Source organism: Castanea sativa, chromosome 1 (assembly GCF_040712315.1).
Source record: "Castanea sativa cultivar Marrone di Chiusa Pesio chromosome 1, ASM4071231v1".
NCBI classification, from domain to species: domain Eukaryota; kingdom Viridiplantae; phylum Streptophyta; class Magnoliopsida; order Fagales; family Fagaceae; genus Castanea; species Castanea sativa.
The window spans coordinates 14,639,611-14,709,812 of record NC_134013.1 but is presented as its reverse complement, the minus strand read 5'-3'; the positions used below and the strand labels follow the sequence as shown (position 1 = coordinate 14,709,812).

The window sequence follows — 70,202 nt, the reverse complement described above, 5'->3', positions numbered from 1 at the left end:
TAAAAAAAAAAGCCTTCCTTCTTCCGAAGGTCTTTCCCCTTATTTATACTTCTTCTTCTTCTCTTTATCATCTTCCACCTCATGGCTGTAACGCTGGCTTTGGATACTTGTCCCATCATTTTTTCCCCGAAGTCCGCTGGAGTCAGGGACCAAGTTCCAAACCTCATGCTCAGGTCCCATCTTTCCATTAATGCAGTCAGTATATCAATTACAGAGCTTTTAATGGGTGGACGGTGGTAGCAGCTTTACCTTAGATATTCCACCGCTCTTTCTATTGTCCTCCACGTGTGCCGTGTCTTCCCGTAGTCATAGAATTTCTTATAACATAGCCCGGGGACATTAAACATCTCTTCCTACGACCTCGGCTTAACTATCCGAGGACAAATCTATTCCTCGGTCATAATTGGTCACTCGTTTATCACCTCTTTACCTGAGATTTTCTTTATGAGGTACATTCACGTACTCCTAAATCATTTGATGTCCTCGGATTTGGATTTTTAGCCCAAAAAACTTTATTGGACCATCATTTATAAATTACTGGGCCCAATGTCCCTACAGAATGCAAATTGAATTTCTTCGTTTTGTGTCAAAGAAGAGGATGATAAAATAAAAAAAAAAACTCTCTTATACAGTATACACATACTTAAGTTTTTATAACTGAAAACATATATAACTTAAAATCACATTTTCAATCTATAAAAACACATAATGTTCCCCCTAAAAAATTACTCCAATAAATTTATTTCCTTGTATAGTTGGAGTAATTTTGTTTGTGGAGTTATTCTTTTATGTTTCAGCCCTTTTTTCTAGTTATCAATGCGAATATGCGATTAATATCCGTTGAAAGCAAATGAGCTTTTACAAGTGTTGGGTCAATAAATAAAATAATGGCCCACATAATAGCCAGAATTATAATATTATATATATATATTAATAAGTAATTAAGTTGTTGGGTAGTTACCAATAAGATGAAACCGTAGTTATTAAATTTGGATTAGACGTTAATCCAGTTTATTAGCTAGGTTACTAGGTCATTGGTTTAACTAGTGGGTCATTGGTCGAACCGTAAGTTTAAATAAAAAAATATAAAATTAAGTTTAAAAAATCTTGAATATATAAATTAAAAAAAAAAAAGGCAGTTGCCTAAATTAATTGTAAAGACACAACTTGACCTACAACCCAAAAATGGCTCAGACAGTGGCCCAATAAGCCCACCGCAATAGATTTGTTAGAGAATTGATTGGATATTGATTACTCAATAAGTTAAAGTTAATCATAATGAGGTGAAACACATATGGGTAAAAGAAGCTCTTCGGTCTGGCCCAAGGAGTGTCTCTTTTATATATGTATGTTTCTTTCTCACTTATACAAATATTTCAGCTTTTGGGTATAAAGTCCTTTCTTCCACCATTTTCTCGATCCCCCTCTTGTAGATCATAATTTTTCTTTTATATTTCAACACAAATCATCCTAATCCTATACTTGGAGGGCTGAGATTGCATTCCTAGGACTTCTGTCTCATTCGGAACATGCTAGTAAGCATTTACCTTGCAATCTTAGCTGTGTCACCACTGTTCATGGTCATTTTCTCATTAATGCGGCCAAGGAAGTGGTTGTCTTGTATTTAATGCGGAGGGATGACTTCTACACCATTCTTTCTTCATCCATCTCGTATTTTGTGCCGAGTCTGCTTTCTTCCCTTTGTGATATTTTAACCTCATGCGCCTCAAACAGCTAATGTTCGTCCCTGAGGTCCGATGTGTATCCTCAGGAATAATATTGGTCGCCCACTTAAATTAGATTAGGGATCCTCATCTTCACAATTATAATTCAAAATCAATGTTTTTATAAGCAATATCATTAGATATTCTATAAAATTTACAAGGAATATAAACAAATGTCATAAGACTGTAACAAAGTCTTTGCTAAATAAAATATTTTTACATGTCTCAAAATTATGTATATTAAATAAATAAATAAAAAGGAAAATCTCAAACTCTTGTTTAGATTACTATATTATCACACATTTAAATAATAAAAGAATCAATAAAGTGAGCCTATTAATGTAATTTTATACAATTCACAAATGCAGTTGGGTTAATAAAACCAGTTGGGTCACACGGGTTGCTAAAAATCCATCGGATTATACTAGTTTTAACTGTGATTTTAAAAACCGGTACGGTGAAAGAACTAGCCAAGGAGCTAATTACTGGGTTTCTGGTTGGATCGAGGTCCAACCGATGGTCGAACCGGTGACATCATAAATAATTTAATTATTATTTATTTAAATTATATAAATAATTAATAATTTTTTAATTATATAAAATAAATAGAAATAAATAAATAAATAAATATATATATATATATATATATATATATATTTATATTAACAAGTGTGTGTGTCCGGCCTCTAAGGGAGAGAGAAAAATACAGTCTTTTTTGATCCCTTGAAAAGTCGAAACATTTACAAAACAAAACAACAAATACCTAGTTCAAAACAATAACAACAACAACCAAATTGGCCAATACCCTTTTGCTCTCTCTCTCTCTCTAAAATTCCAAGGCTTTGATTTTGAATCAAATTCACTCTGAGGGTTGGTGGGTTTGTTTTATTTTGTTTTTTTGTTTTTTTATTTGAGAGAAATAGAGTAGGAAAAAAAAAGCAGTCTTTTAAAAAAATATATATATATATATATATATTTTCGTCTATGATGAGTTCCAATACGGCGTCGTCTAGCGTAGGAGTAGCTGGATCGGCTGATTCTGCAACTCCCAAAAGAAATTCCAAGAAACCCAAATGTAATTTCTTCTCAAAAGACTTGATTTTTATGGGGTTTTTTGTGTGTGTGTGTGGAGTTTTGGTTCCATCCATGAGTACCCACTTGCGAATTTGTTGAGTTTTCACATGGGTTTTGCTTGTTTTCTTTCTTCTTTGAGACACCATGAGGCAGGCAGAGAGAGTGAGGGATATTTAGAGAAAGGCGTGAGCTTTGAGAGGTGAGACCACTAGAGGTGTGCACGAGAAGGAAAAAAGAAATAAAAATCCAGCACTTTAGAGTTCAGATCAGACCTGTGAGGATGAGAAGGAAAAAAAAAATGTTTGAGAGGCGTGAGCGTGGCGTGCGTGATATTCAGAGAGGCAGAGAAAGTGAGATTGACTGCTTGATTTGAGTGAGAGTGAGGTGGAGAGGGCAAGGTAGAGAGGCGAGATAGGCAGAGAGGTGCGTGCAGAAAACAAAGTGAGGGTCGTGAGGCAGAGAGAGCTTGAGTTGAGTTGAGAGTCTTGAGAGTTGAGACTTGAGAGCTTGAGGTGAGTGAAAAAGTGAGGCAGAGTGAGGCATGATTGTAATCGTGAGACTGAGATGAGAGAGTGAGGACTTTAGGCTTAGGGTTAGTTTTTAGGACTTTATTGAGGACCAAAACAACGTAACTATAGTGGAAAAGTAAAAAAACCCCCAATTGGTCATTAACCGATTCGACCATGCCAGTTTTCGGTTCTCAGTTGAACTGGCCAATTTTTAATATTTACTGGTTTTAAGCCCATTTTCGGTTTTTTACCATAACCGAACTGGATTGAAGGTCAGTTCCCAGTCGAACCGTCCGGTCCGGTCCGATTTTTAAAACTATAGTTTTAACAGAGTCATGTATTGTTCCAATCCAATTGATCACCGACCCGATTTATGCGCCAAGTCACCAGTCCAACCAACCGGGCTAGGCTGGGTTTAATAACACCAGAAGAAACCCTTAAGAGAATACAAGTGGTGCCATGTTATTGGTTATTTTATCCATTATCAGTTATTTAAGAAGCCTATGAGATTGCAGAGCCATTTAATGGAACACGTGAGGCCACATGGGTGTGTGAGAAGATATATCATATATTCAAATGACTGGGAGCAGATGAAAAGCACGTGGGCATGCAAGTAGTTTTTATTGAAGAATGCACATATTGTAATAACTGTTATTATGTGATAATTGTCAATAGTTAGGTGTAAATAGAAGTCGGTTTTTCTAATAAAGACACACACATTATCTGAAAACTATACTCATTCCTGATCAATTAGATAGTTATCTTCATGCTTATAAGTCATTGCCTTTCATGGACCATTTTGGAGTAGGCATCTAATCTAGGCTTGTTTACTTAGGTTTTGGTTTGTAATTCTGTAAACTTGTCACTTGTTACTTGTAATCCTTTATATTGTCAAAAAGAATATCTATTTTATTCCTCGAATCTTGGTTGTTGTGTGCATTTAAGTCCAATTAAATTAAGGCAATGGCTAGGCCCAATCTTTTTGGTGCGAAGTACTGTCTTGCATAGGGTTTTCTTAGTGTGAATAGCCAAGTATTTTGGTTTGTATTCCAAACCAAAAGAAATTTGGATGGTTCAAGATAGCAGGCAACGAACAAAAAATGAACTAGTATAAAGCTGAATAGAGGTATAAAGCTGAGTTGGTTTAATAAAATTTTCAAGTGGATTCTCAAAAAATAGAAGAAGAAATTTCATCACTAGCAGAACTTAAAAAATTGAATGAAGTTGTAGTAGCAGATACAGTTTTATATATATTAAATATTATTAATCCTCTGAAAATTATCCTTTTCTTTTTTAGAATCCTCTCAAAATGATCCTATATCACTAGTGTTGAACACAATCCAAAATTTCCAGTAACAAAATCAGGGTCTCACTAAATGCATTGCGTTATAATTGGTTGCTTAAAAGTATTTCTAGCAACCATTGTTAGCGAAAGGTTTAGCTTCTCTTGTACCTTCTTATGTTTTTACAATTTAATAGTAGGAGATGAGAGGATTTGAAAACTAGATGTCTCAATCAAAAACACTAAGAGATACCAACTATTTGAGGAATACAAATCCTCTGCACTATTTTCTGTGTTCTATCAATCACGATATGTTATGTATTTGTTTGATTTTCCTTATAAAATAACTGAAGTTTAAAATGAAAAAAAAAAAAAAATCAAATACATGGTTTATCATGGTGGTGGAATATAAAGTAGAACATAAAAAATAGTATAAGAGATCTGTAATCTTAGTTAAGTTACAAGACTTTTGGCCTCTTATCCTATTTGATTGAATATGGTTTTAATGAGATTATGATTCTATATATACTTTATTCTTTTATTTGAAAAAAAAATTCTTACATGACATATCAAGATATTGAAGTGTAAATAAGGAGAAAATATACTCTGTTACGGGTATATTTTTTCATAAATAAGAGCATTTAAACCTCCAATTGTAAGTCAAGAGTTAGAAAATCTAACTATAAAAAAACCACCGCGCACCCTTGGTGTGATGGTCACTCCACAAATATAAATGCTTGTGGGGTGTGGAGGGCAAGGGTCGGGATTTAAGTCTCCAAGAGAGAGTTTCACACATATATACACTTAAATTAGAGTAGAGTAGAAATTCTATCTTGTATTTAAAAAAAAAAAACAGTAAAAAACTTAAAACTATTCAATAGTAGCCAATACATTAGTTAGATGACTATGAACGAGATTACAATAATGACTAATTATTTATGGGGTTTTTAGAGAACTAGCATTGGGCTGTAAAAACCCCTCATTTGCTATTTTAGCAATTAGACACTTAAAATTATGCTTCATCTGCATATGTAAACCCAAAATTTTTTCCTTTTAATTTACAGAAAGGTTGCGCGTATGTATATGCAACCTTACTATTCATGGGATTGTAAAGAAAAAAAAAATACTACTTTAATTTCTCACATTCTCTCTTCCTCTCACTTTCATGTTTTTTAATTTTTTATTAAGTAGTTTCTATTATTTTATTAAATTGTATGTAAAAATAAAAACTAAGTTATATGTTGGGCATATTGTTAGATGAGTTAATAAAATAGATATAGTATTTAAAGATGTAAAATATATATATTTTTTACATTCCTATTGCTAGTGCTCTTAACCCCGAATAGCAAACCTAATCTTGAATCGTACGAGGGAATCGAATTCATTCAATACAAATGGTAGCTAGTACCTAGTATTCCAAAATTTGATTTGGGAGGCTGTGGGGTCGTTTTGATTTTTTTTATTAATTTTTTTCATTCTTCCGTTAAAATTGAAATAACAAAAGTTGTCTACTTGGAAAAAAAAAATACAAAAATTTGTGTACTAAGTTGATTAAAAAGAAAAGACAAGGGTTCTTAGTACAACAACATAAAAATTCACTGGTCTTGGTGCATTTTACCCAAGAAAGAAATGTAAGCCATTCCAACTACGAAGTGTTCAAAGTTCTGATCATCGAGGACGCGTATAGGTACTAATCACCAAGAAAAGAATGTAATAATGTCAAAACAATGGGACAATACCATATTTAAAAGGTCTTGCATATAATTATAAACTAGGGTAAAATACAAAAAACCAAAATTTTAAAAAAACATATATGATTTGCTCACAATGACTGTATTATGATAATTATAAGCGCAATGGAGTATCTGAGTAACTAATGACAGATAAATAATAATCAGAGATAAAGAATTAAGCAAGATAAGCGAGTGGACTATCAAACAGTATTAATTGATGTTTGTGCTCAAGAAACAAAACGGATATTTTTAAAAAAGTTTGAAAGTGCCTGATGTTAGCCCAAATCTTAAGAATAGTTTTGTATATTGCCCCGTAAAATATAAAACCACTTTTTAAAGCCAAGTTTAGAACACTGTTATACTTCAGGAGCGGAGTTTCAAGAGGGAACTTCAATTACTAAACTACTTTAAGTCTCTACACTTCAGGAGCGTAGATTCAATGAGGCAATATTAGCAATTTTGTTTGGCCATAAATTGTAGTTACTAGAATTTGTTCTTAGTCAACCTCGCTACAATGGCTAACAATTAGAAAAGCCGGGTATTAATTTTTATGCCTCTCTAAAATATAAGATCGAAAAATAGTCATTGCCTTGTTTTTGAATCCCCTAAACAAAACTTGTTCTAATTCGAGCACATAAATAAACTTTACCAAATGAGCCAACTCACACACATATGTTTATGGCTTTAAATCTATAACAAAACAACTTGAACTAGCACAATATTTGGAAACCATATGGAAAAATTACACCATCTTTTATCAATGGTAAACGTATTTTTAGTTTACTACTAAGTTCAATTCACACATATGGCATGATATAAATTGTAAAATTAGTTCAAATTATTTCCGTTCAAAACCTATGCGATGCTTTATACATTTGATTTTTGAACCTATAGAGGCACTTTCTAGTTTTTGCTTTCAATTGGAACTGGTTTATGTGGTCACCCTAAATTATTTTTTAATCTTCTGGCTGTGGTGTAGTTTTTTTTTGAGAAGTAAGAAAATTTTAATTAAATAAGGCTCCTTCATGCAAGGAGCATGAAGTTTCAAAAATATAAATAAAATAAAACAAAACAAAAGGAAAAAAAAAAAAAAAACCAAGCATAGATAAGAAGAGAAGCTAAAAAATAAGAAATAGAACCACTAGACGTGAATCCCAAGCTCAAGACCAATCTAACGTCCCTGTAAATAATGTTATGAGCTGATCCATTGAATGCTCCCGATTCTTAAAACTGTGACTACTACACTCCCTCCAAATAATTCACATAACACACAAGGTACCAACTAAGACGAACTTGAACAGAAGTGGGGAGAGTATTATCCATGTTTGCAGATCAGTCGTTATTATAGATATTAAGGTAACCCACAACTACTTGGACATGGTATCAGAAAATTCTAGTAACAGGGTGTTAGAAGACATTACAATCTTTGCCCTCCATTATCTATTTGAGACGAAGCATTTATTTTCGCTATAAAATTTTTGACATCTAGGAGTAGGAATTTTGATATTGATAAGACTACCTGATACAACTATCAGTAGAAGCAAAAGATGACAAGTTACAAACTTACAATTGATAAATAAGTTCCTAATAAATATCAGGTTTGCACGGTTGGTAGAGCTACCAAAAAGGTAAATTCATTCCAAGCCAAACATAAAAAAAGAAAATGAAAAATGAAAAATGAAGAAACTGAGGCAGATTAATTTACCTACCTGGTCATAAGCAGAATCACTAAAACTTAACTCGTTTATCTAATTGATTTTCACTTTTTCGACAGAACTTGTCAAGATGCTGGCAAGGGATTCTTTGTCGGTGAAGACTTCCCAAATATGTTTAGTGCCTTCATCCTTTCGATCTCTTTCACTGCAATGGAGGAACACAATGAATTGGCTTAATTATCATCCGAAAATCATTGATTACTAAACTCGGTTAAACTTTAATTGAACAAAAAAAAGGTATATGAGGTTTATGATCTTAGAGAACTTGCATATAAACTTTTGGGTAAATTGCAAATTGCACCTCTAAAGTTTGGACGTGATTGGATTTTACACACTGAAGTTTCAGAATTTGAATTTTACACCCTGAAATTTGGGATGTTTGGATTTTACACCCTGATATTTCAGAATTTGAATTTTACCTCCTAAAGTTTGTGAGTGTTTGGATTTTATATCTCAAAATTATGAAACTTAGGGTGTAAAGTCCAAACACCTCTAAATTTTAGGAGGTAAAATCCACACACCCCTAAAATATAAGAGCTAAAATCCAAATTTTGAAACGTCAAGGTATAAAATCCAAACACCCTCAATCATTAGGAGGTAAAATCCAAATTTTAAAATTTTAAGGTATAAAATCCAATCACCCCCAAACTTTAGGGGTGTAATTTGCAATTTACCCTAAACTTTTTTTCATCATTAAATGTTTTGTTTTTTTGTTTTTGTTTTTGTGTGTTATTCAATGTTTGGTACAATTGAAAATTTAACAAAAAACATTTTCCATGGTCAACAGAAAATTGTTTACACTTCCAAAAATGTAAACAATTTTCCAGAAAAATCATTTGCCTTTTTATCCCCACCACTCTTGCCCCTTTTTACTCCTCTATGCTGCCACTACCAACTTCCTCCATCACCAACCATCCAACCACCATAAAAAATTACCCAGCCTACAAGCCATTGCTGCCACCAATCACTGGCCACCTGCGGCCACTCAACCCGCCTCCTATCCGGCTATCGCAGCCACCTACTGCCAGCTGCCATTGGTTTCATATCATTACTATTGGCACCAACCATCTGTCATATTATGATATTTCTCCACTCCATAGTCTAATCCTTCTACATTACTAAGAATGCATTTATAGCTGGCACACAATCTAGTGCAGTAATTATGACAATACATTTCTCTCTGTTTAAAAGGACCATCACTAAGCAAAACTCACGCTCAATCTATATAGTGTGACGCATTGGCAGTATTATACTCTATTGTGTCATTATCCACTCAACTGTGTCCAGATTGGAGATTCAAACCCACAGCATGGTAAGCATTGTTGCATGACATGTGGCATAAGTTTACTTGTGCAGGAATCACTATTTTTGGAACACATATAGGATTCATCCATAGAAAAAGGATAGAAATATATTTAAAACGCAATTATTTGTAGAAGAACTAAAGCCAATATTCAGGACATCCAATTTCAATTTCATAATTTGTTCAGTAGGGAAAGCTGCAACACAGGGTTAAATACTAAACAGAGTATTAACCACATAAAGCAGATCTCATAGACTTACGCTGTTGATGCTCATAATGTAGACAAAAGTTTCCTCACTGAATATTTCTAGTTTACATCATTTAAGCAACTCTACTAGAAGTAGAAGCACTAGATAAAATTTAGCTACTTAGAGGTAGCAATTCTGTGAATACATTTAGCAACCCTCGACAATGAACAATCTATTAGGTATCATTTTAATCATTCGACACACGAGTAAAATATGTAGTTTTCTGGGTTGTCATAATTATAGCCACAAGCATTTCAATTCAAAAGCCCCTTTCATAGTTAAGTTTCAGTTTACAGTGAACTTACTGCTACTTAAGGTTTCATGCTAGCTTCATACACAAACAAATGCACAAGAAGAGGAGGATAAAAAAAGGAAATGTGAAAATACCCCTCAGCTTTGGGTTGATTTTAAACTGACGCCTTGAACTTCCAATTTGAAAATTTTGACCCAAGGTTAGGGAAATCGCCAAATTTGTCCTTCCATCTCACTTCTGTCCGTTTTGTTTGACGGAAAGTGATTTCGCTCATCCACATGATTTATTTTCAATAAAAGTAATTTTAAAGTAAAATTTAATTTTTTTTTTAAAATCCATTTTTTGGGTCTTCTTCTTGATCTCATCTTTCTCTCACTTTATCTCTTCCTCATCATCTCACTAACATGAATTAACTATGTAAGTAATAGGGCCATATGGAATTGGTTCTCATATCAATATTTCTTGAGCTTTGTGCTACCCAACAATCACTCCATGGCAGTGTTTGGTTGAAAATATTGGCAATCTAAGAGGGGTTGGGCTTCAGTTGGCAGCAGCTGGTTTTGGGGGGAACGGTCTAGGCTAACAATTTTGGCATTGTTGTTGGGTGATTGGGGGCTTACCAGAGGTGGTGGCAGCCGGGTGGACCTCAGTCATGGTGATTAATGGCTGAAAATGGAGAGTCAGGTCATGTTATTGGGTTTGCTAGTGGTGATTGTGGTTGGATGGGTCTTGGCCATGGTAATTTAAGGCCAAAAATTGAGTTTGATCATGGTGGCATGCCACTGCTTTCAATGCTCCTTGACCAATGGTCAGCTCTAGAATCGAGTGGCAAAAGTTTGGTGGTTTGGGGCTTTAAGTGAGTGGGCGATGAGTATATTTTGTAGGTTCAGTCATGGCCAGCCAACTTTGCCCTAAGTGGTGGCTACTTGGGGTTCAGCCAAGGGGATTTTGGCAGGTTGGAATGATCTAATTGGCAGCTTAGTGATTTCAGCTGTGGTCTGAGTGTTGTGTGTTTGTGAAGTTTGAGGCATGGGTTTGAAATTGAGGCATGAGACAGCAATGCAGCTGGGCTTTGCTGTGGGTTAAGGTCGGTGAGTTGTTGTGTACGGCAGTCTCAGTGAGAAGAAGATAATTGAATAAATAACATGGATTTAAAATGAAATTTTTATTTAATTTTACTTCAAAACAATTTTTTTATTAACAATGAATCATGAGTACAGGTGACCACTTTCCTTCCAGCCCATCTAACAACCGATTTGGCAAATTCCCTAACCCCAAAAATTTAAAAATTGTAAATTATAAAACAGAGGTCAGTTTCAAATTGAGCCAAAGTTGGAAGGGTCTTTTTGCATTTTGTGAAACCAAACAGAAAAGAAAAGATTCATGCTGACATTTCATGTATAAGATCTTAATATAACACCTAACTCCATACCTTATGTATTATGATACGTTTATTGAAAAAGTAACTGAGAATTCATTTCCTTAGAAGAATATAGTACCCAAACTCTGCTAGAAAATTCATGAAACTACCTTCTTCAACTGATAGCTGGATTGATCTTTTCTCCAACTCAACAGCATGTCTGCTTAGCTCAAGAGGAGACAAATAACAAAGCCCTGAAAGTCACAAACAAAAGAAAACATTTTTGGAACTGTCGGGAAAAAAAGATTAATTTAGAACAGATAATGTTCTACAGCAGTACCACTGGACTACAGTGTCTTACTTTGGATGTAATCTCTCTGATCATACTTATCACAGTGCTTCAGAAGCTTCTGCACATGAAGGAGCTGTTCTTTCTTTTTCTGATCAGTGCTCCCCTTAGAATCAGCTAAATGAGGAATTTCGTACTCAGAAGTAAACCTAAGGTGATTGGATTCAGCAGCTGGCAAACCATTATCAGTCTTTTCGAGAAAAATAGGAACTGATGGTCTACCAGGGGAAAAGGCTATCAAAGAAGCCATAGGAATTGGTGCAAATGCAGATAGACGAGATGTATTTTTCTCCTGCTTGTCAGATGGTTGTTGAGGTAGTTGTGGCTGATTGTGGAAATATTTTCTTGAATTTGGAAACCCGCTTTTATTCTCAAATGTCTCTTGAACTCTTGTCCTGCCTAGTTCTGAATCAAAATTCTTAACATCATGTGTGAGATGTTTATTTGCTCTATTACTTCTCCAGGACTGGTGATAAGGGGGGTTTGAAGAGAATTCAGGGGTAAGTCTCTTAGCCCCAGAGACCTTAACAGCATTGGCATCATGTCTTCCTAGAACACAACTCTCTGGATCATTGCGTATTAAGCTCCTGCTATCATTCTGCACATCTCTCAAAGCTGTCTTCTTCTTGCCTATTGGTGATTGCCTATGGTACAAAGGCAAATCAGTCCCACAATAGCCCAGCCCATTGTTTTTAAGGGTAGAGTTGATCATTTGTGGAACCAGCAGTACTCAGTATCCTGCCTTAGCTGTAGAGGCCCAAATTCAAGTTGAAATATGAAATCATTAAGGATGTCCTTTCAATGAACAAACCTTATACATCAGACTTACAGAGACTACACAGGTAAGTGACCAAGAAGGTAGTTTACACTTCTAGCAAATATCAACAGAGTCCCTAATAGGCTAATACATTTCAGTGCTGCCAAGACAGCCATATCATTTTCGCATTGAAAATTAAAATTAACACTCTTCTGCAGCACAACTTGAATATTAATTACAACATTCACTTATTGTCATAAAAGGAAGGTATGTACAAAATAATAATAACAATATAATCTTATTTTTTTTATATAAAAAATAGCATAACTTCCTCCGCATGTTCTAGTGTAGTAAAAGGATAACAATGAAGAAACTGAACAAAATCAGAGTACGTATTTTTGTCTAATGCAACTCAACAACTTCATATTGTGATCTTCTTCTGTAAGTTTAGCAACTAGTTACACCTAACTATTATAATAATCTTTCATGAAACAAAAGTAAAGAAAAGAAAATCATGGGATCAATGAGAAAGGACATACTCAAAAATGCCAACTAAATACAGCTAATCATTTAGCTATTCTGATATCATAATCTCTTTCAATGTTTTTATTAATGAAACAGTAACCTGCAACAAACACCCATGCTTTCAAAGTCTACAGTGCCACAAGTATATCAATAAATCCCATAAAAATCCAATACAGACAGTAATGCCACTGAATTAATTTTTTTTTATACGCAACTCCTAAGGCCAATCCATAAACAATTTTGGTTCGACACATGGTAATATGGTAGGAGATAGACTTTTTTTTTTTTTTTTTTTTAATGACGTGGAACCTCAACAAGGCAGAGCCCTTTGGACTACCCTTATGGCCTATTTGGATGTTTAAAAAAGGAGGGAGAGTAGAGTAGAGGGAAGGGGAGTAATTCAATTACCTTGTTTGGGAGTTTTTTAAGGAAGGAGGGGGAGGGGTTTGAAAGGATTTGAAGGGGTTTCAACTACCTCCAACCCCCTCATTTTTAATTCCCCCAAATTGGAGAGATTTGGAGGGAGAGTAGAACACATAAAATTATTGATAAAGTAAATTACTTAATTTACCCTTATTATATTTATAAAATTACAATGTTAAAAACAAGGGGAAGGGCTAATTACTCCCTTCCCCTTACTAATTATAAAAACATCCAAACAAGGTGGAGGGTAATCATTTTCCTCTACTCTCCTCCCCACTACTCCCCTCCCCTCTACTCTCCTCTACTCTTCTCCCTCTCTAAACTCCCAAACAGGCCATTAGGGAGTAAACCACGGCTACATGACCCCACCTTGCCAGAACCGTGTATCAGGTAATCCAGAGGAACTCCTGATAGGGGTCAAACCCAGGATATTTGAGTCTACAGCTCATTCCAAGCCTCCAACCACTAGGCTGAGATAGACTGATATTCAGTTACACAATTACACTATATTCAGTAACAAATTATATAAGTACATGTTTGTTTACCCATACCATATATAAAAAAATATATATAAAGCTACGAATTATATAATATAATATGCCGCAGCTAATTTAAATTTGTTTTATTGGTTCAATTTGAGAGCAACTGGCGGGTTGCTATATATTTCAAAATTTCATAACACAGTTTATTACTTAAAATAAATATATTAAAAAAAAGGACAACAATGGGTTTTTTTTTTCTTTTTTTGGGGTCCATCACGGGACCATTGGGCGCCTATGAGCTGAACTACACAGAGAATTATTATTATTAATAATATTATTATTAATTAATAAATAAATAAAAATTATACATTAAAAAAAAAAAAAAAAAAACAGTGCTGCAAGTTTCTCCTGAATGCAGTATTCAAGAATACAAACTAAAGTAGTGAGCTCAACCTTATATATCAGAAAACAAACCAAACCAGAATCCATACTTTTATTTTCAAGTGAAAATTTTTCAATTGAGGGTTTAACTTTAACATGACAAAAATAGAGTAGAAATAACAGATTTGAAGATAAGAAATTAGTACCCTTTCAATTCAAGCACAGAGCAGAGCTTTGACAACCGACCACAACCAGCGACTGAGCGAGAGAGAGAGAGAGAGGTGTGTGTGTGTGTGTTTTTTTTTGTTTTTTTTTTTAAAAGAGGCAATATTGGCTCCTGCGAAATTCGGAGGGCGTGGAGGTTTCTTTCTTTTTTAACTTTGTTTTTTAAAAAAACATGTAGCAGGAGGGCCCACCGTTACATTCGGGGTAGACTGGTAAAAGTAAAAGAGTGGCTTTGAACGAAATCTTCTTGTACTATTTGTAACTGTGGATCTGTATCTCTTTTTTTTTTTTTTTCTCTTGAAACAGGTATATATCGATACCATTGGAGTCAAATGTCATTAATGACCCTTGCTTGTTTGGTCAAATATACAATATAATAAGGATGCCAATGAGACCAATTGAGATTGGGTCATGGGTGTTCTATCTATGATAGAGCTAGAGTGTGTAGAGGAGGCATTTAGGTATACTTGACGGTGTTTATAAGTTAGGTTGGGTCAAGTTGATTTTGGACTCAACCTAGCACTTAATTGGATCATGTCAAGTGGTAGAGGATGAAACCTGTTGTCAATCTAGCAAAAACAATAGCTTGAATAAGTGGGTGTTTAAGGGTAACTATTGGCTTCGTTTGAACTAGCTATAAACAACAACAAGAAGCAAAAATGTTGGAGTTTGCAAGATCTCCATCAAATATAGACGAAGATATAACCCAGATTGCACCTATTATTGATTAGGTCAGTTCGGTCAAATTCCCAAGTGGGAAAACTTTGGGTAGGTTTTGAATTGTGAGACCTATCATCGACCTCAACCACTATTTAAATAGACCAAATCTTGATAGGTCAATTTAGGCCTAATAAGACGTCATCAACATTGATGAAATCGATCAATTTAAACCTAATTATTATTAGATAATACTAAGTTCATTTCATAATTTACAACTTCTTTCAAAAAACTAGATTTTTTGAGGATGTGGTTTCACTAAAAGTTTTAGAGTTACTCTGTATAAAATGCAATATGTATTTTGTTTTGGACTACATTTCTATTACCTTCTACTAGGTATACAAGATTTTGATATGAAATGACTTTTGGACCACAATTTTTTTGTTTTTCTTTCTTGTTCAATGGTTCTTACAAGTTATGTTAGGTTGGGTTGTAATTATTTTTTGAAGTTTTGGCTGGGTCTAGTTTAGTTTGGCAAAAGTTTCAACTCGTGTAACTTCATCCAACTTATGATATTAATAGTTAAAAAAAAAAAAAATATATATATATATATATATATATATATATGCATTTCAATTTTTTTTTAATTTGATTTTTTGTGTGTGTATCTTATGACTTTATTTAAATTTGTTAGTTTGATTTATTTTGGTATTTAAGACTTAGCTTTCATAAAATTGAGATATTAAGCTTAGTTGTGTAAAGCATAATCATTTATTGAATAATGAGCATAAATAGTTGAATAAAAACTCAATCTTTTTATTAGACATGACAAAATAACCTTGACTCAATGACCCGATTTGACCCATATTGGTTGGATTGGGTTTTAGAGATATCATGAGTTTGGTTGGATGGGATGGAGATATTTCTCAACACAAGGAGGTTGTGTTGGATAACCCAACCTGTGTATAGGGATGGCAATGGGGTGGGGCAAGGCCGAAGGATGGGACTTTCGTCCTCGCCTTGCATAGTTTTGTTTTACCCCATTCCCGCCTGACAGGAAAAACTTTATCACCCCATCTCCTCCCCTTAGGGCCACGCGAAGCCCCGCCTCACCCCGTAAAACTCTACTTTTTGTTAACTTGCCATACAACCAGTATGATTTGTTTAATGAAACCTATTTTCATTAATAAAAATATATTTGAAATTATAACTAAATTTATCCCATCAAATTAAATCAATTTTTAGAAAAAATTGAACAATATATCCAAGTGTTTAACAAGACAATCATAAAAATAAAAAAAAATCTCATAGTATAACACATAACAAAATAAAGGCAAAGAACCACGTTGGGTAGAATAAAATAAGCTAATATTGATATGTTTGTTTAAATAGTAGGGTTTTAGGGTATGACAAATTTACAATTATAACTCTTAGCAACGCCGGATTGGGTGGGGACGGGAAGGAGGAGGGGCGGGGCGGGTCTAAAAAGTCTAAACTCATCCCTGCCCCGCCCTGTGGTGCAAGGCTAAAATCTTGCCCCATCCCTGCCCCACCACTTTTGTTAGGTAGGGAAAACCCACGCAGGGCGAAGCAAGGAGGGGCGGGGAAAAATTGTCATCCCTACCTGTGCACACTCTTGTGAAATATTAGTATTGAAGTCAAATTCTCATGTTTGACTAGATTACTGGGCATCCTTGGAATTATGGTTGAATTTATCTTCTTTAAACTCAACATCTCGCAATTCCATTATAACATTGGACTAAAATGTAACAATCTATGAGATCAAAATTTTTGCATAACCTATAAATAAACTTTTCATTGCTCTTGGTCCTCACTTAGTCCTCTTTGAATCTAAGAGTTTTATAAAAGGTCATAAACCTCTACGCTTTAAAATAATTGAGGTTTGGTTTTTTACCATTCCAAAGTTCATACTTTATTGTTTTCTTAGATGAAACTCTATTGTATAAATGACACATTGTTAGGAAAGCTTCTCCCCATAATTTATATGACAACTTTTCTCTTAAAATCATGACATTAACCAAGTCTAACAAAAGTCTGAATTTTCCTTCTTACCAAACCATTCTGTTGAGGTGTATTAGGAGCATATTTTTGGTGTATTATTTGCATATACTTCACAAAATGTAGAAAACTCATGTGAAAGTCATTCTTCACGTCTATCACTCCTAAATGTTTTTATTGTTTTGTTCTACTTTAGATTTATAACATCGAACATGTTAAAAGATTCATCATTATTTCTCATATGTACACATACCCTCAAGTGATTCCTCCCTGTAATAACCTGGTGTAAGCGAGACAGGAAGACTACACATGTTCAAGGAAATAGTCAAATACTCAAAGAGATCTAGATATCCTTGTTTATCAAAAAAATAATTTATAGAAATCATCACTAAATGTAATAAAATATGTTTTTCCTCCGTAGTTAACACACGATTCAATCCGCATATATCAAAAGATACAAGTTGTAAAATTTGTGATTTCTTTGTGACGTGGGAAATGGTTTCTTAGCCATTTTTGACTTGTATACAAATTTTACATTTATTATTTTCATCATGCTTATGAGAAATTAAACCATACTTAGACTGTTAGACATATATCTCAGGTACTTAAAATTTAAACGTCCTCAATGACCATGCTATAAAGACGATGAATCAATGATATAAAAAGAATTAGAAACATCTTTATAATTATAATACTTAGTTTGAACTTTGAACATGCCATTAGTGTTTGAACTGAGTCTTATCATTGTGCACATGCACCGTTGCACTGGGATCAAAGCACAAAAGAGTTTGGAACAGCAGTCATTTGCACTTCTGTGATTATACCAATATATACTCCACTCACTATGGTTACAATTTCTTTAACAACAGTTGTTGCATTTGCTTTACTTTCATATTAGGATTTTTAGATTTACTCTTCTTAAAGTTGTTCCTACTTTTGTTTACTTTCAAGTGCTTTGTGTCTTATTCCCTTTGCCTTGAACGTTATTAATATTCACGTTAGAATCATAATTGATACCATCTCTTATTCTACTTTGTTGAAGACAATAAGACTTGTAGCTCACAGATCAAAAACGACAGAAACAAAGATGAGGCTTGTAGCTCACAAGCTAAAAATGACAGAAGTGAAGAAAGAATAAAGGCAAAACGGCAAAGGAAAGAAATAGAGGAAAGAAAGATTAATGAAACGGGGAGCTTTGATTTGTACAGACACATGAGTCACACGTGCAGCAAGACTAAGCATTCTGTTATGGGTTACAGTTGTCACGTGGACATTAGTTTGTTAGTTAAAATTTAGTTATTGAGCTTGCTTCGTGCCTTGTACAGAGCTCAGCTCTATGATTGTATATAAGTAGGGTTGATTGCTAATTTTATTTATTAGTTCATTTTGTAACATTCATATTAGTCAATAAGAATTTCAGTTCTCCTTCATTCTCTATTATCTCTTTTATTTTTCATACTTTCTTCTTCGAATCAAAGATGTTTATCAAACTTTTCCAAAGTGTGATCTTTTGTCACATATAAAAGTTTTTTCCGATAATTGTTCCAACCTGGTGGAGTATTGCAATGATTGGTCCCACTTGAAACGACTAAGAAATTTGAATCGATAAATTAAAGACTTTATTAACAAGATTTTGTAATTTATGCAAAAGGAAATATTATCAACCATTTTGAAGTCAAAGTACTTTTGAAAGATAAATTTGTCTGTATCTATTTTCTCCATTTTGTACTTTGCCTCTCCAAAGCATTCTATATGTTCTTGGTGTCTTCAATGGAGTGAAAGATCATAGATGATCCAGTAGAGTATTCAAAATGTGCCCCACACAGAGTCCATCTTCTTTGCATTTTCTTCCTTTGAGCCTTGATTGCATCGTTGTTTTGAGGAAATGGTTGCAAGTCTGATCCAATATATAGAAAACCTTCAATGCGATAAGAAGAAACTTCATTTTGTCACGACAATGGGTGAAATTTGAACCATCAAAATTCCCCAAATCTTGATTCATCACTTTCAAACTTGTTACTTCACTTTCTCCTTACATTTCTATCAAATTTTGTCTTGTTGGGAAAATAAGGGGAAAACAATGGAAGAATGAAAGAACAATGAGGGCTTTGAGGCACATAATAATTGTTATATTTAAGATGATATTTGCCCCCACTCGATTGAGTTTGTTAAAGGGTTGTAGACAAATCAACTTCGATATATAACTAAGCCAGGATTCTACAAGTAGCAAACTTGGAGATTCTTGTGAATTTCTCCATAGAGTGAGTAAAAATTTTGTAAAAAAACTAAATATAAATGATCAGTTATAATCAATGAGGAAATACCATTGAAATGGTACATTGGAGAAGTCACTTGAGAAGAGGCATATACTTCAAAATGTTATTATGACCGTTACTAGTTGCTAGGTATACAAAAAGTTCACTTTCCCTCAGGTTTTTTGCACAACTCTCTGGATAACTTTTCATTCTCTCACAATTTTGCTCAAGTGAAATACATCTCACTCTAGCAAAATTTTCAATAAAAAATTAAATAAGCCGATAGTAAGTTTGCTTGACACTCGAATGTAACTCACTCAAGCAAAATTCTCGAATGTAACTCACTCAAGCAAAATTCTGTAAACTAGTCTCCTTAAATTCTTAATCATTCTTCATTCTTCCACTTTCAAACAGGACAACTATTGCAATTACAAACACACGTTCCACAATAATCTTCAACAATGCATTCTGAACCTACATGTATCAGAAAACTTATAATCCATAATGCATAATTTTGATTTGAACTAGACAATTGACCAGGCTTCTAGTTTTTTTTTTTTTTTTGGTGTGTTTTGTTGGGGGGAGGTGGGGTTTCTAGTGTGGCAATGGGAGTACCTTCAGCCTTGAGAGAAATATTGTGGCTTGGACTTGGAGAACCTGGTTGCCTTGGCCACAGGCCAAGTTGCATGGTTGTCTTACATAATGATAAACTAATTCGGTGGGCGGCCAGAGAACATCAAATATCCAGAAATGAAACAGAAGTTGATTTTGGACTCCATGCTAGCTATAGTGTTTTGAAGACAGCTGTTGCACAAGACCATTTTAATATATGAACACGGTAATGGATATTTGCTTAAATTAGGAGCAACATTGGAGGAATAGACACTACATATATGTTACACACTGAATAGCATATGCTCTCAGCTATCATAAATATGATAAGTAAGAATAATTAGCCAAATATATGAACAATAAATTCAAGATTATAGGCAATTATGTGTTTCCAAATAATATAAACATAAACACTTGAATCAAAGAATAGCATAATCACCAAATTGGAAATAGCTTTAGGGAATTTGTTCACTTGTGCTAATGAGCTGTAAAATTGCATTTGCTTTCCTTTGTGCTCTATTGGTTCCACTCTTTGCAATCTCAATCAAATGCTCATACACTCCAAACTGAAGCGCTGCCAGTATGAAAGATGAATTGTTTGATCCCAACTCAAGAAGAACTGATGTTGCGCACTCCTTGTTCTTGGGGGTTCCTTTTTGGATGAATTCAACAAGATTTTCTATGAATGAGAGCTCTCCAATTTCTTGCCGTCCATCTGGATGTGATGCAAGAAGTAAGAAAATGGAAAGGGCCTCATCAACCATGCCTAAGTTTCTGTCCTTCAGTAATTGGCGTAAGGGAGGTATAATGCCAGCATTAATGGCCCTGGCCTTATTAGCTTCATTGAGAGATAAGTTGAAGAGTGCAGTTGCAGCATCTTTTTTACCTCTAATTGTCCCATTCTGCAACAGGGCTACCAATGGTGGAATGCCATTTGATGATCCCACAGTTATTTTGTTCTCATCCAACATTGATAAGCTAAATAAAGCTGCTGCCGAGTTCTCTCTAGCCTCAATACTTCCTTTTTGCAAGATTTCTATTATAGCTGGAATGGCTCCTTCTCTAGCTATGATTTTCTTATTAGCCTCATCAATGGACAAATTCAATAGAGCTGTTACGGCATGCTCTTGAATTTTAGAGTCTGGATAGGATAGGAGTTGCACTAATGGCAGGATTGCTCCATTCTTGGCAATCAAAACTCTGTTCTCAGGATTCTCTTTTGAGAGCATACGGATCTTCTTTACAGCCTTTCTCTGCAACTCTAACAGACTAGAATATAGATTTTCAACCAAAGATGAGATTTCCTCTTTGCGTTCAGGTGAGGAGCTTTCCTGGACTGAAGAATCAGGCTTCTTAGGAAGCTGAAAATTGTTCTTCTCACACCACTGCAAAATTATATTTTTGAGTGCAAAATTTGGTGCTATTGACAGGTGAGCCAAAGTTTGCCTGGTCTTTGGACAGGTTCGGTGGTTGGAGTCAAACCACTTCAGTATGCTTTCCCTCTCATATGTCTTTGATGAATAATGAAGTAAAAAAAGTTTCAAATAAAAAAGAAAGAATTATTAGTGTCTATGGTGCTGTAATAGTCTAGTAGCATAAATCATGCACGTGCTAAATAACAAGGACACAGAGAAACCTTTAGAAGGGGGATAGAGAAAAGGAACCCCCATTGTAATAACATAAATTCTCTCTGAGGATTGAAGTTCTTAAAAAAATGAATTCAACTCAATACAGCCATTTTGTAACAAATACTTGCAGCTCTTATATTACACCTATGAAATAACTAATTTAATACTATATTATTATTTTAGCCTATAAAAATTCGTGGGGCACATGATTATTACCTGTCCACTAGCAACAATAACAGGATCTGTCATTATCTCGAGTGTGATTGGACAAAGAAATTCATGAGGGATCAATAGAGATGGGCATTTCTCAAGTATTTTAGGCATGACAGGATCATCAAGAACATTGGTTAATTCCATGCCTGCAATTTGCTTGAATTTGTTAAGAATTTCAATGATTTGCTGGGTAGTATCTGCATTTTGCCCTCCTCTTTCTCTAACAAGGTTCCTTACAGCTATTGTCTCTATCTTAAGGTCCTCAACGGTATGTAGATCAAGCTTTTTTGCTAACCGTTCTATTATGGCACTGTCAGCATTCCGGTCATCCTTTTTGGAAAACACAACCATCATATCCATTGCTAGTTCTATATCCTGTGTATCTGTTCGCCTCCGTGCTCTCCTGAGTTGCACGCACATCAGCTCAATCTGAACCATAGTATAAGCAAAACTTAAAATTTAACAATAGAAGCAGAAGGAAAAAAAAAAAAAAAAAACACTGGATAATGCCAACATTCTGAACAGATGAAGCAACATACACTAAATAATTTGTGAGAAAAGATTTTCAAATGTGTAATTTTCAATATAATAACAAAATTGTTAAGAAACAAAAACTTGAAACAATACCTCTTTGATATAACATTAAGAATATGGCAATTAATTACTCAATCATTTAGTAGAGTTCAAAACATATAACAGACCAATCATAAGCTACTTTTGCAACAAAATGGACATATATACCTGTTCTTTCAATTCATCCGAGACATCAATTTCAACGCTAGGGAAATCTCCCAAAGCTTGACTGAACTTATCATAAACTGTATGAAATCTTATCATGACTGCCTCACTTTCCAATGCCTAAATTGCAGGCAAATTATTAGGATATGTAAAAGAAGAAGGAAAAAAAAAAGTTCTTAGGAAAAAAAAAAAACTCAACTAACCAGATAAATCTTGCTCCCCTCGTTACACATTTTCAACAATTTCCTCGCACAAAGAAGCACCTTCTTCAAACTACACAACCAAGCAATACCCGTCTCCGGGATTGGCGTTTCGAGGTCTCTGATCTCTTCTAAAAGAGGTAGCAACAACTTGATGCGCCTAACAATGCCACTACAATCTTTCTTATGTGTCCTCCTGTAATCTCCGAATTGAGCCACGGATTCAATCACACCCACTATTTCTTGAACCACATGCAACTTCTCCACAAGTTCTCCCCCTACTCCTCCTCCTACTCCTCCATCTTCTCTCTCTCCATTATCCATCACCATGACCAGGAGGAGGGTTGAGGGAAAGAGAAACGTGAAGAGAAAGAAACCCTAACCCTAGTTTCCACTGGCATTGCAATGCTCTGTAATGTGTTTCTTGGTGGTGGGTGAGAGAAGGTTTTTGCTGGCTTTTCGGGGTTTTGGTTTTTGGTTCAATCCACAAGCATTTAGCGGAGTCTTGTACGGTTGTACCTTAAAATAGAAACTATGTTTTTGAAAGTTCGTTACTTTCAAGTTTCACACTAACGCCCACGCGGTATTTTGACATGTTTAATGAATATCCTTATTTTTAGGAAATATTTTTAGAAGATTTTAATGAGGAAGGAAAAAAGTAATTCACTTATTTGACATATTTTTATATTTTTCATATAAATTGTATTAAAACTTTCTTAAAATGACCTATTACCAAATAAGTTTCAGTTAAATCTTAAATATTTTGAGTAAAAATCTATAAATATATGTTGGTAAATCTAACAACTGAAGTAGAGAAATTTTAGGGAGACTAAGTATAGAGTCGTTTGTTTTACCATGTCCATAACTATATATAATAATATACTCGACAATTATTGCATTAATTCATTATTCATGTAAAATTTGCACAGTTAACCAAACAAATGTGTACGATATTATACACTTTTTGCAAACTTGTACAATATTGTACACATTTTCTTACATGAATATTACAATGTAAACTAATAATTTTTCAAATATGTCGGAACACATACTATAGTTGTTTGTTTTAACCGGTACTCACTTTTGTGTTGTATTGTCTTTCAATTCAAGACATGTTTATTATGCAGAAATTTGAAATATATAGGAATAGTTGATTCTTGATAAATAGTGAAAATTCAGTTGTTTAACACAAATTTGAAAAATAACAATTCAATGAAACATGAGAATTTTGACTCCCATCTTTTAATTAGAAAATGTCAAATCTCACATATCACGTATATGTGATAGGATAAAACTTAGGTATATTTCAATTGAGAATTTAAACTTTGGTTGCAATATTAACCAAATTTTAAGCTGAGTATAAATTATTAACTAATTTTGTTCAGATTATTAGTTTATGGTTAAATATAGCACAATCCAATATCACGAACAATATAAAGTAGAAATCAAACTACACAGCACATGGTTATGAATAGAAAACCCTAATAAAGAAAAACTCTCCAGAATTTACCACTAACCCTTAAAAAAAAATCCACTCATAAAATATAGAAGGTTTTTTAAATATAAACCTTAATTCTAGATGCTACCTCCAGTAGTAACTTATTGACATAATTACATGCAACTCAAACCTGATTGGCCTCTCTAAATATGGACTTGTTCACGCAAACACCCAGTCTATGACTCCAATCATGATAATCTTGGAACTTTTTACAGTTGCAAGTTTATGTTAATTGCGCAGTTGCTTTAGCTAAATCACTTGTCTTTGGATATGCTTTAAGTTGGCGGTGAACAGAGAACTTAGTGCAAAACCCTAGGCATACAAATGCAACACTCTCCAACATCGATCTTTTTGATCGACTAATATGTTTTCTTAAATACTCTCAGCAATAGGGAATGAAATCCAAAGCCTTTTGTCTATCTATGGGCCAGAATTAAAATCAAGTCTATCAGGGCTTGATCAACCAGGACATGATGGAGAGTCTATAGCTAGGACAGATACTTTCGTCTTCTTAATCTCTTCATGAAACTTGGTCTCGATCTTCAAATTATATGTACTTTAACATTCTAAGACTCTTGACATGAGATACAATAGGCACTTTGACATGATTTAGCAACTCTTTAACAAATGTAGACCTAACAAGTTCTCTAGGCAAAGTATATTAGTTTGCCTAATCAAATTTAGCACATGGTTGCATGCATTAATCGATAAAACAAATATATATATATATATATATATATTTCTCCCATAACAATTAAATTCAATTCAATACAATTAACTACAATGCTAGTCAAATTTGACCTGTAGCTAGAAGTTAGTTTGGCTAGAAGCTAGTCCAAAAAAAAAAAAAAACCCTTTGTATTTATACATAGGTTTAGTTTTGGATTTGTTAATAAAATTTAACTAAACTAGCGGGATGATTAGTACATTGCTAATTAATGCTCTTATTGAGGGATATAATGGGTCTTAAAAGAGGGGCATTGATTTTTTTTTTTTTTTTTCATATTTGTTAGTGTATATCATCTGTAAACATCACCCATTTTATTTATTTTTTTATTTTTATTTTTTTGAGAAACCCCATTTTACATTTTAAATGTAAACATCAATAATAAAAAATGTGTACACAATATAAAACAATGAGTGTGAAACAATGTTTTATGTTTAAAGAATGTGCTACAAACAGATTTGGATCCAATAAAACTACATGGTCTAAAGAGTTCATAGTACCACATTATTAATTCATTCAAGCTCGTTAGTCCATAAAAGAGAATTCATAGTACCACATTATCATTTCATTCAAGCCCCAAAAGCACAGATACCCCCCAAAAAAATAATTCATGAGACAGCCGAAGAGACTTCCAGGGATCTAAAAAATCCTACGGCTTTGCAATCAAGATATACATTAACGTTTAATAATTGTAATAATGGATTTAATCTTACATGGTTTACAACTAAGGCGCAACAAACTCACCTCTGAGGGAGGAACAAACCAACTGTTATCCCCAAAGCTCTTGAAAATGGAAAATGGTCTTTGCTCCCAAAGTGTTAGTTTTGTCGGTTGAATTTAGAAAACACCCTATTTTTAGTAATCACGAACTGAAAAGTGACTGTTTAGTTTATGGTCTATTTAGAATCCGTTTATTTTGTTGAAATTGAAATTTTTTTGTTGAAAATACTGAAAATAAAGGTAAAAGTTAACTAAAATAATACAGTATGACCATAATTTATACCAAAAAGTATAGTAGAACTCATGAATAGTAGCAAAAATAGATTGGATAGTAAAATAAGTTGGCAAAAATAATTTTTGCCAAACGAACACTTAGCCAAGAATGGAGCCAAGATTTTCTCTTACGAGGACTGGTGTATGAAAAGAAAAATAATTATTCAAAAATGTGAAATATACTAAAATTCAAGATTAAATTAATATATAAAAAATAAAACTATTATTTATTCAATATTAACAATTTCACACATAAAAAAGGATGCAAAATTACTTTTTTATTGTATTCTAATCAATCATTTATGATCTATCACAACCAAATTTGATGCTATTTAAAATTATAAAATTTATCTATGATTAAAATATGTGTTAAACGTTACAAGAATTTCCCTTTCGACGTATAGAAATCAAAGAGTTTGTTAGAATTATCTTTTATTTTGTTGCGAAGCATAGTTTGCCAATATTCATGACTCAAAATGCTTGTTTCATAATTGCTGAAGAAATTGAAAGGGTATATAGAAGTACATTCATTCTCTAATTGAAATAGCATGAACCATGAAAGTCAAAAATCATTTTTATTATAACTATTTTCAATATTTTTCTTACTAAATAACAAAGTACTGTTGTCAATTAAATTTTTTTTTTTAAATGGGTAAATTACACATGCCGCCATTTTGATATGCCCTTCAAACATGGAACTACCATGTTTTTTATTTTGTGACACTTACCTCTTTTGTATTTTGATTTATGAAGCATTTTTTCTATTTTTAATGGAATTTGATAAGGTAGTATCTATAATTTGCCCAAAATAAAACCAAACACAAACAAAATTGAAAAGCATTCAAAATAATTGTTTTGGTTGAACCAAACAACGACAGCACTCAAAACCCAAAATCTTAAATTTTAACTTTGAGTCTCAAACATCAAACAAGCAAATTGTAATGCAAAACACATAGATCAAATGCTCATTTTACTTTTTATATTATTTAGGTCAATTTTCAATTAGGAAGGACTAATTTTTATTTGGGGGGTTAAAAACTTTTTTTTTTAATCTAAAATTTCAAATATATATATATATATATATATAATTATTATATATACTAATGATTTTTTTTACAAAAAAAATTCCTGGGGAGGCATGCACCCCTGGCCTCTTAAGTACCTCCGTCTCTGAGTTTTAACCATAGGAAATCCACAAATGAGAAATATACATTTAGTATAACTTATTTTGATGTGATAAATTTTTTTTTGCTAAATGAGTAATAAGTTCTCATCACTCTCCTCTTCTGCTATTTTTTGGTTGCCAATAGTAGCATAGGAACTGTGTTCACTGACACAATTGTCAAAATCCCATTTAGCCACAAAAAAAAAATAAAAAATAAAGCCAAAATTCCAGAGGCAGATCAGTATTGTCATAACAGAAAATGGATTTGGATCGGGTGCAATACTCTACTGCAATGAGATAGAAACAGAAAAGCATATCAAACCAATAGGTGACAGTTCCCACAAAGTATTGTAGGTCGACTTAGTACATTTTCTTCTAAAATGTTCAAGCATTGTTACCTTCTGGGACTCAACCAACAACATTAATGTTCAGCCAAATATAAAAAGATTGATAATAATAATCACAGTTGATGACTTGCATCTAGTATGAGTGAATGACTTTGAAGAACTCTCAATTAGTCCACCACATGAACAGAACCATTGACAATGGTCAGACCAAATATGAACTTTTTCTAGGAGCATAAACAGAAGTTTGGCCTCCAGAACAGCAGTAACACGCTCTAGAGACTTTTCAATTAAGCTATGCGACATCTTAAAACTGAACAAGCAATTACAGAATGATATAGAATAGTAAATATCATCATTTTTGTGAAGCAATAACATGAGCTTCACCTTTAAGATAGATACACACCATATCTTATGTAAATAAACAAGCATTTAGTTATTTATATCTAAGCCATCATTAAGAAAATTTCTCATTATCATGAAAGCCTGTTCTGCATCTCCATCTTCTTCAGGAGATGCAGGCCGGTGGGCAAAGCCATGACCTCTTTCCCTGAAAACCACAACCTGAGATCCCCTACCTATTGTTGTCTCAATATCCCTCAAGACACTGATGGGACAAAGTGGATCATTGTCCCCTGAGATAAATAATACAGGAACCTTTATATCAGATGCTATAGATGGGTCCATCCTTGTACCATAAAAGGAGACCCCAACGCCAAAACAAGCACCCTGATCTCTGGCCAGCGCCTCTATCACTCGGCCGCCTCCATAGCAAAAACCAATTACGCCAAGCTTCTTTGAGATTCCAGCAGCCACAAATTCATCAACCATCCATTTTGTTGATGCAGCAATGTCATTTGCCATCCTTTGGGGGTCTTGACTTGCAATCCATTGTTCAAACATAGTCTTTGGTCGGTCCTTTGCCCATGGATCTCCACGAAATAAGTCTGGAACTAGAACACTGCAGATTGTTTAACCAAAAAAAAAAAGAGTATAAGGGCCTGAAGAGTCTGTTCAAAGAAAATTTCCATGGCATGATGACAGAAAGTACCATGCATGCATGGTACTTCAAGGGTAAGCAACATACTTGTACCCATTGCAAGCAACACGATATGCAAACTCTCTTGTGGAAGAATCTTCAAACCCAAAAATATCAGACAACAGCAGAATGCCACAACCATTGTTATTTTTCATTGCCTTGAAGAGACAAGCATTGATGCTATCGGCACCCTCCCCGATTGAAAGTTCCAATCCACTTACTAATTCACATGCCTCGTCATCTATGCCATCTTCCACTTTCAGCAAGCTACATGATACTTTGCTGATTATGTTCTCCATAAACAATCTCCGAATATTTACATTGCCTTTCTTCTGAACAGCATAAACTGAAGCTTTGCAGTTAGAAGTTGCAGACTCTTTACAAGGGAAGAAAATAAAAATCCCATTATAAATGATTCAAGGATGATCATATATATATATATATATATATATATATGTATGCATGTATGTATGTATTCACAAGAAGTGAAATTCTGAGAGTTTGCAAGACTCTGAAAAAAAAAATCAGAAGGACCAAGATCCTCTTGACTCAGTGGCACTTCAAACTCTCTCCACTAGGGAGAACTCTGGTTTGAACCCCAGGGCCAAGGTATTCTCAACATACTTTCTTTTCTTTTTTTAAAGGGAAATAAAATTTATTCCGTAAGAACAATCCAGATACTAGACAGATGTACAAGGTATGCTAAACTCAAGAAGTTGAACTTTATGGACTATTATAAGAAGAAGAGAAAAAAAGACAAAAACAAAAGAGCTTATTTTCATTTTTATAATTTGGTTTCTCTATTTTGTTGGCAGACTGGCAGTGTAATCAAAGAACAATTGCAGCAAATTTTGAACTGTCGGCTGTAAGGATGAGAGAAAGAAGTTGACTTGAGAATTTGCATTCAGGTTAATAGAATTTTTATTAATTGGACTCTTTTAAATTAAATTTTGGTTTTAATGATATTTTGATAATTAAATTTAGGGTGAAGAGTTATGGACCAAACCTAAACATTTCCAATTGCCAGATGTGTCTTTGTTGTAATAAAAGATTAGCACTATTGGGAGAGATGTAGCTCATTTAAGTAACTAAAGAAATGGCAATCAATCAAGCTTAGATATAACTAGTTACTATGCAAAATATTGACCATGGCATTGTAAGAAGTGAAGCTGTGCATCCAATCATTATTAACTTTCAATAAAACAAAATATCTTATGGGGGTCATGAAACAAAATAGATACATATTTAAATTATAAGAAAGTGTATAATACCCCAAAATAGTGAATAAATCGCAACAAACATCAAAGGTTCAACAGCAAACATGATTGTTCTTACTCACACCATGCTCGTCTACTGATAGGAGTATCAACTTAAAGAGCCAGCAATCCCAATTCAACAAAAACTCATATCTAGCTATGAAGTGAATAAATTTCTAGTTTATATATCAATTATACTACTTCCATCCAAAATCAATGTGCCAAAACTGCAGGAGTCTTGACATTATCATCTTCCCTGTATGAAAGTAAGCATTGCCGGCATTAATTGGTGTTCAACTGCAAGTTTGCTTTGCTAGTATACCAAATTCCAGTAGATTTTCTTAACCCCTAAAAAGCTCCCCTTTTTTTTTCACCTAAAAAATACACACCCCCTTTTCCTTTTGTGTTGTAGAGTTGTTTTAGAAATGAAACTGTTAAATAAAAGATATGAAAGCGAAACAAACCCATCAGCCGGTCTAACTTACTAGAATAAAATTTCGGCTGAATATTGGCTCTAGTTTATATTTGACTTCAAACTGAATTGAACTAATATATATAGCCAATAGAGTTTTGGTACACAATCAATTTAAGAGGCTCCAATATTCTCTAGCAACTGAATAAGTAAATAGAAGTGGGTCTAAAATTTCATTAGAGTTTCACCAAAAGCGAGAGAGTAAATTGCAGCTTCCATGGTAAAGAAATGAGCAAATAGATTATACAATACAAAGTAAGCAAAGTAAATACAATGAACGTACAGATGATGGGAGCAGAGGAGAAGAAAATGGTGGAATGAAGCAATAGTTGTAATGGATTGGCCTTCTTCTCAAACTCAAAGAGCTGCTGCTGCTGCTGCTACTTCTTCTTCTTCTTCTTATTGAAGCATAAGTTCCTGTTGAGGCTAAAGTACCCATGTCTCTGCAATAACTTCCCATATCCAGTATTGAGTTTTGACTCTTATCTTCTCACCAAAACAGCAAAACTACTACTTATTAGATTTTTTTTCCCCTTATTTAGATATCAGAATTTCTTTCTTCCAACCAATACCACACGTCGGACTCATTGGGACCCACAATTTTGTTTTAAGATTTTGTTTTTTAACCTTTTTTTTTTTTTATTTTTTTTATTTTTAGGAATGGAAACGATAGAAAAATAAATAAATAAAAGAAAATTATATGGGATTGCATTTAAAAAAAAAAAAATTTGCACGGCTGAACGTGGTTTTCACATGGGCCAACATCTCGGTGGTTCAGAAAATACTCTTACATTCTTTATTATTATTATTTTTAAAAAAAAGATAAAATTTAAAGACAATTTAGTAAAAATACAAATAAGAGTGTCATGCAACTAGCTTCAATAAATGAACAAATGCATGAAAATATATGATTTCAATACCATAATAATAATAATAAAAATAATTTTGAAACCGCACACTAGTATTGAAAATAATGAAATCTTACACGCTCAGGTTCGATTCTCGCTACCAACGAGCTCCTGTTGGTGGGCATCCTTAGTGGGGTTAAAATCCCGCACAGGTGTAAGTTCCGCTGGCTTCTTGGCGCCCTGCCCGGGGGTGTAATACAACCATAAATCCCCCATTTTTGTTTACCAAAAAAAAATAATAAAATAATGAAATCTTTCGTTACAGTAACCAAACTGAAATGGTTAATTTGTAAAACAAAATTCAAAACATTGGTGTGAAGGCTAGCGTTGTGCTGTATGCATTGTGGGTTTTTGTTTTGTTTAGTAATTAGTTTACAGCATTTACTATAAGACTTTATAAAGGGTTCATCTTTATGAATTGTTGTTTAGTGTTTAGTTTACACTTTATTTACGGTTTTCAACATTCTAAGACTTTTAACATGAATTACAATAGACACTTTGACACAGTGTATCGACTCTTTTTAACAAATATAGATATGACAAGTTTTTGAGGGGTAGTATATTAGGTTCTCCAATTGACTTTAAACACATAATTGTATTAATCGATAATTTTTTTTTCCTCAAAACAATACAATTTAATACAATAAACTATAATGCTAGTCAAATTTGACCTGTCGCTAGAAATTACTTTGGCTAGTCTAAGAAAAAAAAAACCTATGTAGCATACATAGATTTTTATTTTAGATTTGTTAATAAAATTTAAACTAGACTCTTAGGATGATTAGTACATTGCTAATTAATCTTCTTAGTAAGGGATTTAATGGATTTGAAAGAGGAGCAATGATTCTCTCATATTCGTTCGTGTATATCATCCGTACACATCATGACATCACCCATTTCATATTTTAAATGTGGACATCAATAAAAAAAAATTTATACATCACTTGAGAAATTTGAATATTATATATGCAAAGTGTACAACGATAAATGTGAAATAATATTTTTCGTATTTAAAGAATGGGCTACAAACAGATTTAGATCCAAAAAACTTCATCGTCTTAAAAGAGTTTATAGTACCACATTATTAATTCATTCAAGCTCATAAGTCCATGACAGAGATTTCATAGTAACATATTGTCATTTCATTCAGTACCTCATAACAGATACCCCCAAAAAACCAATTCATGAGACAGCCGAATAGGCTTCTAGGGATCAAAAAATTCCCAAGGCTTTGCAATCAAGACATACTTCAACCTTTAAGATATGTTTGGTTGGGGTGAAAACAGAGAGAATGGAAAATAGACAGAGAAAAATAAGGTGAAAAATAACATTTTTCATTATTTGGTTGAGAGGGGGAGGGAGAGAGAAAAGTGGTGGGGCCCACAATTTTTCTCTCCTCCCCTTCAAAATACAACCCTTTTTTTTTTTTTTTTTGACTTTTCCAATTTTCTTTGTAATGTTGGCTTGCTCTTTTTCTTTTTTCTTTTTTCTTTTTTCTTTTTTGGGTTTTGTCAGGTGGTGGGTTCTTCTTCTTTTCCTTCTTTTTTTTTTTCTTAATTTTTATTTTTATTCTTTTAAAAAAACACTTTTAGATGATTTTTTTTTGGATTTTTTCTGTTATACACAATTTTTTAAAAAAGTATAATGTATTATTTTTTGTTTTATTTAAGAGTTACATGATAATAAATTTATACAAACTTTATTTTCAACTAAACCAAAAAAATTTTCATCCCTTCACTTTTCCATCATCTCAACCAAACACAAATGAAGAAAATTAAAAAATTTTCTATTTTCCCACTTTTTCATCCTCCTTCTATTTTCTATTTTTTATTTTCTCACTTTTCCATCCTCCCAACCAAATAAACCCTTAAATCTCAAATTTTCCTGACCCTATTCTAGTCTTTCAAGGTTTACAATCTAGGTGCATCAAATGTAATGGTCTTGAATTTTAGAAACACTCAGATTTTAATAATTATGAACTGAAAATGTGACCGTTGAGCTACAAATTCACAAATGAGAAATATACGTTCGGTACAACTTATTTTGATGAGATAAAAATAAATTGAGTTTGATAAAACTTTTTTTTTATTGGTAGAAATTGGAAAAAAAAAAAAAAAACTGTATCTAAACAAAAAGAAGTTTTTAAAGTAGAAATTGCCAATTGCCAAAATCCCAGTTAGCAAATTATTTATATATAAAGCCAAAAGTGCAGAGGCAGATCAGAATTGTCGTAATAAGAGAAAAAAATTATTCAGATTTAAGAGTCAGTGTCAGTACGGGTCCATAGACAACGGCATCATCGTGTAAGAACAGACTATAAGGGAAATGACTGTATTGTTTTTCACGTGATGACGTGGTTTCAATAAATCTATATTGTATCTCCACCACTAACAACAATTTGAACGGCTGATTCATCAATCATCATTCTTCTTCTTCTTCTTTTTTGGATAAAATTGATCATCAATTATCTCTGATACGTAGCAGTAGCATAGTATACATGTGTGGGGTCCACCACACACGAATGTATAAATTCCCCCAATAAATAGCCCATCAGATGGTTTTGGTTATTTAGGAATGTTTGGCATGGGATTTTAAACAATATTTAAACAATATTATATGTATTTTTATAAGAAATGATTTTGATTTTTGATATCATTAAATATAACTTTATCAGAACAACATTACCAAATATCACTTTTTTTTTAATATTTTATTTATAGGAGATGGTTTTGGTTTTTGACATCATTAGAGCATCCACAGTAGTGGAACTAAAAATTTAGCAATTTAGCTCTATTAAAAGTTACTTAATCTATTTTACCTACACACATGCTGCAGCAGTGGATCTATTTTAGCTTTCAACACAATAAAATAATATAAACATCACAATAAAATAATATATCTACCACAATAAAATAATACATCTCACTACAATAAAAACACCACAATAAAAAAGGTAATGTGAACACAAAATAAAAAATTAAATTTTTTTTAGCTCTCATGAACAGTGCACATCTATCTATAGATACAGATCAGAAGAATGATAATTTAAAAATATAGATAAATTTCTCGCTACTTTTGGTGTTTTGGTGGAGCTAAAATAGCTATATAGCTATTTAGCTCCACTGCTACAAGTGCTCTTAAAAAAGACTTTTTTACGTGACATAGTATAGTAAAATCGACGGTAAGCATTAACTTTATAATATTCAAACACAGATCTTTGGATTAAGAGGGCCAAAATTTTCTGCCGTTTATTCTCAAAAAAAAAAAAAAGGTGGCCAAATTTTATAGCGTGCCACGTGTCACGGAAGAATCAACCCATGTACCCCAACCATAGTGCTCTAGAGCGTATTCATTCTTTCTTCTTTTCTTTTCTTTTCTTTCTAAGCTCTAGAATGTATTCAAACTATTCATATTACCTTCAACTTAAAAATAATAATAATAAAAAAAAAAACAAAAACAAATTTATTCTACCTAAAAAGTAGGGTAGACACATGAAAGGAGAGGAGTAATTGTAGCTAGTGATGCTTAAAATTTTACAAATAAGTTAATGGATGTTCTAATAGTATTGATTTATGAAATATATTAAGAAATTATTTTATGAAAAAAGAAAAAGATAATTGATTTTTTTATTGCCTTTTATATTTCTCATTAAAGTAGTATTAAAATTTTATTAAAATAGTCAATTAACAAATGTCTTAAGGACATCAGTTAACTTGACCTTATAATCTTTTATACAAATTAATGTGTTACCTTTTTATTTTAAAAAAAATCTAATATTCATTTATCTTGTTTTTGAAATTCACTAATAACATTTATTGTTACATAAGTTAGTAAATATTTTGTTGTAACATTTGTTGTAGGGTCATTGGGCCTAGGAATATGTGTGGAGTGGCCCAAAAGTACTCTTTGGGCTAAAGGCCCAATCCGAGGACACAAAATGATCTGAGGATGTATGAATGTCAACTCACAAAGCAATACTAAATAGTAAAGAGGTAATGCCTGAACAAGTATGTCCAAGAAGATTATGTCCTCGGCTATTTAAAGCCAAGGTTGGTAAAAGACTGGTTAAGATGAAGGGCGGTGGAATATCTATTATAAAGCGGTTACCACCGCCCCGCATTGAATGCTCTGCAACTGCTATTTTGGCCGCATTAGTGGGAAAGTGAGACCTGAGCATCAGAGTTTAGCCTGGCTCTTGTCTCCAAAGATTTCAGGGAAGGTGGATGGAACAAGTATCTAAACTAGCAATCTAATCTTGACGTAGAGGATGAAGATGAGGGAATATAAAAGGAAGAAGGGACCTTCAGCAGAGGGGGGCCGAAGAAAGAGAAAAACAACACTGTATACCTCAGAATCCATAGTTGAAATCTATCTAAGGAAGAGATAATAATGATGATCCTCGGCTCCTGTTCGAGAAAAAGATTCTTTCATATAAACAGTTCCATGTGTGTATCATTGTGAGAAAGCCATCATTTTTGTTATCTAATATCACTAAAATCTAGATTCCAAACCCACTCTCTACAAATTTTATTGTAAAAGGCCTTTCAGACCCATCCCCTTATGACTGCGGGATCGGGCTCGAATTGTGTCCTTACATTTGTATTCATAAATAGCACTTGTTTAACTAATTTCCAAAGAGTAATGTTTAAGGTGTATTTAATACTTTATTAAAAAATATTTTTAGGTATTTTTTTCAAAAAAATTAGGTCAAAATGTGTATATATATAAAAGCCAAATGCTATTCTAATGAATTTGTATGTGTAAACCAATAAATCATTAACAAGTGTGAATTCTTTTTTGAAAATGTTCAGTAGAGCTTATAATTCAACATTTAATAATCTTTAACACGTGCCTTTTGAGCACTTGATACCTCTTTTTTAATTGTAGTTATCCATTCTTATTAATTACGACATTAGTTATAATGTATGCCTTAGTCTCTTAGAATATATATATATATATATATATATATATATATATATATATATATATAAAATCAATTAAAGTATTAGAAAACAACTTAATTTGATATTAATTTATATTTATTTTACCATCTAGAATTTATGTCAATATGAACACAATAACTAAATTTTGTCACATTAACAATAATTTAAATAGATACCAAAATTATGATAATCAATGATTGTTTAAATATTGATGACATGACAAAATTCAATTCACTCATTTTAAAATGAATTGATAGTATTTTAGGAAGTTTATAGTGGAGCTACCTTAAAATATATTCTAAAGGATCCTAATCAGATACAAAAGTAATATTTAAACAATCAAAGAGGAAAAAAAAAAAGCTCAATGAGGAATGAATCTCAAAAGTGGATTAGCTAAAATAGGAAAATATGCTTTGAGGTGGTATTTTTTTTTTTTGGTATAACGGTTACATGTAACTCCCTCTCACATGAGATGCGATCTCATCGCATTACAAGCAACTATAACACAAAATTATAAATTCTTTTTATTTTATTTTTTTGAGTTGTGACCCACATTATCCAGACCAATTAATTAAGGCTAAACAAACAGCTTTGAATACACCCTACCCTTTTTAATGGCAACGTGTAAGACTGTAAGTACCTATGTGGCTCTATGTGAAAATTACTATATAATACAAAAATTTGAAAAAAGCACATGGCAAGGTAACCGTTAAGGGGGGGCAAGGGCACGCATAAGAACGCGACTTTTCATCTTAGAGATCCAACGGCTACCATTCACTAGCCGTTAGATTTAAAAAATTTGTATAGAGGACCATATAATATCCGCTGTAATTGCGTCTCAATTTCGCTTGTAGAGTTTTGTACTTTTCCTTTTTTCCCCTTTCTTTCTTGTATAAACCCTTCCCCAAAAACCTAAAAGATTCACAGAGAAAGAGAGAGAGAGAGAGAGAGAGAGAGAGAGAGTGAGAGAGAAGAGAGAGAGAGAGAGGGAGGGATTGAGGACGATGGAGTTTTCTGAGTAGTCTCTCTCTCTTAATTTTTTTTGTGTTTCCAAGATCAAAGCAAAAGAGGGCATTCGGAACTGTGATTTCTGGTATTTTGGGTTCTTCTATTTGTTTGATCGGAAATAGGTAATGGGAATCCGTGGAATTCTTGGTTTTTTGCTACTGGGGCTTTGAGTTTACGATCTGGGTCTTGCTTGTTAATATTAGTTCTTGATTGGTTCTTCTTCCTTATATTTTTGCTAGTTCTTTCTTATTCGAGGGTGTCTGTGTTCTTTCTCAACTTTAATTGTTGATTTGCAATCTGGGTTTTGTGTTTTATAATCAAATTTTGATTCTTTATTTATTTGGATTTGATAGAGAAATGGCTGGATCGGACGAGAACAATCCGGGCGTGATCGGACACAGAAATCTTCAAGGTACATGACCCGGATTTGAATTTCTTTTTTCCTCTATTGGGTTTGTGCCTTTTGTTTTTGAATTTTTAAATTTAGGCTCTGAAACCCTAGTCTGAAAATTTTGGTTTTCTATTATTTTGATTGTGATTTAGAGGAGGGATTTCGTGCTGGAGGTGGAAAATTGGTTTCGGGAATCGGGCACAACCGGAGAGCATTGAGCAGCATCAATAGGAATATAATAGGAGCTCCTCCATACCCTTGTGCAGTCAACAAAAATGCCTTCTCAGAGTAAGCACTTAATACCCTAGTGTCTGTTTGATTCATTTTGAAAAAGTAGAAGCGAATGGAAGTCTAAAATATTGTGTGTCAAAATGGGTGCATTAGACTTTGTAGAATAGAAGATTTATTTTATTGGATTTTTTTTTGGGGGGGGGGGGGAACTTTTGTTTCTTCCTTTCTACTTATGATCTTTTACAATCTTTGATTACTTTCTGAGTATATTTATTATATTCAGAAAACAAGCTGACTTCAATAAGAAACCATCTATTCCGGTACATCGGCCAATTACCAGGTCAGTTGTCTTCTCCATAATTTTTGTTATGTTCAAAATTTTCTTTTCTCTCTGGCTTTTTTTTTTTGTTTTGATTTTGGTCCTTTTTTAGGAAGTTTGCTGCAGAGCTATCCAACAAGCAGCAAGTTATACCCGAGGTACTGTTTCCGTAAACATAGAAGGCTGGTTAATTTTGTTAATTTGAGTACATAGGGTTCAGTATAAGATTGGATTAATGTATAATTGCATTAACAGGAAACTAAGAAACCAGGACAACTAGCCCCAAAGCCAAGTGAGTTTGAGGATTGTACCATTATAGATGCCGAAGATGAGGAAGAGTCTAGTGACTTTTCTGCGCCAATGTTTGTGCAACACACTGAAGCAATGTTGGAGGAGATCGATCGGATGGTATTTTCCTCTCTCCCCTTCCTTTTTTATTACTGCATATCATTTTAAACTTTTGGTTGGAAATGACATTAATGTTTTAATTTCCCGCAGGAGGAAGTAGAAATGGAAGACATAGATGATGAGCCAGTATTTGACATAGACAGCTGTGATAAAAAGAACTCGCTTGCAGTTGTTGAGTATATCGATGATTTATATACAAATTACAAGAAAGCAGAGGTGATGTAGAATCTACTCTACCTTCTTCATTTGAGTTTCACAACACCCTCTTGTCCAACATTATTCAGAGCTTTTTCTGTTTAAATCATCAAACTGCTTTTTTGTTTAAGTCTTAATTTCTTCTGTGTCTCTATTAATGAATGAATTTGACATATATTTGGAGGATGAGTTCTACATAGTTAACTATTAGCCAAAAAGAGTATATCTAAAATTTGAAATGTTATATTGTAGGTGAGAGCTTTAGTAGGGTAAATAATTTTTGGTTGATGAAGTGTTGGCTTGATGTTACTTAAAAATTTCTGGAAGATTGTCAAAGGAAAGTGATAAAATAAAATCTTGGAAGGTTTTTAAATTTAGGTGGGAGTTTATGGTCCTAGATAGAAGAACACCTTGATGAATTTAACATAAGATTTAGGTGGGAGTTTTTAGTCCTAGATAGAAGAACACCTAGATGAATTTGACATAATATTTAGGTGGGTGTTTAGGGTCCTAGATGAATTTGACATAAGATGGTTTTGGTTGATGATTAGCTAGTGATGATGGATGGAAGAGTATATAAACTTGATACTTGGAAAATTTAGTAATGTTGTTGTTCAATATGTTCTTGCAGAGTTCTAGCTGTGCGTCATCAAACTATATGTCACAGCAATCTGATATTAACGAGAGGATGAGAGGTATTCTCATTGATTGGCTGATAGAGGTACGTAAAATGTTGTGTTTTAGTGGCTTAAATCTAGGAGATGAATATTTGATTTCATGTAGTTTAACTGAAATCACTAACAATTGAATGAATATGATTACAGGTGCACTACAAGTTTGAACTGATGGATGAGACCTTGTATCTTACTGTAAACCTGATCGATAGATTCTTAGCTGCTCAACCAGTGGTGAGGAAGAAACTTCAGCTGGTTGGAGTGACAGCAATGCTTCTTGCTTGCAAATATGAAGAAGTTTCAGTTCCAGTTGTGGAGGATTTTATTGTAATATCTGACAAGGCTTATAGCAGAAAAGAAGTACTTGAAATGGTATATATAATAACTAAAAGCATTTATCTTTTACATTTTCTAAACGACATAATCAGATTTAGAATATATGATTTACTTGCATGCCTGCAGGAGAAGTTAATGATCAATACCCTACAGTTCAATCTGTCGATTCCCACACCATATGTTTTTATGAGGAGGTTTCTCAAAGCTGCTCAAGCTGACAAGAAGGTGTGTATATGACATAAATAAACTAAAATTGCACACAGTATGTATTTGGCAATGATTTTGATTAAACAGATTTTGTTGACTCTACCAGCTTGAGCTACTGTCATTCTTCATGATCGAGCTGTGCCTGGTTGAGTATGAGACGCTTAAGTTTCCACCTTCTCTGTTGGCTGCTGCTGCAATATATACAGCCCAATGTACTCATTATGGGTTTAAGCAGTGGAGTACAACCTGTGAGTGGCACACCAGCTACTCGGAGGAGCAACTGCAGTAAGTGTTTATTCTTTCTTTTGTACCATTAGATGAAGTTTGCGAATCATATGCAATATAGACTAGATGCATTTTTACTGAATGGTGGTGTATCTTATCCATGTGTAGGGAATGCTCAAGGTTGATGGTTAATTTCCATCAGAATGCTGGGTCTGGGAAGCTCACAGGTGTTCACCGGAAGTATAGTACATCGAAGTATGGTTATGCTGCAAAAACTGATCCTGCTAACTTTCTGTTAGAGGCCAGATACTAGCAAAAATGCTCAAGAAACAGATGATTCATTAATCAAAGGAGAGTAACATTTATTAGGCAACTGGGGGGATGGGGCGTGTATTTGAGCAACATAAGTTGCCCCTGGGTTCTTGAACATATAATTTGGCACTCTCAAATTCAATCTTTTATTTTATGCTTTATTTGAACATAGCAAGATTTTTCCCCTTCTTCTTGTAGAGGAAAATAATTTTCCATGTTTGTTCTGTTATGAACGATGAAATGAATGTTCATTTGTTTGTTTCTTTATAATCAAATTGTGAGGTTGCTTCTAGCCAAACACAACATTCCTGCTTGTTGTGTACAGTGTTACCATTATTTTGTTTCTTTATAATCAAATTGTGAGGTTGCTTCTAGCCAAACACAACATTCCTGCTTCTTGTGTACAGTGTTACCATTATTTTGTTTCTTTATAATCAAATTGTGAGGTTGCTCAAGGCCAAACACAACATTCCCGCTTGTTGTGTACAGTATTACCATTATCACAGATGTCTTAAAAATAAAACTACTGTGTGCATGACCTGCCTGGGTTCTTGAACATATTCTAATTTGGCACTCTCAAATTCAATCTTTTACTCTATGCTTTATTTGAACATAGCAAGATTTTTTCCCCTTCTTCTTCTTCTCCTTCTTCTTCTTCTTCATCTTCTTCTTGTAGAGAGGAAAATAATTTTTCTATGTTTGTTCCATTATGAATGATGAAAAATTGCTTCAAATTGCTTCTTGTAGAGGCACCATTATCATTGTCCCCCACAGATGACTAAAAACTGCTGTGTGCATGATGATGACCTGCTAGTGAAAGTTTTCCCGTTTGAACAGTATGGAGTCGTGTTTTTGGAAACAAATAGTAATAAAAATAGAAATAGAGAAGATGTCATCTTCTTCTTATAACAAGATCACATCATCTTAGAAATAGAAATAAAGCCCACAAGGCCAGATGTTGCACCAAAATCCAAAAGCACCAAAGAAGATGAGAAAAGAAAAATGCAAAAGTGTGTAAATTTTTTTAAAAACGAAGAATTCCGTTGCCGGGACTTGAACCCGGGTCTCTCGGGTGAGAGCCGAGTATCCTAACCAACTAGACTACAACGGAATGTTGAGAGGTGTGCCCGCCGTGTATTATTTATACTCTTTTATTTATACTATTTTAACATTTTGCGGTCATGTAGCGTACACTTCAGCCTGGTCCCTTATATTTGATCATTATCAAAATATAATAGTTAATTTGGTCTCTTATATTTTGATAGTAGTCTGAAGTTGGAACAATTGAAAGTTATGTGGTAACTTGTATAAATAAATAAACTAAAGGACAAACTACACCTTTAACATATAGTCTTTTGGATTTTATTATTTTAAATTTTACATCTTAAAATTATATTCCGTTCGTATTAACAGTCCTTGTTAACTTTTTGGTGATATATGTCTATTAGAAATCACATAAGCTTATGTAGAGTATTAATTAATCAATTAAATCATGGCCAAAGTTAAACTATTCCAAGTTATATAAACTAATGAGTAACCTCGTGTATATACACGAGTGCAATTAAAAATAATCACAATTATACAGTTCAAATTATAATTTTTTTTAAGAATAGATTCAAATTATAAATGTATTAGCTTACACTTTTTTGAAACCATATATTTCAAAAATATGTGATAGTTTCTCGTATACATATATATATATATATATATATATATTATAATATAATTAGTTTTAGACTCTTTAGTTTTTGCACCCAATAATTTACTTGTCACAAAAATTAAAAATTTAGATGAATATGTGGCAGAAAAATCTAATTTATAGTCTAATTAGATATCAACTCTTCAATTTTTACCCTCAATAATTTACTTGGCACAAAAATTAAAAATTAAATGAAATAAGTGGCGCAAAATTAAGAATCCAATTAAAACTTAATTAGACTTTTTCTTAACTTTCGCTATTAATATATATATATAACTTAAAATAATTAAAATAAAAATGAAATAACAAAGATAAAATAATGCAATATTTTCCTTAGACATTTTCTAAGTAACCAAACCAAAATAAAAATAAACATTAGGGGTTGTTTGATACATGTGTTTAAACATATATTTTTAATTTTTAGACAATATTACATGTATTTTTATATACTTTTTTACCTACACGTATTTTCAAAAATTACAAATAATGTTATTAAACGCCCTAGATTTCAACCTTCCGATTAAAACTGCGCTTTATTGTCCCATCAATACCTTCCACTTCATGAAAATGAAATCGGTCCTTTTGGACCATCACAAAACTGCGCTTCATTGTCAGCCGTGCATGGCATCCCGCAAGAGAGCTCCAACAGCAACAACCCCAAGAGAAACCCAAATCCCGAGACCCCACTACCACTACAAATGACCCAACTGCTCCATTGAAATCCAAGTCAGGTTTCATTCTCAAGCCCTCACTATTGCTATTAGCTTCGTACTCCTACCTCATCATCTTCCACCACTACAACATCGACACCATGACCTCAAGAAATAATCCATCCTCATCAATGCTGTGCATAGCCTCGTTGGATTCTTCGTCACCGTCAAGATCATTCGGATACGTTCTTACTTCATAGGCGCAATCTCTTTGTCCACAATATCAACAAGAAGAAGGGTACCCCTGTTCATCAGAGTGTGAGTCTTTTCTTCTTTGCTTCTGGTTTGCTTGTGGTTCTTTATTGTGTGTTAGATTTTGGTTTTGAAAGTTTGGATTTTGTCAGATGGGTGTATGTCAAATTTGGTTTTGATTGAATTTTGTCAACTTATTTCATTGTTGAGATTTTTTTTTTTTGGTTACCCATAAGATGTTTCAGAATAAAATTGCATTATTATATTTTTAAAATTTTAAGTTATTTATTTGACGGTCCCTCAAAAAAGTTATTTATATGACGCGGAATAGTTTTTTAAAAAAAGCCACGGCATCTTAATAAAAAAAATTTAATTTATTAATTTTATGAATTTTCTTGGAACACAGTCAACAATCAAGGAAAGAAAAGTCAACAATGCTCATTTGTCTCAATTTATTAAAAAAAAAAAAAAAAAATTCCAACTTCTAACTTTTTATTTTTAAAAATAAACTAATCTCTATAGATAAACACCTTAGTTTATTTTAAGGTCACCTTATAAGGTGACCTTAAAATAAACTAAGCTATAACCAAATATAACTAAATTAATTGTTTTAGTCATCGCTCGTCAGCTTTATCTATAGTCAATTAGTCGTACTTGCTGCCTATGACTACAAATCCTTTAGTCTCTTCGAAGTGTTTTTTGCATTTTCTATTACTTCCATTTGCTTCAATACTTTGAGTAGTTCTGTAACAATGGCTGACGAGGTGATTCTGCTAGATTTCTGGGCCAGCTTGTTTGGGATGAGGGTCAGGATTGTACTGGCCGAGAAGGGTATCAAGTATGAGTGCAAGGAGGAGTTGTGGAATAAAAGTTCATTAAAGAGCCCTCTGCTTTTAGAGATGAACCCCATACAGAAGAAGATCCCAGTTCTCATCCACAACGGGAAACCGGTGTGTGAGTCACTCATCATTGTTCAGTACATAGATGAGGTCTGGAAGGATAAGTCTCCTTTGCTTCCCTCTCGTCCTTACCAGAGAGCTCATGCCAGGTTCTGGGCTGATTTTGCTGATAACAAGGTACGTTTTATCATTTTATGCAAAATATTTTTGGTTTGGTTTATTATATATGTTTGACTCGTTAGGTTTGCTAGATTTTATTTTAGAAGCTAGCTATTATGTATTTATTTGTGTGATGTTTAGATTCTATTAGAGTTAACTAATATTCAGTCTATACTGTTATATCTGCTCCTGCAATTCTGATTCTACTTGAAGTTTTTGTTTCTAATCCTAGTAGATCCAAGAGATCATAGCAGAGAGTGTAGTTGGAAAATAAGTTAAACCCCTTCTTGATTTCTAATATGTCCTATGCCAAAGAAGAAAGATGAATTGGGGGTGGGGTGGGGAATGAAAAATGATGGTTTTTGTTTGCTTTTCATTTACATGCTCAATTTATGTAGTTTTTTTGTAACATTCTTTCTGCCTACTCTTGAAATTTGTCATTTTATATTTTCAAGAGAGTGCAGTAGTATATGATACTGTTATATTTTTTAGGAGAGTTCTATAGTTTGTTAATCAAATAATGGACTTGGGTTTGAATTCCTTCCGCATACAATAAAATGAAATCCATAGGTCTATTGGCATTATAGAAAGAATAATCATCATGCTATGAGAAAGAGGTCATATGACTATATGAGTTCATCTCATAGAATACTTTTTTCTGAAGGTTTAAAGAAATATTCTTCTATATTGATTTGAAATTCAATACTGTCATTTTTCACCCTTTTATATAATCTGTGGAAAATACAGGTTTATTATCTTTCAAGGAAGGTATTGACCACAAAAGGAGAAGAGCTGGAGGCAGGCAAGAAGGAATTCATTGAAACCTTCAAGATATTGGAGGGAGAGCTTGGTGACAAGCCTTACTTTGGGGGAGAAACATTTGGGTTTGTGGACCTTTCTTTTATCCCCTTCTACAGCTGGTTCATTGTCTATGAGATCTTTGGCAATATCAACATAGAGGCAGAGTGCCCCAAGATTACTGCATGGGCTAAGAGGTGCCTGCAGAAGGAGACTGTGGCCAAGTCTCTTCCTGACCAGAAGAAGGTTTGTGAGTTTGTTTGGCAGTCGAGGAAAAGGGATGGCTTGGAGTAGCGTAATGGTTAGGCTCAAATCTGGAAGTGTCAGAATGTTCAAATGGTCGTGTAAATACTAAATAGCGTTGATTACATTTTGTTTTGTGTAAGTTTGGCTTTGTTTCATCTAGGTCCGTTGAACTTGTTAGACACTTTAGTTTAAAGGGGCATGTATTGTATCATGAATAAGAAATACTTTGTTGGGTTTGTAAATGTTAGATCATGCTATGACTATTTTATTTGGAGTATACATAAATTTCACTAATATGTGCAAATGTGGGGCCAACCTGGATGTTTGAGAAATAGAACAAATGAAATTCAATCAAAAAGAAGAAGTATTTTTGTCAATGTAATACATTACATTAGTCCAAAAAATAAGGAAACAAAAGAATGAGATATGTAATATGAAAAACATTTCAACAATCATGTACAAGGGACAAAGCAGAAGATGATTTTGGTTCCAAATAAAATAATGTAAAATGCTAACCAAATCCATTCTCCCAAAAATAAACGAAGGAAAAAAAAGCAATTTCTTCCCACGTTTACTGTTAAAAAATCAATTGTTCAAAAAAAAATCGGTCGCTTTTGAAGATCCTAGTGGCGCAGCTTCATCAGCAAAACCATCCCAAAGGAAAGATTTAACCAACCAAAGAAAATGTTGCAGCCATCAAGATCCAAGCAATTTTTCAAGGTCATCGTGTATGTTTTCCAATCCATTTCATTTTCTTTTAGACATTTTGTTTATTGAGAATAAAATGGTAATCAATATATATATATATATATATATATATAAATGAATTTATATGATTATTTTTATAGGCTCTAAATGAGAAAGTATTTTTAGTTGGAATAATAATATAATAAATTTAGAATATAACATTTTTCCTTATATGTTTAGTTGATTTGAAAAATGAAAAATGTAAGAGTAATGCAAGGCAAGGCAGGGCATTTTGAGCATGTAAGAGTAATGCAAAAAGCTCCAAAAAGAAAAGAATTGGGAAACTCGAAAATTGCTTCAACATATTCCAAAGAAGGGGTCAAAGAAGAAGTAATTGCAAGAAAAGAAAGTACCAATTGTTAACAACCGTGGTGCACCAACTGTTACTGGAGCAGTCGATGAATTGTTGTGGTTGCAGATATTCTTGTAATAGGGGTGGGAACACTATTGGCGTGAATCCAAATCCTTCAATATTAGGAATATGTGGCACTTGATGATTTGATTGGTAGAAAACAATAGGGTGTGATTCAGGGCAAGTTAAGGTTGACATGACCACCTCCTGGTTGTGAGCAAGAAGATTATAAACCACCTGTTTTGAGATATTCACACCTCTGCTTCAATTCGAGAAGTGTTTCGACGCAGCCGAACTGTGGGTTAGTAGTTCGGCACTTGCACTCGTACATAATCGAGTCTAGTACATTTTTTCTCTAATCACACTCCACATCCTTGAACAAACTTTTTAAATTTTTTTTGGAGAAAAAAAGGGTAAGAAATTGATAGTCCCTTGACTTCTCCTTGTTAGGATTAGTGTCCTTAAATCCTATTGTATGATGTTATGTATGACATTATGTATGACATTGTGTATGACTTAATATCGTGATTAGTAAAGTTGTTTTATTTTTATCTAAAATAATAGTAATATGAATATTTGGACATTATTATATAGTCTATGAGATGCATAGTATGTGATTTATGTGAAAAGTCATAGAAGATATAAATCACAAGTCATTTTTCTGCATATTATAGTTTTGAAACTATTGTTTGATCAAAACTAATTTTGATGTTATGATGTTGTGTAAGTTTGATTTTAACCATGTAAAATTAAATTTTAAAACTTCAACATCGATGAAATTCAAGTTTTAATCTTAATCTCATTGTTTTTTATTATTAAGAATGTGTTTTGTTCATTGAAAACATCAAAAACGGTTAAAAGATTTGTTTCTGGGCGTTTTCGCGACTGGCGAGTCGTGAGATGAGTCGCGAGTGAGTCACGAGAGCTTCTGGATGAACTCGCGATTGGGGTCTCAATGAATTATAATATGAACAAAAAGATTTATTCATTGTTTGAATTAATGAATGAATTGATAGTGGCAGAAGACAGCCTTGCTACTTCTAGTGTTGAAGTTATTATAATGATAATTTCATTGTAATAGATAATTTTTTTTCCATTTTTTTCATTAAAATAGATTGTAAAATAATTGGTATTAGATTATTGTAATAATATATTCGTTGCAACTTCATGTTTGTCATTGCAATAGATTATTAAAGTAATTAATATTTAGTTATTGCAACGATATATTTGTTGCAATAAGCTGTTACTTTGAAATTTCTATTGTAATGGATTGCAAAATAATTGCTATCTAGTTATTACAACGATTTTCAATTTAAGATATTGCAAAAAATTTTCTTAATGCAATTTAGTATTAAAACATCTATTGCAACTGAAAATTATAAGTTATTACAACTACTTATTATTAATGTAATAATTTACCATTTAAGTTTCTATTGCAACGATTTTTAGTTTGTAGATGTGATATTATGTTTAATACTAATATACTCATTTTGTTGTATTAACATTTGATGTAATAAACTTATTTTGGTGCAGTGATTGTTGTTGTTTTGGGTTTGGGCTTGCAAATATTGTTTCTAGATAATCACACCTCTGTTTCAATTCTAGAAGTGTTTCGATGCAACTGAATTGTGGGTCAGCCGTTCTGCATTTGCATTCATACATAATTGAATCCATTTTTCTCTTATTGCAATCCACGTCCCTGAACATACCTTCTAAGTTCTTTTTTGAGAAACAAAAGGGTAAGGTATTGATAGTCCCTTGTCCTCTCTTCGGGAAGAACCATCCTAAAAGGACAATTTGGTTTGCAACGTTTGCAAATTGCACATGTAGGAGGAGGAGGAGGGGTGGGAGGCATAGTTCAATTAAAGAAATGAGTAGAAACAGAGTTGAAAACAGAGGGTTCAGATACAAGTTCAAAAACTAAGAAAATTTTAAGAACCAGAGAGAAGTTCAAGAACAAAAAGAAGTTTAAGAACCAAATGATTGAGAACTAGAGAGAAAAATGTTCAAGAACAAAGAGAGATTCAAACCTATTAGTATAAATAGGTGTTTTGAGGAGTAAGGCATGTGCGGAGAGAAAGAAGTGTGTGAGTTGAAAATTTTGAAAATTGAAAAAAAGTTGTCCAAAAATAATTTTTGTTTTTCCCAAAAACCTGGTTAAGATTCTATGAACATGTTCATAACTATTTCTATATCAAAATTTTCTTTTAAAAGGAAAATGTTATGTCTACAATATTTTCACAATAAATCATATGTGCCAAGTAGTTATGGGTGGGCAAAAAAGTAATTTTAATTTGTGGATTCAAATTAAAACCAATAACTACTTGTACATAGTTTGCAAAATCATGTTTTGGCTAAAAAAGGCTTTGTGAACAACTTATCTAAATGAGCTTTTATTATATACTATATACATATTCTCACTTTGTTAACCGTCTTGATAAGGTTTAATAACCGTTTAATTAACCGTCTAATTAAATCACATTGTGACTAACATCATAATTTGTTGTTATGGAAATTCATGATGAGTATGCAACACTCACAAGTTGCAACCTTAAGTTAAAACGTTAAAACATTAAAACAAGAGCTCTCTCCTTTTAGAACCTAAGATTATGCCATATGATATTATAGCGAGATTCAATTCAAGTTTAATTTATATATTAGAGATATGCTTAGTATTTAAATTTGGCCACACACCTCCTAGCTTTAAAATTAGGGACACTGGTTATTAAATTTCTGGAATTTTTGGACTCTTAAAATTTATTTATTTATTCTCATTTTGGAACTTCATTTTTTTCTAAATTTCATTATTCACGGTGATTCAACAATGCTAAATTTACATATAAAAAAAAAAATGCTCATAACCATTAGTTAAAATAAAACATACGGTTTATAATATAACATTCTTATGTTTTTTGTATTGAGAAAAATATTCCTATATATGTAAATGTATATTTTTTAAATTCTCAATAGTGAATTAAATTCAACAACTATTTGACAAAATAATAAAGTTTATTATCTCATATTATTTAAGAGAGTATGTTGTATTTTGTGTATAATATAATTTGTCCCAAAATTTCTTGAAATTATCAAGAATTTTTTAGTGGAGTTTATGGTATTATTTGTATTAGAAATGCATTTCCTTTAAAAAAAAAAACAAAATTTTAAACTGAAAACGAAGTCGTTACATTCAAGTTCAACACTCCCGCCAGTGCCACCTTGTATAACCTTAACCCCTAACATAAACCCTAGTAGGAAACAGCAATCTGAAAAGAAGAAAAAGGAACGTTAACCCTAACCCTAAGCATAGGCAAAAACAAACCAGAAAGAGAGGAAGAAAGCTGATGAGCGCATCAGAACCCTGATCGAAAATGGCTTCATAAACCGCTACTGCTCCACCTTCGTCATCATAGGCGACAAGTCCCGCGACCAGGCGCTCTCTCTCTCTCTCTCTCTCTCTCTCTCTAATTTTAGTATCGTTGTCTTTTAAAAGTGGAAGATTTGTTCTTAATTGAGTTTTTATTTTTTATTATTATCAGTGTTTATGTTAATTTAATGTTTAGGATTCTCATTTTTGTTACAATAAGCTCAAACTGTGTTCTTTCACTATTGTAAATAACCAAAAAAATGTCTTTTCGTTTAGTCTGTAAAGTTATATTTTCTCATTTTTCTTTGAAAGTGGAAAATTTGTTCTTAATTGAGCTTTGCTTTTTTGATTATCATTTTTCTAATGTAAATTTAATTTTTAGGATTTTTTTTTTGAGGTTACAATAAGCTTGGACTGTGTTCTCTCACTATTCTAAATAAATAAATAAAAAAAAGTCTTTCGTTTAGTCTGTCAGGTAATAATTTCTTAATTTCCTTTGAATTTGGTTGCTGCGAAGAATGCATAAATTACGAGTTTGTTTTGGTTGCAGAGACCAAAAATTTAACTCTGAAGATAAAGTTTGTGTTTGTTTATTTCTTTTTAAATTGTATCAGCAATCAAATAATGTGTGATTGATTGCAAATTGTATGTTTTGATCCCTTGCAGATTGTCTCCATTACATGCTAAGCAAGGCAGTGGTTAGATCAAGACCATCTGTTTTGTGGTGCTACAAGGACAAACTTGAACTCAGCAGGTATTTCCTTTTATTTTTGTGGTTTGATAAAAAGAAATATTACTTAATACTATTTGGGTTTTTGTCGATGTTTTTCTTGAAAGACAGAATGCGATATGACACCCCATCGAGTTCAATACTCAATATTGCTGCGTGATTTGATTATGTTTATAAACCACTGTCGTTAGCATGTTGCCTGAGAGCGTGACATAAGAATGCACGCTCAAAGTGACTCGTTTGCTAGAGTTTTTTTTTTCCTGCTTAATTGGCTTATTTAGCTTAGTGATCAACTTGTTGAAGCTTTAAGTTTCTGGGTATGAAAATAAGCTCTCCCAAGCAAGCAGTTACTTCCTAATGAACCAACTTATACATGCCTTTTTGGACAAATTAACACAACACCACCTATATCTAGAAAGCATAGACACTTCATTTAGAGTGCCATACCCATGTCATTCCAGCCGTTTCATGTTATAATTTTTTAGTAATTGCTGGTGTCACCATGCTGTACCCGTGCCTGTACCTGCACTCATGTTTGTGTCCTTGCTTCCTAGTCCTATGTTGTGTCTGAATGAAATATGATAAATAACTCTTAAATCTGTAAACTGTTTTCAAATGAGCTGTCGCTTAAGGATAAAATAATGGATCCTAAATTCCTAATTTTTCCTCAATTTGTTTGATGTCATTTTATGGTATTGGATGTTGTATTTACCTAAGTGTGGTAAAATTTTCCATTTGAATTAATTAATTGGGGACTGTTGAATGGATGCTATAAGGGATAATTTTTCATGGTCCTATTATGATATAGTATGAGTTATTTATTTATGATATGTATAGGATGAGTTTTTATTTTTATTTTATTTGTTTGGTGTTTAGTTTAGTTATTTATTTATATTATTCTGTTGGATGATCTGCTTCTGTTTGCCTTAAAATTCATTAATTACTTTTCTTTTTTACTTGATATAATTTTGCAAATAAAATTCTTGCTTATCATAGATGTTCTTTTAGAAATGTTTGTTATATTGAAAGTCTACTTTGATTTCATTAAATAAGCTAAAAGGGAGCCACCATGCACACAAGATGCATACAACAGATACACCACAATTAATTGTTACAACTTACAAGTATCGATCAAGCAAATCAGGCAAAACTTCAAAAGAAAAAAACCTTGAAGCATTTATCCACTCAAACAAAGTCTTAAGGAATAAAATCTTAGGTCATGAACTAATCTTGCCAAGAGCGTTGTAGTTAAATTGGTTGGCATCTCCTAATGTTTTCCATGGAGGCATCTAGGGTTCAAATTTCCCCTCCCCCATTGTAACTATCGAATTATTTAAAAATAAAAAAAGATCCAAATTTTCACTACCCTCAAGAGTCCAAACATTCCTCTCCCATCAAAGACCCCACATGAGGCAATAAGGGATTATGCTCCAAATCTCAGCATTGCAAAACTAGCTGGACTTGCCTATACAACTGGTTAAAAGCTTTGCATCATCTTTTGGCATAACCCAAGGAACCCCAAACAGTGAAAATACCATGGTGCAGAGCTTTCTAGCCACCATGCATTGGAGAAGTAGATGATCAATATTTTCCCCATCCCTCTTTCACATGTAGCACCAATCTAGCACTAACACAGAATGGAAAACATAGAGGCTAGATCTCATTCTAGCTTAATGAACCCTTGACGAATCAAGAGAAAATAAGCCTGGAATCCACCAGAAATTTTGAGAAAACCTCATAAAATATTTTTTATTACAATCTATTGAAAACCAGTGTAGAAAAATACATATTTGTATGATACCTTTAGGGTTTAAGTTAGGCCTCCCTGAAAATAAAGTCACAAATATACCCTTAAATTTCCTATGACATTGCAAAAGTTCAAACTACCCCCAAATAGAATAGCTAAAATAAAATAACTAAACTTTGGTTTGAAAATAAGCAATAAAAAATAACACTAATTAATTAATTATGTGCCCCTCCACCTTGATTTATGATTATCCACTTTCTCAAGAAATTCCAGGGATACTTGTTCTACATCAAGCACAGCTAATCTCTGCTTTCTGGAGGTTGTCTGTATTTAGAAATTTCCCAAATCTGGCCTTTGTTGGAAGTTTAGGATTCCACAAACTATTCCAAGGAAATGATTGATGAGATGTCGACTGTAACACCCTATAATAGGATTTGACTACAAAGACATTTTGTGAAGATGGCAACTGTGATGCATGGCATATTATCTTATTAAATTTCATAGCTTAGTGGACATACAGGTTCATCATTTAAGCTTGTTGTGGATTTTGACAACCATGTCAACAACATTTCTTGCTTTGGGATCTCCTCAAATGCTGGAATGATGTATTCTACATTTACTTTACTGTTTTTAGTTTCAGGTTAACCATGACAAGGTGTATAGCCCAATTGACCATGATATATATATATATATGTATGTATGTATTTTATAAGTACATTGTTATGTATTGATGCCAATACTTGTGACAACTGATGTTCATATTCCTCTGTTGTTCCTAAACTGTTACTATTGAAAACTCACATAACCCTTATTGATTTCAGGATGTTCACGATAGGTTTCAAACTGAATCCCATTATGAGGCTGCTGGAAGCTTTAATGAGCGTTTCTTGTTATAACTTGCATCATGTAAAGCATGTGTAGTCATGAATGATGAACTGAATATTTTACCAATTTCATCTCATATAAGGTCAGTTACTCCAGTTCCAGTTATAGAGGTAACATTTGTCAACTTCAATGTAGTTGTTTGGAAGAAAATAGAAATTTTAATGATTTTTTCAGTTTTTGTGGCAGCATCCCCAAGCAAAACTGCAGAACTTTTGTTGTATCATCCTATTCTGCGTGTGATTGACTATGTAGTTATCTATTCACTATATTAAAAGGGAATAGTATGATGATGTGTAATTACAGTAGTGGTCAATCGTAATGCACTCTGATTTCTCTGAAGCTCTTGATAACTTTTTCTTTGGCTCTATTGATTATTGAAGGACTCCAAAGGGCTTTCTGAGGCAGAAAGAGACCTGAAAAATCTGAAAGAGTGAGCAACTAAATGATGATTTTCCTGTTGATCCTTTGATAAGGAAGTGTTGTATGTTGGACCAGGTAGAGATACTTTGCTGACATGTTTTGAGTTACCAATTTGGTGTCATGTAATTAAATGATATAGGCAAATTTGAGTTGGTAAATATTTTCTCTTGTGCGAAAATACAGTTTTGCTGCACTTGGACAAGACACTTCAAAGTACAGTCACCTCGCTAGCTGCTCTTGGACAAGGGAAATCTGCTACACTTGGTTTAGCAATTGCTGGAGCTATTGCTGCAGGGTAGATGCTTGATTTATATGTGCATTTAGTTTTTCATATCATATGTATAAATATTTGCTTATTGACCATTGTTAGATTCTGACGAGAAACTTTTATTGATAGGTTATCTAATATCTTTGTAACTGCACCCAGTCTGGAAAACTTGAAAACCTTGTTTGAATTTATTTGTAAGGGTTTTGATGCTCTTGAATGTAAGGTATGGGCGTTATCTATCATTAAGATGGTAATGTTATCTACTATCATTAAAATGTTTTTATGAGGTTCTTGTGGTAGGTCTGTAGTTGCTGTAATACATAAGTATTTCTCTCAGGAGACCTTTATCAAAATGTTAATCCTGGAGCCCATGACCTCAACCTCCACCTAGCACTTGCAAGGGGAGGAGGGGCTAGTTGAGCTAGAGCTCATTGGAATAGTCATGGAGTACTTTTTAATACATAGCTTGAACATATTAGTTTTTCTAGTAAATTAACTGTGACCTTGGTGAGCTAAGAGACTGTATGCTAGTGTGAATCAATGATGCATCTTCAGAAAATGAAATATAGAAAACTCTTGGACAATTGGTGTATAGGCATTCCTTCAGTCTGCAATGACATTTCCAAAATGAAGGTTCAGTTCATATTTTGTTAATGAAGATTGTCTTCAGGAGTGGACAAAATTTAAAAGTTGAATAATAGTTTTTTAGGTGTTTTAGTTGTAAAAATATCTACTTCCCAAGTATATGTGGTGCTTGAAGTTGATTACACTTTTGAGGGATATGTTCGGTTTTGATGTACACGTGAAAAGATGTTATCTCATTCATTCTTCTTTTCAGAGTTCACTGTTTATATATTGAAAATGGTATACTGATCATCAAGTAAATTGTAACCCATGTTTTCAGGAACATTTAGATTTTGATGTGGTGAAAAGTAATAATCCTGAATTCAAGAAAGCAACTGTGCGAATCAATATTTACAAGCAGCACAGACAAACAATTCAGGTTAATTGACTTAAATGGATTTTTATTGTTTAATGTGACATCATCAGTTTTTTTCCCTGTATGGGTATATTGTAGGTATGTGAAAATGGTTTTACATAAGGATGGTCCTTATAAATGTTATATGCAACAACTTATTTAAAAAATGTTATATGCAACACTTGGTCAGCTGCATATGCTAATGCAGCTGATCATCTGAAATAGATTGTGCTATATGTAAGCGGTCGTAGTTTCTACATTCAGAAGATATTGGTCTCGTGCATGGGGTTTGATAATTTTTGTCATCACTAGATTTCAGGTGGAGACTTACTAGATTATTGAATCTTAGCTTTCGTGAAATGGAGTATAAGCTTGTCATGAGGTTGGTATTTGAAAATCCACCCTTTTCAGATGTGTATTCATTTTCAAATATGCTCATGCTACTCATAATTTTTCGGCATCCTGGATCCAAAGATCAATTTCATGGAGCTGGAACTCACACTTTCCACATCTGATGGATTTTTGAGTTCATTTAAAAAATGTTATCACCACATGATATGAAGTGACTAGAAGCTTATACCAACAATCTTGCTGGCTTTCATTTGGTAAGATCTCTTGACAATAGTTAGGAGCAACTAAGGTTGTTAAAATCGGGATCTTATGCAGGATCGTGGGAGGTAAGTGGGATCGTAGATTGTAAGATCCTACATTATTTGAGAAAAAAAACAAAAAATACACATTAATATGTTAAATAATCACATAAATTATACATTCATTGATATAATTATCATACATCACTACATCCATTTGTAAGCATTATTTAAAGAGTACAAAAGCCTCAAAATGTGACACTCTATTGGAATATTTTTTATTTGGGTTCAACTGACACTCTCTTTACATTAAAGTGGAAAAACTTGGCCTATTGAGATTTTATTTTTCATTTAGGTCCAACTGAGCATTCTATAAAGTTAAGGAAGATTACAAGAAACCAAGGTCGTTTGGAATCATCAGAATCGTACTATCTTACCGATCCTGAACTATCGCAAAGATCCTTGAAAGATTCGGATCGTTTCGGGTAGGTGAGATCATAAAATCGTAGGATCCAGATCGGGATTTTGACAACCATAAGAGCAACTATATGCATTAATGTTGTCCATTTATCTATGTTAGTGGCTTTGTTTTCCAGTAATTGTTGGCAATTTCTAGTATAGCCAATCACAAACAATCCCTGGTATCCAAGCCAATGACAAATTTCTATCTTCCTTGATACCATTTTCTCACATTATCTGTAATCACGTGAGAGAGACAGAGAGGTACTTTTGAAGTGATGGAAAAAGTAATATATGCTTCTGTGGCCTATACATAAGAAGCTTTAAAAACACGTTGCCTCATGGATTTTCTGTTTTTTCCATCTTTTCAAGCGTCATTCTTCTTTTTCTATTTAGACTTTTCTTTATTTTCTGATAGTACAAAGTTTTCCTTGTTACTGATTTGGAGAATCATTCAAAGTTATCAATACCTCACCATACTAGCCTGTATGGCCAGAATTTCTTGTAGTAACTGCCAATTTGGTATACTTACCTCCCTTGCTATGTATCAGTTTACATACAGGACTGCTTTGGTCTATATTGACTATTTTGGCCTATGCCAGAAATTTGGGCTGGTAAACCCAATTCAGCCCAGTACCAACCTTGCCTTCTTCCTCTTTTTTTTTGTACTGAATCCTTGTTCTTCTGCTCTCCTCTTCCTCTTGGCCCTTCTTCTTCTTCTTCTTCTTCTTCAAGTTTCCTGATTTCTCCAACCCACCGGACAACCAATGTGACAACCTTTTTTACTTTCTTACCTTTTGTTTTCCATAGGTCAATGTCAGGTGGTTAGGTTAGTGTAAAATTTACCTGAGTTAGGTTAGTTTAAAGTTTACTCTGGTTTCCCATTCCACATGAATTTAACTTGGTAGATTTTTTTATTTTTTATTTTTATGAAGGGTGGTAGAGAGCATATATTTATTTAAGAAAATAATTGTGTGTGTATATTAAGTTTATAAATATGTATGTATAAATATAAAAATAGCAGTAATCCTAAATTTGTACACTAATACTTCATTTCCTTGACCAATCTGAGGTGACTACTGGTTTGGTATTTACAACATTGGAATCATTACCTATCATATAATCATCCACATGTTTTTTAATTCAATTTGTAATAATGACTTTTAACTCATTAGACCGTTAAAGAAATCACACATACAATTAAAAATTTGTTTCTGATAACTTATTTTGCTTAAAATAGAATAACATGTGAGTATGAGCTTATTTTCTGTGTAAAAAACATAGATGCATCTAGAAAAAGTGAAGTTTCCAAAAATTGTACAGAAGCCACTCTCTCCGCTGCCCATATCACCACCTCCCAAGCCTCTAGTAGATTGGTCCTTGCTCAATACTAATTTTACTCTCTATTGGCTCTCGTTTTGTGGCGTCAGTTTATCAAAATCTCCAGATGGTGAAGTCTGATTTATACCATGTATATGAATGGTGGCTTACTGCTATGGCCAGTTTGGTAACTGTTGACCCATAAACAAATTGTGAAAATTTTCTATGTAAACCTCTACTACTGCTTATGTTGCTAATCGGTGTTTTGCCACGCAGATTTTTTCATCTTGTTCTAATTCTTGCACATCTGTATTTTGAAGAGAAACTCTGGTTACATTGTCATATGCACAGGCTTCTGTTTTGCTCTGCATTGGCTTGCGAGGCCAAAGCTGGCTTCTGTTTTGCTCTGCATTGGCTTGCAAGGCCATAGCTTTTCTTATCTCAAGGTTTGTTTCTCAACTTGGATGATGTAGTCATTCATTGAATATATGATTCTCCTAAGCATATTGTTATGCATGAGTCTTGCCCTACTACTATTGTCTCACCTTACACGTCAAACCTTACACACTTGTTCGGATATTCACGTAGGGGACACTCTTCGATAGGATTGATATTTCAACATCTTGGTTTTTTCTTTTATTCTTATCAGCATCTATGGATGGAATTATGTTTGCTTAAACTCTTATTTTACAGCGACAGATGAAGCTAGAAAGAGAACATATAATGTCACTGTTTATAAAAGTTATGAAAAAGTTCTACAAATATTTGTTCAGTATTTCTTCCAGGTAGGTTGAGTCAACCCTGCTTCGACTGAAAGAAGTAAGTTGAGCAACTGAGGAAGTCTTTCCATGATTTAGAACATGAATGTGCAGTTCCTGCTTTCTCATCTAAGTCTCTATCTATAATTTATGTTATTAGTAAGTATTATCTTTTAAATTCTTGTGGGTAGATGCTTCACTTAGAAGCATCTAAAGCAATAGGCCTAACTGGGTACCTGGATTTGTGAGAACTGTCTATTTAAAATGGAATAAAACTTAAGTGTCAATTGGCTTACGTATTAGTCAGGTTATGGGACATAAAAATTCAAAATTTTATTGTCTGCATCGTTAGTAAGGACAGATATTCACCAAATTTCCTAATATTGTGTGTACTTCCATAGTTATATTGCAACTCCTGTTTGTTGACCTTGCTTTCAGATTGTGATGGAACTTCACAGTATCTCTGTGGACGAGGATCTCAAGAATGCAGCAAAGCAAGTCGAGGTATTTGCAATTTCTTTGTACCTTGATCTTCTGTTCCCTCCCCTTCATCTCTCCCTCTTCTCTTTCTACCCCTCATTTCTGTTAAGAGCTGAAACTTACTTGGTCCATTAATAGGATGAGATGAAATCCAAGATGGAGGATTCATTGAATCCTGAGTTACTGCAACAGTATGCCATCGTGGATAGAGATGCTGATTTTGAGAATGCTTTGCAAAATGGAGGTAAAGTACCATCAGGTGGTCTTGTTAGTGTGAAATCCGGTATAAATAAAATTGAAAAGCTTGGAAATCAGTAAGAAAGTCACAAGGGAGGGAAAAAGCATGGTTTTAAAAACCGGACCGGACGGTTCAACTGGGAACCGGACACTAATCCGGTCCGGTTAATGTTAAAAACCGAAAATAGAAGAAAAACCGTTAAAAACCGGAAACCGCCGGTTTAACTGGCAAAACCGAAGTAAAGATGATCATGGTTCCAAATCAAACAAAAAGAAGAAATCATAATTATATTGACTCGAGAAATATCAAGATGAAAGCAGATTGTCATCGACTGCCTATGGAGGCAGCTGTGGGACCCCTTTTTTACCCTTGATCATGAACGATTAGATTATTGTTGTACTTACCTCTTCAAGTGTAATAGTATGTTAGCAATTTACCTCTTCAATCTGTTTCATTTTACTTGAAAATTTTTGACATTGTAATTACATTTTTTGTAATAATTATCTTAAGTTTTGCTGGTTTACAATGTTTGTTACTTTTTCCATGATCAATTAGTTTCAATGAGACCAGTTTGCTTAACTAGCAGACTGTTTTGGTATACAGAGGAAATAAACTGAAAAAAAAAAATCAACAAGATGGAAACATCCATCCACAATATTATGATGACCCTATTCGTTTGCTTAGTCACCACTAATTTGTACGCCCAGCAATATGAAAAATAATTTTTTTACAAGTCTACGTATCATCCATGGTTTGTGGAAATAACACTTCACTCCTCTAAATCATACTCAATATTACACTTTATATCCTAAAATTTTCGAATACACGTTTTACACTCTAAACAATGATCCTTGTTACACTTTGCATTTCAACGCTAAGTTTGCTATTAATTTGGATAGAAATTCAAAGTTTAAGGTCTAAAGTGTATTAAGGAATATAGTTTAACATGATAAAGTGTAATTTATTTGTTTTTAAAACATTGAGAATAGGGGTAATTAGGTCTTTTTCACGTGGTATCATATTTTTCCATCTAAGTTAACATCAAATTTGATATCTCGTTGAAAGTGTAACAAGAATCATAGTTTAGAGTACAAGACGTGTATTCAAAAAGTTTAGGGTGCAAAGTGTAATAAGAGGTAAAGTGTAATTTCTCCTAATTTTAGGATATATAATCTGGTTCATTCTCTCTTTTCTTTTCTTTATTTCCTTATGCTGTGGAATTTTGAGAATTTTTAAGAATTGATTTATTAATACTATAAACGGTTCATTGTTTGTGAAGGGTTAAGAAATTTTAGCCATGGTATCTTTATATATGGGAAAATGATAAATTAATCAAGTAGTTTGAGCTTGTTCAACAAAAAAAGAACCATGCTTGACATGAAATCTTTTTTGGTAATAAGCTTGAGTTTGACTTATGTTCAAAATAAAATTACATAAACAAGCCTTTATTTTTTATTTTATATAAGATAGAAATCTTATTCTAAACTAATCTAAGCATATATGTCTGTAAAACTTTCTCCTGAAAACTTAGACCCTGGCCTTGCCTCCCATATCCTACAAGTACTTATACTTGTGAAATAACTATAGCGTCAAGAGTGCGCAGTGGTAAGTCTAGACTTTTAATACTTGGCTCGGCTCTATGTAGCTACTTTATAGACATTTGTGCAATTATTCAATGCTTGTACTCCTGGAGTGCAATAAATGCATACTCTTTCTATTCATAGAAATAATAGATCCTATCATGAATTTAATTGATGAGGCTCACAATTATTGTGTTCCCAAAACATTGAATATTTATCTGTTATTAATGCTGATACCAACCGTTTTTCAATAGTTTTCACCTATATAATGATAAGTTGTGATCGGAGTACTGCACATCGCAACAATTTACACTAATCACATACCCAAGCAATGAGTGTGAATAAATAACTATTTTTTAGTCATGAAATAATATATAATTTATTTTCTAAATTTTGTGGAAAATGATTTGTTTTCCCTAAAAGTAAAATAATTTTTTATTATTCTATCTCAAAAAATATATCATCATTTTATTATTTTGATTTTTTTGACTGATGTTATTCCTTTTTTAGGCGGTTCATATTTTTTCTAAATTATGTTATGGTGCATTATATATATATATATATATATATATATATATATATATATATATATATATTCTATACAACTAAATTGTTTAAATTTCTAATATATTATTCAAATTTCTCATTTTCTTAGAAGATACTATCATGATAATCAAAACTTATCACTAAAGTACACTTGATATTACTCAAATAGTTAATAGGCATGTTCAAATACATACCCAAAATTGTATTTTGATAAAAACTCAAATTCTCACTCTCAAAATAACTAAGTGTTTTGTCAACAACAGCTATAAGAGGGAGAGAGGAAACTTCTGTTGGAGAAACTAAAAAAAACACACCACCAAATTGTAGTAACCCAAAAAGAGTGTAATAAAAAAAATACAATGATTCATCAACCTAAAATAAAGTTGTAAGAAAGAATAAATGAGAGAGAGAGAGAGAGAGGGAGAGAGAGAGAGAGAGTAATGACCTTTTTCAGGAGAGAGATAGAAAATAAGATAAGAAAAAGAATAGTTAAAATAAAAGATATAGTTATGACTCAAACACCAAATTACCTAAGCCATGCAATATAATAGAATAATATTATATTCTTATACATTATCTTTATAAGCAATAAGATAACATTTAACAATCAAAGAAAAAAAGAAGATAATAACTTCAAAACACAAAACCAAATTGTATGAACTCAAAGTAGAGTTCTAAAGAACAAATAAATTCATCAACCTAAAATAGAGATACAAAAAATAAAAAATCCACAAAAAAATTGAGAGAGAGAGAGAGAGAGAGAGTAATAACTTTTTTTTGTGTAGGAAAATATATATAGGATGGGAGTAAGAATAAAAAAATTTATAGTAATAGGATGAGGGTAAGAAGAGCCAAAATAAAAAGATGATGAAGGGATAGAGAAAAAGTGACATAAGGGTCCATTTGGTTGGAGAAATGAAAAAGTAGGAGAATGTAAAATGGGGAGATGATAGAAAAGTGGGGGATAGAAAAGATTTAGTTTTCTCTCATTTGTGTTTAGTTAGGAGAATGGAAAAGTGAAGAGATAGAAAATTTATTTGTTTGGTTGAGAAAAAAAATAAGAGGATGGAAAAGTAAAGTTGGTATAAATTAACAATTATGTCTCTATTAAATAAAATAAAAAAACAACACATTTTTCTAGTATAAAAATTGTGTATGTGCAAACAAAAAAATAACACATTTTTTTAGCAAAAATAATTGTGTATATGCAAATGGAGAAAGAAAAAAAAAAAAAAAAAGCACCTGGGCATGGATGAAGCCCATGTGCAAGTGCACATGAGCACTGCAGTCAGCCCTGGTGCACAAGTTTTTGGCTCAATCTCCCCCTCCATTTTTTCCCCATTTTGGGGAGAAATTTTTTTAATGGGCCCTAATAAAAAACTCTTGGACCCTATCATTTCTTTTCCTTTCTCCTAATTTAACCAAACACATTTTAAAAAAGTTTTTCCTCTCATTTTCTCTCTAAAGTTTTCCATTCTCTCTAAAATCTACCCTACCAAACACACCCTAAGGTTGAGAGTAGTGGAGAGATGAAAAGGTAGTAAGGTATAAAATTAATACAAAGAGAAAGAGTAAAAAAAAAGAGAAAAATTGTTGGAAATAAGTGTATAATATGACTGTTGATATGGTTCAACAGAATCGCAACGACAATAAATAAAAACTATTTTCTCCCTAAACTATTATAATCCGTTTGGTATTATTGTAGGAAGTGGAAGTCAGCCGTAAAAGTTTAGTTGCAGAGTTTTTCGAGCTAAAGGGTTGTAAATAAACAAGTTTTAGTGGCTAGAGCGATATTAAAGTATTTTAAAGTTGCTAAAAGCTATTTGGCAATCAATTGCTAAAGAGATTTAGAATTAGCAAGAAAACACTAGATCAAAATGTAGTTAAAAAAAAAAAAAATAACATTGGTTACATAGTTTGAACTCTGAACCATTACATCCGTTGCAATGATAGGGAGCTTCGATGAAATCTTTAACCATCCTATTGTTGTTGATTGAGGCTGGCTCAAATTCCTGATGGAATCGCAGATTCTATTGAGCTATTCTAGCTTGTCCTAATACGGTTTAAAAGCCACAGTCACGGAGCTACGATGAGACTGAAGAGGCCATGGCCCTCCCAAAGTTTTTGAAAGAAATTGAGAAGATACACTTAATTAGGAATTATCCCCTTCTAAAATTACATTTTAGATTCATCTAAAAGCTTAATGTAATTTTAGCAACTTACCTAATTTGCACCACCATATGGTTGTAGACAGCACTAGCTTTTGCTGGCAGATGCAGCCGGTAGACACTTGCTAAATAAACAGTCACACCTTTCTTAGCTCATCTTCTTTAAATCTCAGCATCCTAACTCATCTACCTTCTTTTTTTTTTTTTTCCTGTTCTTTTTTCTTTACTTTTTTATTTTACCAAGCAACATTTATCAATTATCCATCCTACCTCCACCACCTGTATGGTCGAAACTTGGAGTCTCAAAATTTGGAGTACTCAGGTGGTCAGGTAATGGTATGAGTCATAAACTCTTTTATGACTTTTCTCTTTCATATTTTTTTGTTAAATGAACATAACAAACTAATATTATACCTAATAAAAATATACTACGAAATATCATGTAATTGGTTGTATTTAATTATATTTTTTTATATATTGAAATTTGGATGATGGTTTGTACACTACGGAGTATTTAGTTTTTTTAAAATTTATTAGTATTTTTTTGGCGAAAGTACCATTTTGGTTCATATATTTTGGAGTTACGGTTAATTTGGTCCTTACATTTTAGTAACAATCAATTTGGTTCCCAGTAACTATGTGGCTATGGTGAGTCTTGAAAAATCTGATGGTTGTGTTAGTGTGGATAAGGGAAAGAAATACCGTGGGTCCAAAGGCAAAACTAGTGTAAAATCTAAAGTTTTAAGTTTGGATAAGAAGGATAGGGGTCAGATCAAGGAAAATATTAAAAGTGTTTGGGTTAGACTTCCTCCAAAAGGTATCAAGGACAGTGTTGGAGATAAAGAGGAGGCTCTGGGTTTCAAAAGAAAGACTAGTGGCACTATGCTCCCTGTATCTCAGGAGAAGAAAAAAAAAATTGAGGAGGAAACTTTGAAGCTAAGTGAACTCTTAGCAACTCATTTTGGATCGGCGAAGGCTATTGAGTAGCCCCGCCGGGACCAATGAGTTTGTTAAGTTGGAACTGTCGGGGGCTTGGAAACTCTCACACAGTTAATGCCTTAAAAGAGGTAATTAGGATAGAAGAGCCCAAAATTGTTTTTCTGATGGAAACAAAATCTGATAGAGACTGGATGGTGAAAATTCGTGATAGGTGTGGATTCAAACAAGGATTGATTGTTCCTAGCAGAGGTAGTAGTGGGGGATTAGCTTTATTTTGGAAAAATGATATACAAGTGAATGTTATAAAATATTCTCCATCTAATATTGATGCTGAGGTGAATAGTGGAGATGGTTTGGGGTGGTGGCATCTTATAGGATTCTATGGACAATCGGAGACTTCTCTTAGATATAAATCTTGGAGTTTATTAAAATATCTTAGTGGTCTTTCTCAGCTGCCATGGCTTGCTATTGGTGATTTTAATGAACTTATGGGTTCATTTGAGAAGAAAGGTGGTGACACCAGGCCTACTGCACAAATGCAGCAGTTTGTAGATGTGTTAAATTGTGTGGCCTTTGTGATTTAGGCTTTTCTGGTCCTAAATTTACTTGGCTATGTCAACAATCTGATCGAACACAAATTAGAGAAAGGCTTGATAGGGCTGTAGCAACAGTGGATTGGGTGATTAAATCTCCTCAAGCAAAGCTTTTCCATAGAACTTCTTCTGCTTCTGACCATAACCCACTAGTGTTGAATCTGATAAGGAAGAAATTAAAACCAGTGCAAACTAAGATTTTTAGGTTTGAAGCTATGTGGTTGAAAGACTCAAGTTGTGAGGATGTTGTGAATTCAGCTTGGGAGGAAGGTTTACATATGGGGACTGAGTTTCCAATTGAGAGTTGCTTGGAAAATTTCCATGCAAAGTTGAAGGTTTGGAACAAAAACTATTTTGGACATGTTGGGAAAAACATTACCCGTCTTCAAAAGCATCTACAGTGGCTAGAAATGCAACCAACTTCTTCTGAAAATATTATGTTGGTGCAAACACAGTGATAATGGAAATAATATAAAGAGAAACTGAATAATACTTCTGAATTTTTATTAATTTAAGTAGAGAAAGTACACAACATTATTTGGATTGAGGCGCGACACTCGCTCTCTTCAAGGAGATTCAAGCCCTTGGTTGGCTAAACTTTGTAACTGGTGCAGACCGTCTCTGACTTGTTTCCCCCAGGATACAACAACCCAACAAGTGTCGTATGGCTAGAACAACCTCCACCCTTCACCTCCCCCTTGTGCACGTATCTGACCCAATATTTGAGACAATTCATGTTAGCCCATTAATTACTACAATTAAAAAGAACAAAATAGTCTTTCTCATTTTCAATGTGGGATTAAACATTTTCACTAACTCCTCATCTTCCATATTCACCCCCACATCTTAACATTTATGTTATAACATTTATTCATTTTAATTATTTAATATTAAAATGCTCCAACATATTATTTCCATGAGGGATACTCGGGTAGAGCTCAATTGTTGGTTGGACAAAGAAGACTTGATGTGGCATCAGATATCTCACCTAAACTGGTTTCAAGTAGGTGACAGAAATACAAGTTATTTCCACTCAAAAGCATCAAATCGATACCAAAAGAGTTGTATTGAAGGGCTGTTTGATGAAGATGAAATTTGGCAGGAGGAAGATAGAGCTGTGGAGGGTGTGGTGCTTAAGTATTATTCTGACTTGTTCAAGTCTTCTTGCCCATCAGATTTTGCTGAATTATTGGAAGCCATAGTTCCAAAGGTCTCTACAGATATGAATGAAAGACTTACGGGTGATTTTCAAGGAATAGAGGTTCATAAAGCTCTCAAACAAATGTATCCTCTTAAATCTCTTGGTCCAGATGGTATGCCCCCTTTATTTTTTTTAGCACTTTTGGCCTGTTATTGGGAGTGAGGTTACTAAAACAATTTTGGATTTTCTTAATCTTGGTACTATTCCACCAAAATTTAATGAAACTCATATTTTTTTAGTTCCAAGAAATAAAGATCCAAAGTGTATTACTGATTATCGGCCTATTAGTCTTTGTAATGTGATTTATAAATTGGCCTCTAAAGTTCTTGCTAACAGACTTAAAAAAGTTTTACCAAAAATTATTAGTTATATCCAAAGCGCTTTTGTGCATGGAAGGTTAATTATTGATAATATTTTGGTAGCTTTTTAAACTATGCATCACATCAATTCTAAGAGGGGGGGGGGGGGGAATTGGAGAGATGGCTTTAAAGCTAGATATGAGTAAGGCATATGATCGTGTGGAGTGGATTTGCTTGGATAAAATTATGGAAAAATTGGGTTTCAATTTTAGGTGGAGGAGTTTGATGATGCAATGTATCTCTTTTGTTTCCTATTCTGTACGTATTAATGGTAAGCCTAGAGGCAATATTATTCCCTCAAGAGGCTTACGGCAAGGGGACCCTTTGTCTCCTTATCTCTTTTTAATTTGTGCAGAGGGTCTTTTTGCTTTGATTAAAAAATCTGTACAGGAAGGTAAGTTGGAAGGGATGGCTGTTTGTCGTGATGCTCCTATTCTTTCACACTTATTTTTTGCAGATGATAGTTTTATTTTTTGTAAGGTTAGCTTGGAGGGGTGTGATTCTTTGCAGCGTGTCTTACAAGTCTATGAAGATGCTTCTGGCTAACAATTGAATAGGGCCAAAACCTCCCTGTTTTTCTCAAGAAATACAGACAAGCAACTTCAAGAAGAAATTAAGATAAGGTTTGGAGCTCAAATTATTAGACAACATGAAAAATACCTTGGTCTTCCATCTTTAGTTGGGAGGAATAAAAGAAATACTTTTACTGTTGTGAAGGAAAAACTAGCAAAAAAGTTAGCTGGATGGAAGGAGAAGTTGCTTTTTAAAGCCGGGAAAGAAATTTTGATCAAGACAATTGCTCAAGCTATCCCAACATATACCATGAGCTGCTTCAAAATCCCTGATTCCCTTTGTGATGATCTGACTAGTATGATTAGAAAGTTTTGGTGGGGACAAAAACAGGATGAAAGAAAGATGGTGTGGTTGAATTGGGAGAAGTTGCGTGTGCCTAAATCATGTGGAGGGATGGGTTTCAAACTGCTTAAGCCTTTTAATCTGGCTCTTTTAGCTAAACAAGGCTGGAGACTTCAAATGGCTAATAATACTCTTATTTATAGAGTTTTTAAGGCACGTTATTTTCAAGATTGTGATTTTGTTCATGCCTCTTTAGGAAATAGACCTTCATATGTGTGGAGAAGTATTTATGCAGCCCAAGAGATTGTTAAAAAAGGGATGAGATGGAATGTTGGCAATGGTCAAAAAATCCGGATATAGGAGGATAAGTGGATTCCTCCCTAGAGTTCTTTATCCACAAATCTCTATGGTTAGTGATCTAATTGATGTTGAAGATAAGGGATGAAATTTTAGTTTACTTAAACGCATTTTCCTTCCCTTTGAGGCAGAAATTATAGGAGGTATTCCACTGAGTAACTGGCTTCCTGAAGACAAACAAATCTGGGCAGAGACTTTAAATGGTTTATTTTTGGTTAGGAGTGCCTACAAAGTTGCTATGGATTTGAGTAAGTCTATCGAATTTGCTTCAATCACGGATGGTGATGGCATGGGGCAGTTTTGGAAAAAGCTTTGGAAAATCCAAGTTCCTCATAAGATTCGACACTTTATTTGGAGGGCAGCCTGTGATATTCTCCCAACAAAGGCGAATCTAGTACATAGGCATGTTATATTGAAGGGTGGTTGTGAGGAATGTGGTGATAATTTGGAATCCTTGTTGCATCTTTGTTGGGAATGTCCTAAGGCACGTGAAACATGGATGTTATTTCAAAATTTCAAGGACTTTGCTGCTATGCAGTTTAGGTGTTTTATGGATTTCCTATGGTTTATCTTGATGAAGGCAGATTGGTTGTGTGAAGATCAGGCTCTTGCAATCACAATTTTATGGGCGCTTTGGACAAATAGGAATGAAGTTCAGCATGGTGGATTAAGGAAGAATGGGAAGCAACTGATTCTATGGTGTACTCACTACCTGGAGAAGTATTGGGAGGCTGTGGAAGTCCCAATGAAGCTTTCTCAAGTTCATGTTTCAAAATGGGAGCCTCCAGCTTTTCCTTTTTATAAGGTTAATGTAGATGGAGCTGTTTTTAAGGAACAAAAAGAAGTTGGAGTGGGGGTTGTAATTCGAGACCATTTTGGAAATTTTATTGCAGATCTTAGCAAGAAGTTTCGGTATCCTTTAGGAGCTATTGAGATTGAGGCAAAGGCCTTTGAATCTGGTTTGGAATTTGCTAGGGATATTGGTATTCGGGACTTTGTTCTAGAAGGGGATTCACTTAATGTTGTTCATGTTTTTAGTGGAAATTCTCATGCTGTTTCAACAATTATTGCTCTGATTTATGGGATGCAGGTTACTTCTTTTGAGTTTCGGAATGTCTTATTTTCTCATGTTCGTAGGAACGGCAATATACCTGCTCACCAGTTAGCTAAACATGCTTTAGGCATCTTTGATTTTTCTGTTTGGATTGAAGAGAGTCCCTGTTTTTTTTTTTTTGTATAGACTCTTCTCCATGATGTATCTACTGTTTTTTTTTTTTTTTTGAGAAACATGTATCTACTGCTTTTAATTATTAATAAAGTTCGTGTGTTTCCTAAAAAAAAAAAAATTTTTGGTTTCCATTATTTTCAATTTGCAATTAATTTGGTCTTTACCATTAACTTACTGACGGAAAATACCTACGTGGCAAATGATGTGCATAGTTGGCACAATTAAAATTGACGTGACTTATAAAATAATAAAGAATTTTAATTGAAATTAAAAAATGCCCCGACAAAAAAAAAAAAAAAATGCCATGTTAGTGTCAGAATTTAAAAAAAAGAAAAAAAAAATCTCAAATTTTAAAGAAAAAAAACTTAATTTTTTTTTTCTTTTCTTTTCTCTGTCGTTCTTGTAGTTTCTTGACAAACAAACATAGCAAAACTGAATTTTTTAAAAATAAAATTTCCCTCTCACCAAAATCACACCCCAAAAAATTCCATCAAACCCAACAATGCTCATTCTCACATGATGATCCCTTTACACTCATATACACAAATTTACATACACATTGAACATTTTCAAAATTTTCTTCCATACATAATTGTTCACCTATTCATAATCACAGCAACACACATCCTTTTCGAATCCTTTGCTTTACCAACAACCAAAAGTAATATCAACAAACTAAAACCATCACATAGAAGTCTCAATTATTTTCTGAACACACTTTTATTTTCTTAGCAACCAAACTGAAAAAGAATATATAACAAATATCACAGAGAGACATTTCAACAAATACGAGAGCTTCAGTGCAGTAAAACTCAGGCAGAACGAAAATAAGAACAAAATGAAATGAAACTATAATATAAAGCTAGTAAGAAGTTGCAGATGAATTTTTGTTTTTCCCACTACATTTTCCTCTTTGTTTTTCTCGAGAACCAAACAGAAAATGAAAGGAAATATTGCAGATTGGAACTTTACTACCCACTTCAACAACCCACCCTTGGCAATGTTCTCCACGCGCAATCGTAAGTAGGAATCCCAACCCAAATCGACCGTTATCTCCCTCCTCCATCTGCCGATAAAACCATCAAGGGATTATATCGGTTTGCCTAAACATGCTCACTGATTCAAGGGTTGAAGAAAGCCATTGCCATCCACCGGACATGGTTATGCCTTTTGCGAACCATTGCCATGTCGTCACAATCCATTGAGGACTCTCTCCCTCTTCAAGTACAACCCAAATTTGGGTTTTGTGTTGTTGACATAATAGATTAATTAGGCATAGATCCACTCCAAGGACCCTGAAGGAAAATCTCAGCCACTGACTGCATCCAATCTCCACCGCACCTCTCTCATCCGATTTCCTGTCCAAGTTCGAGATGTACTTTATCTTGAATCTTCGGTGTGATTTTTTCCAATGTTTTTAGTTTTTACATGTGTTTTTTAAACATTTTTGGTTGCCAAAAAAGATTTTTGGATGTTTTAATTTAAAAAAAAATATTTTTTTGCTGATTTGGATATTTTTTAATAATTAAAATGCTGATTTATCATTTTTTAATATTATTTTATAAGCCAAGTCAACTTTAATTGTGTCAACTGTGCAAATCATTTGCCATGAAGGCATTTTTTGGTCAGTGAGTTAACGGTAAAGATCAAATTAATTGCAAATTAAAAATAACAATGATCAAATTGACTGTTATTAAAATGTAGGTACCGAAATAGTGTTTTCACCTTATATATATATATATATATATATATATATATATATATATATTTATTTATTTATCTTAGTCATTATTCTTAATGGGTAATAATTTAATTTTATGGTCTAGGTCAGTGGGCAAATTAAAAACTATTAATTCATTATGCAAAAGAAAGAAATATAATAATTTAGAAAATAATACACTTTTCGTTTTGGGTTCTAATAGTAAAACTTCAACTTTCAATAAGCACACTTCTAAATCTCCATGGGTCGAACTCAAAGAGCACCTTCTGAATAATCAATAGTGGAACCTGATGAAATAAT

The 70,202-nt window shown here is 33.3% G+C and overlaps 6 protein-coding genes, 2 long non-coding RNA genes and 1 other non-coding gene across 15 annotated transcripts; 5 read left to right on the top strand and 4 right to left on the bottom strand.

Moving 5' to 3' along the window:
• Positions 1-6,119: 6,119 nt before the first annotated feature.
• Positions 6,120-14,622, bottom strand: LOC142622938 (uncharacterized). 3 transcript variants are annotated; one of them, XR_012841987.1, is made up of 5 exons: positions 14,325-14,487; positions 11,563-12,297; positions 11,372-11,455; positions 8,032-8,182; positions 6,120-6,279 (listed from the first exon to the last, which is right to left on the bottom strand). XR_012841987.1 is itself a non-coding variant. In XM_075796507.1 (4 exons), exons 2-4 carry the CDS (start codon positions 12,260-12,262, stop codon positions 8,103-8,105), a joined length of 864 nt encoding a protein of 287 aa, XP_075652622.1. In that variant the 5' UTR covers positions 12,263-12,297; positions 14,325-14,622; the 3' UTR covers positions 7,780-8,102. The 3 variants fall into 3 exon arrangements, 2 of the variants coding, with proteins under 2 accessions (XP_075652622.1, XP_075652623.1); XM_075796507.1 differs by lacking the exon at positions 6,120-6,279 and having other exon boundaries at positions 7,780-8,182; positions 14,325-14,622; XM_075796508.1 differs by lacking the exon at positions 6,120-6,279 and having other exon boundaries at positions 7,780-8,182; positions 11,274-11,455.
• Positions 14,623-20,341: 5,719 nt separating this feature from the next.
• LOC142639677 (U-box domain-containing protein 15-like) lies at positions 20,342-22,995 on the bottom strand. Its single transcript, XM_075813824.1, has 4 exons — positions 22,669-22,995; positions 22,469-22,585; positions 21,731-22,156; positions 20,342-21,397 (listed from the first exon to the last, which is right to left on the bottom strand). Exons 1-4 carry the CDS (start codon positions 22,993-22,995, stop codon positions 20,342-20,344), a joined length of 1,926 nt encoding a protein of 641 aa, XP_075669939.1.
• Positions 22,996-27,614: 4,619 nt separating this feature from the next.
• On the bottom strand, positions 27,615-30,692 carry LOC142633915 (uncharacterized). Of its 3 annotated transcripts, none has more exons than XM_075808179.1 (3): positions 30,443-30,692; positions 28,480-28,763; positions 27,615-28,353 (listed from the first exon to the last, which is right to left on the bottom strand). In XM_075808179.1, the coding sequence occupies exons 1-3, from the start codon at positions 30,617-30,619 to the stop codon at positions 27,825-27,827; spliced, it is 990 nt and encodes a 329-aa protein (XP_075664294.1). In that variant the 5' UTR covers positions 30,620-30,692; the 3' UTR covers positions 27,615-27,824. The 3 variants fall into 3 exon arrangements, with proteins under 3 accessions (XP_075664294.1, XP_075664308.1, XP_075664299.1); XM_075808193.1 differs by having other exon boundaries at positions 28,480-28,777; positions 30,443-30,643; XM_075808184.1 differs by having other exon boundaries at positions 28,480-28,807; positions 30,443-30,579.
• A 6,171-nt stretch (positions 30,693-36,863) lies between these two features.
• On the top strand, positions 36,864-40,608 carry LOC142643770 (G2/mitotic-specific cyclin-2-like). Of its 2 annotated transcripts, XM_075818495.1 has the most exons (12): positions 36,864-37,140; positions 37,372-37,430; positions 37,562-37,697; positions 37,924-37,980; positions 38,072-38,117; positions 38,215-38,367; positions 38,458-38,583; positions 39,194-39,283; positions 39,387-39,608; positions 39,699-39,797; positions 39,886-40,064; positions 40,173-40,608. In XM_075818495.1, exons 2-12 carry the CDS (start codon positions 37,376-37,378, stop codon positions 40,315-40,317), a joined length of 1,308 nt encoding a protein of 435 aa, XP_075674610.1. In that variant the 5' UTR covers positions 36,864-37,140; positions 37,372-37,375; the 3' UTR covers positions 40,318-40,608. The 2 variants fall into 2 exon arrangements, with proteins under 2 accessions (XP_075674610.1, XP_075674603.1); XM_075818488.1 differs by having other exon boundaries at positions 39,387-39,797.
• A 746-nt stretch (positions 40,609-41,354) lies between these two features.
• On the bottom strand, positions 41,355-41,427 carry TRNAE-CUC (transfer RNA glutamic acid (anticodon CUC)). The gene has a single exon. It is a non-coding gene; the product is annotated as a tRNA-Glu (tRNA).
• Positions 41,428-43,591: 2,164 nt separating this feature from the next.
• Positions 43,592-45,291, top strand: LOC142608309 (putative glutathione S-transferase). Its single transcript, XM_075780061.1, has 2 exons — positions 43,592-43,993; positions 44,723-45,291. The coding sequence occupies exons 1-2, from the start codon at positions 43,670-43,672 to the stop codon at positions 45,065-45,067; spliced, it is 669 nt and encodes a 222-aa protein (XP_075636176.1). The 5' UTR covers positions 43,592-43,669; the 3' UTR covers positions 45,068-45,291.
• A 4,096-nt stretch (positions 45,292-49,387) lies between these two features.
• Positions 49,388-53,510, top strand: LOC142610198 (uncharacterized). The gene is made up of 5 exons (XR_012839786.1): positions 49,388-49,548; positions 50,149-50,236; positions 52,781-52,926; positions 53,225-53,339; positions 53,448-53,510. It is a non-coding gene; the product is annotated as an uncharacterized LOC142610198 (long non-coding RNA).
• A 150-nt stretch (positions 53,511-53,660) lies between these two features.
• On the top strand, positions 53,661-58,866 carry LOC142610191 (uncharacterized). Of its 2 annotated transcripts, XR_012839785.1 has the most exons (6): positions 53,661-53,755; positions 54,437-54,535; positions 54,824-54,893; positions 55,457-57,326; positions 58,077-58,142; positions 58,257-58,866. It is a non-coding gene; the product is annotated as an uncharacterized LOC142610191 (long non-coding RNA). The 2 variants fall into 2 exon arrangements; XR_012839784.1 differs by having other exon boundaries at positions 54,824-57,326.
• Positions 58,867-63,651: 4,785 nt separating this feature from the next.
• On the top strand, positions 63,652-64,640 carry LOC142617056 (uncharacterized). Its single transcript, XM_075789780.1, has 2 exons — positions 63,652-64,060; positions 64,174-64,640. The coding sequence occupies exons 1-2, from the start codon at positions 63,652-63,654 to the stop codon at positions 64,638-64,640; spliced, it is 876 nt and encodes a 291-aa protein (XP_075645895.1).
• The last annotated feature ends 5,562 nt before the right edge of the window (positions 64,641-70,202 follow it).

What these genes read in the sequence shown, in the direction of transcription:
- LOC142617056 (XM_075789780.1), top strand. Translation starts at nt 63,652, where the DNA reads ATGAGTTTGTTAAGTTGGAACTGTCGGGGGCTTGGAAACTCTCACACA. An exon ending in GCTGCCATGGCTTGCTATTG is followed by an intron (nt 64,061 to 64,173) that starts GTGATTTTAATG and finishes TTTGTGATTTAG; the next exon opens with GCTTTTCTGGTCCTAAATTT.
- LOC142639677 (XM_075813824.1), bottom strand. Translation starts at nt 22,995, where the DNA reads ATGGTGATGGATAATGGAGAGAGAGAAGATGGAGGAGTAGGAGGAGGA. An exon ending in CGGATGAATTGAAAGAACAG is followed by an intron (nt 22,157 to 22,468) that starts GTATATATGTCC and finishes ACTATGGTTCAG; the next exon opens with ATTGAGCTGATGTGCGTGCA. An exon ending in TTATTGTTGCTAGTGGACAG is followed by an intron (nt 21,398 to 21,730) that starts GTAATAATCATG and finishes TATTCATCAAAG; the next exon opens with ACATATGAGAGGGAAAGCAT.
- LOC142608309 (XM_075780061.1), top strand. Translation starts at nt 43,670, where the DNA reads ATGGCTGACGAGGTGATTCTGCTAGATTTCTGGGCCAGCTTGTTTGGG. An exon ending in CTGATTTTGCTGATAACAAG is followed by an intron (nt 43,994 to 44,722) that starts GTACGTTTTATC and finishes TGGAAAATACAG; the next exon opens with GTTTATTATCTTTCAAGGAA.
- LOC142643770 (XM_075818488.1), top strand. Translation starts at nt 37,376, where the DNA reads ATGGCTGGATCGGACGAGAACAATCCGGGCGTGATCGGACACAGAAAT. An exon ending in AACAAAAATGCCTTCTCAGA is followed by an intron (nt 37,698 to 37,923) that starts GTAAGCACTTAA and finishes TATTATATTCAG; the next exon opens with AAAACAAGCTGACTTCAATA. An exon ending in AGCAGCAAGTTATACCCGAG is followed by an intron (nt 38,118 to 38,214) that starts GTACTGTTTCCG and finishes TTGCATTAACAG; the next exon opens with GAAACTAAGAAACCAGGACA.
- LOC142622938 (XM_075796507.1), bottom strand. Translation starts at nt 12,262, where the DNA reads ATGATCAACTCTACCCTTAAAAACAATGGGCTGGGCTATTGTGGGACT. An exon ending in TCAGAGAGATTACATCCAAA is followed by an intron (nt 11,456 to 11,562) that starts GTAAGACACTGT and finishes TGTGACTTTCAG; the next exon opens with GGCTTTGTTATTTGTCTCCT. An exon ending in CCAGCTATCAGTTGAAGAAG is followed by an intron (nt 8,183 to 11,371) that starts GTAGTTTCATGA and finishes CCTCCATTGCAG; the next exon opens with TGAAAGAGATCGAAAGGATG.
- LOC142633915 (XM_075808179.1), bottom strand. Translation starts at nt 30,619, where the DNA reads ATGGGAAGTTATTGCAGAGACATGGGTACTTTAGCCTCAACAGGAACT. An exon ending in CTCCTCTGCTCCCATCATCT is followed by an intron (nt 28,764 to 30,442) that starts GTACGTTCATTG and finishes TATGCTGTTCAG; the next exon opens with AAGAAAGGCAATGTAAATAT. An exon ending in GTTGCTTGCAATGGGTACAA is followed by an intron (nt 28,354 to 28,479) that starts GTATGTTGCTTA and finishes AACAATCTGCAG; the next exon opens with TGTTCTAGTTCCAGACTTAT.